The 72,089-nt window shown below is 39.3% G+C and overlaps 2 protein-coding genes and 1 long non-coding RNA gene across 5 annotated transcripts; 1 reads left to right on the top strand and 2 right to left on the bottom strand.

The window, feature by feature from the left end:
- Positions 1 to 23,403: 23,403 nt before the first annotated feature.
- LOC124281350 (extended synaptotagmin-2-like) lies at positions 23,404 to 56,769 on the top strand. The gene is given in 24 exon segments (XM_046717384.1): positions 23,404 to 23,782; positions 28,358 to 28,399; positions 29,066 to 29,203; positions 29,866 to 29,942; positions 30,738 to 30,804; positions 30,953 to 31,042; positions 31,729 to 31,784; positions 32,685 to 32,805; positions 33,426 to 33,525; positions 33,812 to 33,882; positions 34,519 to 34,563; positions 34,565 to 34,605; positions 34,989 to 35,037; positions 35,476 to 35,565; positions 43,416 to 43,508; positions 49,033 to 49,194; positions 50,118 to 50,149; positions 50,151 to 50,265; positions 50,955 to 51,226; positions 52,654 to 52,755; positions 53,330 to 53,408; positions 53,410 to 53,462; positions 55,039 to 55,194; positions 56,598 to 56,769. Coding segments are annotated over 24 exon segments (2,412 nt in total). The 5' UTR covers positions 23,404 to 23,482; the 3' UTR covers positions 56,659 to 56,769.
- A 3,532-nt stretch (positions 56,770 to 60,301) lies between these two features.
- Positions 60,302 to 61,747, bottom strand: LOC124281363. The gene is made up of 2 exons (XR_006899908.1): positions 61,186 to 61,747; positions 60,302 to 61,106 (listed from the first exon to the last, which is right to left on the bottom strand). It is a non-coding gene; the product is annotated as an uncharacterized LOC124281363 (long non-coding RNA).
- A 799-nt stretch (positions 61,748 to 62,546) lies between these two features.
- Positions 62,547 to 70,545, bottom strand: LOC124281362. Of its 3 annotated transcripts, XM_046717400.1 has the most exons (7): positions 69,706 to 70,545; positions 69,046 to 69,115; positions 68,676 to 68,790; positions 68,173 to 68,486; positions 67,743 to 68,043; positions 66,369 to 66,549; positions 62,547 to 65,711 (listed from the first exon to the last, which is right to left on the bottom strand). In XM_046717400.1, the coding sequence occupies exons 1-7, from the start codon at positions 69,718 to 69,720 to the stop codon at positions 65,622 to 65,624; spliced, it is 1,086 nt and encodes a 361-aa protein (XP_046573356.1). In that variant the 5' UTR covers positions 69,721 to 70,545; the 3' UTR covers positions 62,547 to 65,621. The 3 variants fall into 3 exon arrangements, with proteins under 3 accessions (XP_046573356.1, XP_046573354.1, XP_046573355.1); XM_046717398.1 differs by having other exon boundaries at positions 67,743 to 68,486; XM_046717399.1 differs by having other exon boundaries at positions 66,386 to 66,549; positions 67,743 to 68,486.
- Between the last annotated feature and the right edge of the window lie 1,544 nt (positions 70,546 to 72,089).

The raw sequence follows: 72,089 nt of genomic DNA, 5'->3' as shown, positions 1-72,089 counted from the left end.
TCAAACTTCTCTGGAATAGGCCCATATACAGCCTCAGAAGAATTCCTGCCAACAAACCTGATCTTGTGCTTTTTGATAAAGCCAATGAATTTATTTATGTCATTGAATTTTCTGTCCCTTTTGACGCCAACGTGATTGGCAAGATTAAGGAAAAGCATGCTAAATATGCGGACCTCGCCTTTGAAATGTCTCGCTTGCATCCCAAGTACACTGTCGTCAGGCTCCCCATTGTTCTCGGTGCCCTTGGTTTGGTACCTCCTGATCTCTTGGCGCAGATCAGTAGAGTGCCCGGGTTCTCCACCGGGAGTACAGCCCTTCTGACACTCTGGGTAATGCAGAAGGCTGCGGTGTTGGGGAGCCTTCATATTCTCCGGAAAGTTCTTGGTGGGTTCGACTAGGCAGCGTTTCCTGGGAGAAGTCCCATTCGCTGTCTGGGCTGCGTGTAGAGGGGGCAAGGGCCCTGAGCTGATGATGAGCCTTACCAGCCTGACTGTGCCAGGATCACCCGAACCCTCTCTGCTGCATACTATCTTTAATCTGTAAAACATAATAATAATAATAATAATCTCTGCTGCATACTATCTTTAATCTGTAAAAAATAATAATTATAAGTGCATTTATATTGCGCTATTTTCCATCCGTTGCGGTTGCTCAATAATGATTCACACGCATATCCTCAGGGTATAGTCGAAATGGTTCATTCGCGAGTTCTAATGAATATGAAAAAGGTTTTAAGGCGTATATTTTGTAGCTGAATCTCCATAAATAATAATATAAATAATAATGATGATGATGATGATGATGATGATGATGATGATGATGATGATGATGATGATGATGATGATGATGATGATGATCAACCCAGTTTTTGTAGATACAATACGTCAATAAAATATAGGTTGATTATCCTCCAGAAACCAATTAATATTCTGGAAATGTTCTCTGTCAACCCAAGCTATTTAGGTATTGTTGAAATTTCATGTTGTCAGATATGTCAAGACAATAATACTGAACTCGTGACAAACACGTTATGTGACTATTTGTTTTAACGGATGTTATCTTTCAAGACACCATGCAAAAGTCGAAATACGCAATTAAATGGAAGTTTAACGAAAAGTATATTTATCTACTTAATGGACAAACAAGCATAGTCAATATCAAGATGTCTGAAGTAATTTATAACTTGGGTTATCGCTATATAAGGACGTGGGTCGTTTCAACTCAGGAAACCACCATGTTGACATTCTCCTTGCTCTTCACTGGGTACATCTTAGACACTCTGGGTCCGTTCCTGTCTGGGGACACCCTCAAATCAGAATGTGCAGTAGCCTGTGTGAACAACGCAAACTGCTCCTCATTCTTCTATGACGTCAACACTCAGGTGTGTTACCTGGAGAAATATGTGTACGTTGCCAGTCACCAGCTGCAGAACCGGAGTGGCGTTCAATACTATTCCCTGCTGAACAGTAAGTGGTTTACCTTCTGATATTATATTCTTTTAACTTATAATTATTTGGGTGAGTGTGTGATTTGGGTTTTACACCACCTTTAGCAATATTCTAGCATTATCACGGCGAGGGGTACCAGAAATGGGCTTCACACATTGTACCCATGTAGAGAATCGAACCTTCGACGTGAAGAGCGAACGCTATAACCACTAAGGTACCTCACCGTCCCTTCTTAACCGCAGAAGGAGTAAAGCGGACACTTTAGGTAAATATCCATCGTCATCCTTTTTCCTCGAGAAATGACAAGAGCTACAAATCTAAAAATATTAATATAGTATTAACATATCAAATTTGTAAATCATACAAGGAATAATGTCGCCTTGAAACATTCACAATTTATGACGAATGGTCGAACCATTACATGGTATTCAATGCACTGAGCTAAGAAGAAACCTCCTGGAAAATGTGAAAACAATACCTCTTCACGGAGGCTCAGAACAAAATAACGTTTGGTAGGTAATGTAGCAATTTCGGGCACAGAATTTTATCCTGGTCACTAGATTATGGATTTCACGAATATCACCTTCATTTTTTAATTTAAAACAAACAACCAAAAATACCAAAAACAACAAACAAAACAAAACAAACAAACAACAAAACAGTTTAAAGGCATTTACAAAAATATAATATATACTGAGTCATAAGAGAAACTTCACAAAATGTAATTTGAAAAATAATGCTTAAAGCTATTAGAAATGCATTGCTTAATTTGGAATGTGAACGACATCAAAACATAACACTTTTGTCTTCATTCTATACTGAGTCCAAAAAGAAACTTCACAAAATGTAATTTGAAAAATAATGAATAATTTTCCCGATGATACATCGATGTATCCGAAATGGGATCCCTATCTTTCGACTCTAGAAAATCGTTAGCAAAACCCACTCAAACCCATCCATTCCTCGTGCAAATGACGTTAGTGCCAAATCAGGTTTTGCACGTGCAGTCGATCACGTGATCTTCGCATCGAAGTTTTCTTCATATGCACGTGTTTGCACTGGCCTCAAGAATTGAAAAAACACTTTTAAACCACAGTTCTAACGGTACTTGAAATGCCACGATTGTCAAATGTGCAACGTGCACGTGCCGTTGGCATGTTGCAAGCGGGAAGATCAGTTATTGACGTCGCAAGAGCAATGGGATGCAGCCGTCGTACTGTGTATGACTTGCGAGGTCGTCTAAAACAAACCAGGCACCACTTCTGATCGTCCAAGGTCGGGTCGTCCACGTGTGACGTCACGAGCAGAAGACCGTCAAATCGTCCTACGTCACCTACGTGACAGATTTCTGCCGGCTACACGAACCAGGGCTGAGATGTTTAGAGGTCGACTGTCCTCACAGACCATTCGAAATCGGTTGCGGGCTGCCAATCTCCATTCTCGACGTCCATATCGTGGGCCAATATTGACGCCGTTTCATCAACGTCAACGTCTGCTGTGGGCCCAACGTCACCTCCGATGGACCCAGAGAGACTGGAATCGAGTCGTCTTTAGCGATGAATCCAGGTTTACCCTCAGATTCGCGGACGGCAGGCATAGAGTCTGGAGACGACGTCGTGAACGGTATGCCCAATGTTGTGTACAGGAAGTCGACAGATTCAGGGGCGGAAGTTGCATGGTGTGGGGTGCTTTCTGTGGGAACAACCATTCCCGACTTCTGGTCATCCGTGGAAACCTCACAGCTTCTGCTTACTGCGACCAGGTGCTCACCCCTGAACTCGTTCCTTTTATGGCGGCTCATGGCCCAGGTATACAGTTCCAGCATGATAATGCTCGGACGCACACCGCGATGTTGACACGAAATTTCCTTCAAAACGCTGGAATCAACGTCATGGACTGGCCATCGAGGTCCCCTGACCTTAATCCAATAGAGCACGTTTGGGATGCACTTGGGAGAAGGTTTCGTGGTCTTAGGAACCAACCTCAGAATTTGCAGGAACTTGGCGCTGCCTTGCAAGAGCAATGGCGCAGAATCCCCAACCACGTGTTCACAAGCATCAGGCAGTCGATGAGGAGACGGTGTTTGGCAGTGGTGAATGCGTGGGGCGGCCATACACGATATTGAACTGAGAAATTTCGCATTTTATTCTTGTGACTTGACATTCTGTATACCCATGTTTTGGAACGGCGGTGTAGCCTAATGGAACTGATTATGGCACTGTCAGTGTATCGAGTACATCACACAGATCTCAGCAATGAAATAATAACAATTTAACCATCTTACCATCTCTTGTTCTTTTATAGTGCCCTGAAGAAAGAATGTGAAGTTTCTTTTTTGACTCAGTATATCATGAATGACAGACCCTCGTTATAAATCGTCATTAAATGTCCAGATTCTCTAAATCCACTTCTCAGCACATTGCTCACATTGCTTTCCATAAATGAATCATAAGATTCCTAACAATGTTTTTTCTAGTAAATAGTGTGTCCTTCGTGTCAGAAACACCATTTATTTTCATCGTCAAAAACGTCATGTATTTTTATTAAAATAGGCTTACTTAAACTAATGAACAGCCAGTCAGTCCTAACTGTCTTCTTCCAGGGGCTTGTCCTGCCAGCTACATCTACTGTCGATTCACAAACCAGTGTCTCAGGCGGTATTCATATCCGATCATGAAATTTCCAACCGCCAAGACACTGTGTGTGGAGAACTCGGGACATCTCGCCTTCATTAGATCTGAGGAGGAGAACGAACAAGCTGTCATTGTTGCGAATAATGGTAAGAACAATTCATGATACCACCTGATGTTATATGCATACGAGACCCACTGAAACATACTGGCATCATACTCACTGATCTTTCTTTCTTCCTTCTCCCATTACCCTATCCCTCACTCACTCCATCCTTCTCTCTGCCTCTCGTCCCAAATAGGCCAGTTTCAAACATTACAATTCCGAATCTCAGTGGAGTTTCCAATGGGCACTTAAAGGTGAATTAATGAATCATGCATGCTTTAACCTGGATTGTTATGTAAAAGATATTGTTAATGTTACACTGAGCAAAGGGTATCAAGAATACATGAATTAGATGGATTAAGGGGCAAGATGAGTGTTTATAAACAACGGAAAAAGGTGCATCTTCTTAAGGGTGCATATCCCCAAAAGTATAGTGAGTGGAAACACACACAACCTTCCCTAATATAATTACGTTTCAAAATACATATCTACCGTGAGCAAAGGATAGACGTTTTTGTCTCATCACATTATATCCATTCTATGTGTAACCTGGGGACGTTGTGCAATCAATATTTAATGCACCCTCCATGAGCTTGGATAACTGCCTGTATACCCCCGCCATTCTTGGTACAAAGCTGCTTCCAGCTCACGAAGATTTTGTTCAGGTGTTACACGTCCTTATATCCGCCGCCTAATAAAGTCCCTAAGTCAAGGTTATGAGAGAAACATTCCCACACCACGACCAAACCTCCACTAAATTCTGTATTTTGCTACCTCTGAACTCCCCAGCGCTCATCAGTTACATGAAGAAGGAATCGTCTTTCCTCAGTCCCATGTATTATTCAGATTGACGCGTTGCCGTGGTAAACACCATGGTGATCAGCAGAGGACGTTTGATGACCCTATTAGAGTTTTACCTGGCTCTCCTTAGGCAAATCTGGACAGTACTCTTAGAGAGCCAGCAAAATGGTAACCAGTGGTGCTTCAGAACATTGCTTGTGGCGAATGACTGTCGTCGAGTGAGCATCAAAAGTGCTTTGTCTTCACAGCAGCTGTACTGTAAATCCCCATGGTCCCTAGTATGGTGATCTACCTTCAGTTGTTGGCGATCAACAGCCCATTTTCACATTGTATTGTCCAAAAATAGTTCTCTACTTTTAAAGATATATGCTAGGTAGTTTTAACACAGTTTGTGATAATCTAGTAAGTTTACTGTTCTTCGTTTACAGGATTTTATGTAATGTATGTATTAAGAATTTAGAACTACATAGTCACGATATGGCTGAAATATTGCCGATGTGACTTTAAGTCTTAACTCACTCACTCACTCACTTCTTCACGATCTGACGTCACCCTCGGTTGTCCAGAACGTGGACGATCCTTCACGTCATTGTTTCCCTGTGTTTTCTGACAAAACGACTGACAACTGTGTTGTGGACATTCCTTCCTTGACCAACTGCTTGAAAGGACATATCGGAGTATGTATACCAACAATTTGCCATCGCTGCAGCTGGCCATCTGATAATCGTCTTCGTACTACATTGGCAGAAAAAGTATTTACATTGTAACCCATGAAGACTAAATACCGACACATGACACATGGACAAGCTGCACTTGTGGCAACTCGTGGGTTTACTTCTGGGAATGCTCCACAGGGTATGTTTGGGAGACACTCTCCACCAAGTACATCAAAATGAACTTTATTATGCGTATCATCATACACAAGCTGAACTTAATTAAACATAGTTATGTTCGTGGTCAAAATATCTATGGGTGCTTAACTTTTTCCTAGGCATGTGCGTGTGCGTGCATTGCTCTGTCCCTGTCCGTCTCACTCACTTTTGCTGTCTCTGCCTCAGTTCCCATGACATTCATCTACCTGCCCATGAGCTTTCCAGTATTACACCAAAATTGAGAGAACGACTGTTTTCTTATCTTCAGCATCAGATGTATGGATCGGCCTTGAGCGGAACAGAGATGGTGAATGGCGCTGGTCAAATGGACATTCCCTTAGAACCTACGTAAACTGGAATTCCAAGGCTCTTACGGAAAGGCTTTATGGCAGGATGTTTCAGAAAGGCAGATGGGGTACCTACGGCCTGAGTGGGGAATCAATACCTCTCTGTGAGATTGAGGTTTAAGCGAATGACGATGCCTTTAGGTGTTAGGTGTTAGGATATATTAATCCGTTTGTAATATACACATATTGAATGTAATATACACATATTGAATGTAATATACACATATTGAATGTAATATACACATATTGAATGTAATATACACATATTGAATGTAGTGTATGAACTACGTACAATATGGTAGGATGAACCGTCACTAATCCGTTTCTACAAACGTCTTGATATACATATAGTGTGTAGAACAATGTGAAAACAAGTCTTGTTCCGTTCACTTACTGTGGCCAAATGATCCCAGGGACTACAACTCACGAGCATCACCCATTAAGTACCTTTGGATGCACGGTACCCACTCAACACCTGAGCATTGTTCTGAGGCGACCTTAGACATTTCAGTATCGTATCTGTATTTATCCTAAATAAAGTCAATGGCATCGATGTTGCATGAAAACAACTATTTCAGTAATAATTTGATGTAAAGATTACACGCTAGACCTTAACCACAAAGAAGACATGCTTATGTTCTGTTATTCTTTAACAGATAAAGTTGATAGCAGCAATACAGAACATTCAGTCAGAGGTTCACTGCTGTCCACATCCGAATTCGTTTTCTATGTTGTTTAAAAGACCAACACGGAAGGAAGAAATGTTAACAAAACACATCACAGCGTTCCTAAGCGGGTGTCGTATTAGCACTGTACGAAACCAAACAAAGACTCTAAATATCTGTGTGTGATTAAACTGTAGCTGTATCTGAATTATATTTAACCAGTAACTCATGTTACTGCAATATGCATACAGTTAGATCTATAGTTTGGCATGAAATGCATGTGGACCCGGTTTTTTGTAAATATCTCTTCATCCAATGACCCAATCGATCTCAAACTGTGCAAGTGGATGTTTTGTCAGACAACCTAATCACAGTGTAAATCACCGATTTTATGCATTTGTATTAAAGAATCTGTCTATAACTGTCAACAAAATAAACAGAAGAACGCAGACTGCTTGCAGAGGGAGCCAATGACATGTAACAGCGGCAGTGTTGGGTCATAAAGGTAAATGCACGTGCCGTTCATGATAGTTACCTGTGCACTGCACAGTGATAGACCGTTTAGATCATTCACATTGACTACTTCTAGCTGTCATCATGAAAGCTTATTCAGATGATGCTAAACGTTTAATTAGAAATGTGTTGAATTTTTTTTAAAAAGAGAGCAAACGTAGCAAACCGATTGATAAGGTGTCGGATTTCACAACTTTTGCTCTTGGCATGAAAAAGAACATCGTGCTAAAAATTGTGAAAAATAAACCAATAACCAATAAACAAAACCTTGTACAAAAAGGTAGGCATCCAAAGTAATATTCCTTTGACATCAGGGTCATCAGAGATGTCATTCGCCGGTTATTTGCTAGAAATGAACACCTGTCCACAAGAAAGTTAAAACACATCCTTGCAGAGGATCACGACATTAATGTTTCTAGGTTTATGCTAAGCAAACTACTGCTCAAATTTGGATACAAGTACAAGAAGGTAGCAAACCAAAAACTTGTCATGTGTGAGAGATCTGATATTGTGAAAATAAGGTGTAACTATCTGAGAGAAATTAAGCGGGCAAGAGAGGATGGGTTCGAACCCATATATCTGGATGAGACCTGGGTCAATGCAAACCATACTGCTGCCAGACAGTGGCTACACACTGATCCCAGTGATGGTAGGAAAATACTAACAGGAAAAGGTGATCGTTTAATTGTTCTTCATGCTGGTTCCAACCATGGATTCCTACCTGGGTGTGAACTGGTATTTCGGTCAAAGATCACAGATGGTAGGGACTATCATACAGAAATGAACTCAACGGTTTTCACACAGTATGTTGAGGAACAATTGTTGCCAGCTCTGCCTTACAAAAGTCTTGTTGTCATGGACAATGCTCCCTATCACAGTGTTCGAGATCCAAACAATAGGTGCCCAACTCCCAATCAAAGAAGTCAGATATGCAGCAATGGCTAACAAATAACAATATACAATTTTCAATTAAGGCCACTAAACCACAGTTGTACTCTTTGATTAAACCTAACAAACCTCCACCCACATATAACATTGACAACATGCTACGCCAACACGGCCATAACGTCTTGAGATTACCACCGTACCACTGTGATCTCAACCCAATCGAACTTATCTGGGGAGACCTTAAAAGTACAGTGGCCCGGAAAAATCAATCATTCAAGTTGAACGATGTCAAACACATTGTCAACACTGCTATATGTGACATTGACATTGCACGCTGGCATGCATGTGTTGAACATGTCAAGAAGGTGGAGAAAGAGTACTGGCTCAAATATGGCTTGAAGGAGCAAACAGTTGTCATTCGTCTGGACACTGATGACTCCTCTGTGGAAGAATGGAGTGAACTTGATGAAGTTTAATTCTGTTATCATATTTACAGATCATAATAGTATCCAGCCAGATATGCTCAAAGAAATATAACTTCTTTTAACAATGACAGCACTGACTAATTCCAACGACTTATAGTGTAACATGAAACACTCATTTCACATAAAATTATCATGAAAATATAAATATTATCTATCTATATGCTTAAAGCTATTAGAAATGCATTGCTTAATTTGGAATGTGAACGACATCAAAACATAACACTTTTGTCTTCATTCTATACTGAGTCCAAAAAGAAACTTCACAAAATGTAATTTGAAAAATAATGAATAATTTTTCCGATGATACATCGATGTATCCAAAATGGGATCCCTATCTTTCGACTCTAGAAAATCGTTAGCAAAACCCACTCAAACCCATCCATTGGTCGTGCAAATGACGTTAGTGCCAAATCAGGTTTTGCACGTGCAGTCGATCACGTGATCTTTGCATCGTAGTTTTCTTCATATGCACGTGTTTGCATTGGCCTCAAGAATTGCAAAAAACACTTTTAAACCACAGTTCTAACGGTACTTGAAATGCCACGATTGTCAAATGTGCAACGTGAACGTGCCGTTGGCATGTTGCAAGCGGGAAGATCAGTTATTGACGTCGAAAGAGCAATGGGATGCAGCCGTCGTACTGTGTATGACTTGCGAGGTCGTCTACAACAAACTGGCATCACTTCTGATCGCCCAAGGTCGGGTCGTCCACGTGTGACTACGTGACAGATTTCTGCCGGCTACACGAACCAGGGCTGAGATGTTTAGAGGTCGACTGTCCTCACAGACCATTCGAAATCGGTTGCGGGCTGCCAATCTCCATTCTCGACGTCCATATCGTGGGCCAATATTGACGCCGTTTCATCAACGTCAACGTCTGCTGTGGGCCCAACGTCACCTCCGATGGACCCAGAGAGACTGGAATCGAGTCGTCTTTAGCGATGAATCCAGGTTTACCCTCAGATTCGCGGACGGCAGGCATAGAGTCTGGAGACGACGTCGTGAACGGTATGCCCAATGTTGTGTACAGGAAGTCGACATATTCGGGGGCGGAAGTTGCATGGTGTGGGGTGCTTTCTGTGGGAACAACCGTTCTCGACTTCTGGTCATCCGTGGAAACCTCACAGCTTCTGCTTACCGCGACCAGGTGCTCACCCCTGAACTCGTTCCTTTCATGGCGGCTCATGGCCCAGGTCTACAGTTCCAGCATGATAATAATGCTCGGACGCATACCGCGATGTTGACACGAAATTTCCTTCAAAACGCTGGAATCAACGTCATGGACTGGCCATCGAGGTCCCCTGACCTTAATCCAATAGAGCACGTTTGGGATGCACTTGGGAGAAGGCTTCGTGGTCTTAGGAACCAACCTCAGAATTTGCAGGATCTTGGAAGAGCAATGGCGCAGAATCCCCAACCACGTGTTCACAAGCATCAGGCAGTCGATGAGGAGACGGTGTTTGGCAGTGGTGAATGCGCGGGGCGGCCATACACGATATTGAACTGAGAAATTTCGCATTTTTATTCTTGTGACTTGACATTCTGTATACCCATGTTTTGGAACGGCGGTGTAGCCTAATGGAACTGATTATGGCACTGTCAGTGTATCGAGTACATCACACAGATCTCAGCAATGAAATAATAACAATTTAACCATCTTACCATCTCTTGTTCTTTTATAGTGCCCTGAAGAAAGAATGTGAAGGGTTTTTTGACTCAGTATATCTTTTCTTCAATGAGTGTGCATGATTGTGTGTGCTTGTGTCCGTAGGAACGGGGCTTTAACAGTTGTTGAGTTCTAACCATAGGTGGTCCGATTAATGATTTAGTGTAAATATACTTTCTATGTTCTTTAAATGCATTTCCACTTAGGTACTGCATAAACAAAATATGACATTAACATTACAAATTTAAAGATTTTAACCTACAGAATAATTTTCACTAATGGGTTTTGTGGTTAATGTTGAACAAATCAGAGAAACAAACTCCGTATGATGGTTAACAGTTTGCACCCACCTTACCCTGTTCACGACCTGTGACACCTCTTCATACCTGTCACGTGCATAGCTGACTTCCATTGACGAACGTTGACCTTTATGTCCCAACACCGCTGTTACAGGTCATTGGCTCCCTCCCTCTGCAAGCAGTATGCGTTCTGCTGTTTATTTTGTTGACAGTTACATAGACAGATTCTTTAATACACATGCATAAAATCGGTGATTTACACTGTGATTAGGTTGTCTGACAAAACATCCACTTGCACAGTTTGAGATCGATTGGGTCATTGGATGAAGAGATATTTACAAAAAACCGGGTCCACATGCATTTCATGCCAAACTATAGAACACAAAGAAAGTCTCACATCTCCTTGACAGAGAAAAGAGGAGAACATTGTCTATTGTAATGGTAGATTCTGGCGCTTCCACATAGAACCTCTTTAGTTAGTGCATTCTGTACCCGCCATGTCATATTTGGACTCAATGAATAGACTTCCCGACCTGCAGATTGTCCACAGGAGGATCTCCTGCGCAGACGTGGCAAGACAGTCCTTGTTGGGCACGTTAATGTTTTAATGTCTTGCCATTTCAAGACAAGTTCATTTTTAGTACTATCGTGTTTTAAATCAGTTCACATAAGTATATTGCACATGCAGCAGTTTGTACCCTACATTGCTCAGTGAGCAGGTGAACATGCAATCCTCAGCCTTTGGCACAACAATAAATCAGAGCAAAAAGTCTTTCATGGTTGTCTGTGTTCTTTTAACCTTTTTCATGGAATTCTTGACATCAATAATTTTGCCGAGTGACATCTCATCCCCGATTGTCTCAAAATATGTCACCAGACTTTCCAAGTATTTCTCTGCCTCTGTAGAACTTGGTGGAACGGGGGCTGGATCACTTTCCTCATCTTCTTCTTCACAATCGTCAGTTGGTTGGACAATGTCAATGATTGCGCTGTCCGTGAGCGGCTCGCATGTTGACTCACTGTCTTCTTCGGCGACATATTCTTCGGCGCTCACAACATCTGATGAAGGATACTCATTAAGGAGTAGTCTCAACTCCGACAACGCAATGTCATCTTCATCCACAGAATCTGAATCACCTTCATGAGAAATAATGTCCACATGTCTGTAACAGTTGCTAATTGTTTGCGCACTAACTTCATCCCAACTAGTTTTCACAAAGAGTGGTAAGCCATTTTTCCTTGGACTTCAGGATGTCACCGATTGTAGATTTTCCCACTGAATGTCCAAATAATTCACCAAAGTGTTTACTTAGGAAATCTAAACTTGCTTTTGGATGTTCTTCCTTGTATCTTGCAATCTCTCTCTTTTCGAATGCGGTAGTCTCATTTCGTTTTCTTTTAGCAGGTTGACTCGCCATGTTTGCTGACAGGTGTCAATCAAACTGTAAATGTACAGCTTCAGTCGGGAGCTTTTATGTGTAATTGAAACAACAACCGTTAACTGACATTTCTCAAAAGTTACCAAGAGTTCATCTTGTCAACTCCATGACACCGAGTGTATATTGTATATACATATATATATATATATATATATATGTGTGTGTGTGTGTGTGTGTGTGTGTGTGTGTGTGTTTGTGTGAGACACATGCTCTGTATGTGCATGCCAGTATAATCTGTGTTTGATCGCCTGTTTGGACCTCAATTTTAGAAATTGTGGTGCTTATATAATGTTCATGTGTATATTAATCCTCGATCAGGAAATTTCTCAAACATACGATTATTTGAAAAACTTAACTTCATTAATTCTAAACCCTTACTGTCACCCTCTGGAGTGCTTTGAAGCGGGCGTTGGTGTAGCCTGGTAGTTAAAGAGTTCGCTATTCCATTATTGGAATATTGCTAAAAGCGGTGTAAAATCTAAACTCACTCACTAACTTTGAAGATTCATTATTTCCTAATTGTGAAAAACGTACGTTTCTGGTTCCAACAAGCTTTATTGGTCACAATGTTATATGCGAGCTATTATTAACGTAGATATCTAGTTGATATCCCAACTGATTGTCACAGCCAAACAACAACTCAGCGACGAGAACAGTTTAACTTACCCTACATTTTCTTTACAAAAACAGTATGTGTGCTTTGTCTTCATGCGTTGATAGTATTTACACCAGTTTACAATTGTACAGAACAAGTTAGTTGATATATACCTTAGGTATGAGACATTCGCCATAAACTCTCTGACAATGTCTATAACCCTGAGACTTCTTTAGCTTGGATATACATGCATTATTAATGTGTAAAGAGTCTTGTTGCTATAATTTACAAACATGTTCCCTCTACTCACCAATATATTGATTCCAAAATTTCGGATGAAAACGTAATGTATGTGTACAAACTATTAAAACAAGTAGGATATATTCCATATTTGCGTGACATTTGAGAACCAAGTTGTATGATTTTACATGGATTTAGAAAATGATTATTACTTTCACAACTTAAGAATTTCCTGTTTTCACAAAACAAGCGTCCTTATTGATGTGAACGTGAACATGGTCATGGTAAAATTCGACATGTACAGTAAAATATGTCAGTGATAAAATCCGGACCGAAGATTTGTTCTGATATTGTTTTAAACTGATTTAAACTGCTTTTGACATGCGATGTCTGTCACGCCAGGAACGGTTACGTGCGTTTGGCATAAAGCATAGTGGCACGGGTTCATGTTGTTTCACCATCAGAAATGATCAGATTACAATCATGATATCGACAGATAACGCTGATTAAAGACGCCGATCTAGTCGATCAAGGACGACAAATGGCGCTCAAGATCGTTTCAACTGATTACGATTCCGTTTTCAAAGTACCTCTCAAGGACGAGAGCTTCATAGAGTTACAGGTGTTAGAGTGAGTCCGCAGCACCGATGGAGCCTGTATGGCCGATGTCAACGTGTTATCCCAACGATGGACGGACCATCACATTGCTGCAAAATGACTTCCTTGAAAATGGCAATAAAATGTGGCGTACGTGGAACCTAGTTTCCATTACATGAACGTGAAATAGAACGATCGTCTTGACAGTGGCCAGTAATGGTATCGGGTTGTTCTAACCATGAACATATCTCCCTTCAACGTAAAAGACTAGCTGACAAATAGCAAATGTAATCATCTACTGACAAAACGAGATGATAGTAGTTGGTTACATTTAGGGGCAAGCCATTTTGGCAAGAAGTAATGAGGGTTTAACTTGAGCTGGGAATGTTAGTGATAAGTCAATAACAATAAAATAGCAAATTTCCATTAAACGATCCAACCACCAGAACTCGCCATATACGTACGAGTCCGGTGAAACACCTCAACTGTTTCATGTTTAGATTTATGCATAAAGATTCAGCGTTACAGAATCTCTGAACGAAAGTGTGTGTTGAGTTATGATAAACTTTCAGCCTTGCCTTTAGATCAATCAATATTCCAGCCCTTGGTGCGTGCGTTTGAAGTTTTCATGGTACAAACTTGCACACTCTTTCTGCGAATATTTCTAATGAATTCCAAATTTTGATTTGTACAATGTGTTTCCATGGGGTTTAGTTCTGGTGAAAACTTGACCTGCATGGCCACCATTTCCCGAACACCATACATGTATCATCATTATTCAATAACAGTTTATGGGCAGATCCTCATAGCATAGTCGGAATCACACAATCTCCATTTCTAATGAATATGGACACTGTTTACAGTTTGCATCTCACTCAGCCTAAATAAATGCACTGATGATGATGATGATGATGGTGATGGTGATGATGATGATGATGATGATGATGATGATGATGATGGTGATGGTGATGGTGATGGTGATGGTGATGATGGTGGTGGTGGTGAAACTGAAACCAGCAGAAAGTCGAACCAAACCAAATAGATATGAAACCTCACCGCCAGGGAAAAAACTGTTTCCATCATCGGCCGGAAGCCCTTTATCCAGCATAAATGGAAGCGTTGTAGGCATGTCCCAAGCCCATCAGCTACTTTTGAAATCTGATATGGTTTATAAATGATGGTTGTCTCGTTGCCTAGACAATGTATATATGTAAAAAAAGTACCAAAGTCTTGACAAACACATTATCGGATTTCTATTTGGTCTGATGCTATCTTTCAAAACACAATACTAAAGACGTATTTTGGATATGAAGTTACATGAACACTTAACAAAAAGGATATTTACCCAGCTAATGGATAAACAAACATAGTCAATATCAAGCAGCCTCATATAATTCATAACTTAGCGTATTACTATATGAGGAGGCCGAGTAGTTGCTACCCAGGAACCCACCATGTTGACATTTTCCTTGCTCTTCACCGGGTACATCTTAAACAGTCTGGGTCCGTTCCTGTCTGGGGTCACCCTCCAATCAGAATGTGCAGTGGCCTGTGTGAACAACGCAAACTGCTCCTCATTCTTCTATGACGCCAACACTCAGGAGTGTTACCTGGAGAAGTATGTGTACGTTGCCAAGGACCAGCTCCTTCATCAGGGTGGTGTTCAATACTATTCTCTGCTGAACAGTAAGTGATCTACCTTCTGAGATCATATAACTTTAATTCGTAAAGAATTCGTTGAAACACATCAAAACTCCAGCACAAGAGTATGAAGCCAGGGCTGAAAATACTTTCTTGAAATATTTTGTCATACCTACCTGTAATTTCTCCCTGGTTCTCTGAAACGCAGCATCACAACAAAAATGAATTAATTGTCTTAATCCGACACTTAAATGTACACAAAAAGTGTTGTTTTTTTAAATGTACTGATTCTTCAAATTGATGTCTCCTCATTAAATGATAAGAAACATCATTATCCAATTAAACAACAAGAAGCACAATCATAAGCATTTTAATTACCGACTTAACCCGTCCAATACCCAGGAGGCTTGCATCAGTCTTCTAGACACGAGACATTATTGAACACGACTGTTTCCTCTTTAGAAATAAAAGATATATTTCTCAACGGCGACCTATTATTTACCTAGCAACACTCACCTCAGAGATATAAGGTAGGTCAAAATGACCTCCCGCCGAAAGGTTATGACTGGTACTTTACGAGATTATGTACCTTCTTCCTTTTTTCATTATAAACAACATGGTCGAGAAATCTTATACATTGACGTCATGTGCTCCAGTGTTGTTATGTTGATTTGTTCATGTCAGTGAAATAAACAAAGAATAATGTAAGCAAAGTATAAGAAGGTCTTTCGGATTCGCAACATCCAGATATCTGAAACCTTATGACGATTTGTCAAAACATCACAAGTCCTTCACTACACTGAAATAAAGAGATATATCAGTGTAAACAAATTATTCACTTTTGGAAAATTAAAAGGATAATCGCCTGAGATACGAACAGACTCAGGAAGGTTATGGTTTTCGGAAGGAGATGCAACACTTAGATTTAATCCTGGTTATTAGAATATAAATTTCACGAACAGCACCTGCTATATCAATTCAGCAGGCACAAAACGCTTTCTAAGATTGTTGTATTCGGTATAAGCCTAAGACCAAGATGGAAGCAAACGTCCAAGATGAGGTCAGGGCATCTGATACATGTGACAGACCAGCGGTGCATAGAACAATATTAAACACATATTATATATATCACTACTCACATACACGTGAGTAATATATACGCATGTAATGCACAACAATTATACACACATAAATTGTGTGTGTGTGTGTGTGTGTGTGTGTGTGTGTGTGTGTGTGTGTGTGTGTGTGTGTGTGTGTGTGTGTGTGTGATTTAATTTTCTGAAACTGAGATTGCAGACAGGAATGATGGCTGGTATTGACGATTGGTAAGCCACCTATGTTTTCGTTATCGGTTTCTCTGCCGTCTTCGAGAAATTGGTAATGTGAAGATAAAACGTGTCTGTTGTCATTTAATATTTACTCATTTTTTTCTGAAAATTTGCTGCTCATAAAATTGTTGATGTCGTTAGGCAACTAACAAATTATTTTCTTCATGTATTGATAAATTTGAGCATTTTGTGAGTTCCATTCTAATAATTCCTTATTAGATGTCTTGACGTCGTTTAAAACCTGAATAATTGAAATCATTCATTAATATCAATATGGTTTAACACTGAATGTCTTAGGTGTCTAAAACATTGTGTTAAGTCGTTAAATGCATTGTCACTAAGCTAAACTACCGGGCAAAAGAAAGTTATCACCGACTTTACTTGACCAGAAAATACAAAGACGTATACGAGCCATACCAAGTTGTTGAAGGACTTTTCGTCTACTGATGGCGTGTCCTAGCGATGTCGCCGCCGCTGGCGTCGCTCTCACGAATCTGTTCCGGAGGTGGGTCTTCCGCATGTAGCGGTTTTCGGCCTGTGTCTTCCCGATCTTGGGCGGTATTGGGTCTGGCCTGTGTGTTGGTAGCGGTTTATCAATTTGCTGATGGTGGTCTGGCTGCAGTTGAAGGTTTTAACCAGCTGATGTTGTGAATTCTCCATATTGGCCATACAGATCTGTATTCGTGCCACTATCATGCACGTGCATTTCGACCAAAGTCCAACAATTACGTTTTTCACGTTTTGAAAAATGCACGATTCGTACGAAGTTTTTGGACAGCTCCGTTGTTACGGGACCATATTGCGTTTCGGCGAATGTTTTCTGCTTGGGTTCAAACCTGTGCCAACGTTTATGGCTTAAAAAGTGATAACTTTCTTTTGCCCGGTAGTTTATTCCTAATAAACCGCTAAACAGTGCCTCAACATCGTGTGGAGTTTTTTTGATATAATCATAGTTAGCCTGTGCCAACTGCCTTCTTCCACGGGACCCACTGTGATATTGCTGGGAACTAAACTCACTCACTCTCTCTTCCAGGTGCTTGTCCTGCCAGCTACTTCTACAGTCGATTCACAAACCAGTGTCTCAGGCGGTATGCATCTTCTAGCATGGAGTTTCCAGCCGCTAAGGCACTGTGTATGGAGAACTCGGGACATCTCGTCTTCATTAGATCTGAGGAGGAGAACAGACAAGCTGTCATTGTTGCAAGGAGTAAGTACAACTCATGGGACACGTGTAAACTCGCGACGACGTCATCAATGCAAATATTGTTTTATGATCACATAGAGTTGTGTGAAAGTAGTTCGTGTATTGACAAATTTGCATATTTATCAGATTTGGATACCAAGTTTATTAGATTGCCTTATTGCACCGATAAAACTCTCCATCATATCTCCCTCTCATTCTCTCTCCGTGATATTGCTGGAATATTGTTAAAAGCTGCGTAAAACTAAACTCTTTCTTCCACCTCTCTCTCACTTTTTGTACCCCTCCGTCCACCACATTCGCTTCAAACCTAGCCTTTCTCGGGGGACATGACAAACTTTAGAATTATGAAACTAAGTGGAGTTTTGCAAATTAAACACTATCAAGCGCCCGTATGACAAGGAGTGGATCGGCAATATACCGTTAGGACTGCTTCATCTAAGATCCTACTACACTCATTTACATTACAAGACAAGGCCATTCCTGTTACTTGGACAATGGGCACTTACAGGTTAATGAATATCAAACAATAAAAGCGACAAAACCCGTTGCACATCCATAAGAAATCTCTGCTGAAAGCAGAATCGATTGTAAAATTGTGACTATATCACGAGCATACATTTATCGAGTCTGGACCAGACAATCCAGTGATTGACATAATAAGATATGATGACAGAGCGTGTGTTTATGAATCACTATCAAATAGTGAAGACACCAGGTGTTCGCGAAAAGGTGAGCGAATCCTGTCCCACCCGTGGCACCTGTCATAAACACAGGAAACGCTAGTCAGTTGTTCACATTTAACAAATAGGGAAGGTATGGTACATGTCACAGTAAGGAATTGCATCGGACAACATTTTGTGTACACTGATGCATAGCCATACGGTGTTTAGCTATCAGATTCAAAGTTTGCATCATGACTACTTGCTGTTTGTGTACGATGTATGCTCACAATAATATATTGCTACTTGCTATAATAAATTTGTTTCAAGAGAAATCCAGGAGTATGGTGGACGCACTTTATGTCAAGTTCCTGAACAATATTATATATTTTTCTCCCTGTCCTGTCTAACTGAAACAAGTCTATATTTTCATTTCTAGTCTAATCCCCAATCTCACTTTGGCTCCTTTTCAAGTTGAATAGAGTTATATATTGTATCAAAATTATACATTTTCAGAGATAAGAAATTAGTATTGGGTAAAGGTATGGTTAGTTTGTTTTTCTCTTTCACACAGAAATAGTGTCTGAACGTCGTGGGCTCATGTTTTTTCACTTATCATGTCATACTATGTTTACTTATCATGTCATACTATGTTTACTTATCATGTCATACTATGTTTACTTATCAGTCATACTATGTTTACTTATCATGTCATACTATGTTTACTTATCATGTCATACTATGTTTACTTATCATGTCATACTATGTTTACTTATCATGTCATACTATGTTTACTTATCATGTCATACTATGTTTACTTATCATGTCATACTATGTTTCAATGAATCGAACAAAATCGCACATATCGATAACAACAAACAATCCAACTGTGTGGGATTGGTGTAAACTTTTTTTAAGGGTACAAATTGCTTTTAGTCACATCATCCTGGTCACCAGTTAACGGGGTATTGATTTCATAATCATGTTACTACCAGTGGGCAATACAATACAGGTATATTACATGACAAATAAACTGTGTTGTCATATCTGCAGATAGAACAGTATGGATTGGCCTCGAACGGAACATAGTTGGTTGGCGCTGGACAAATGGACATTCTCTAGGACCATTCATCAACTGGAGAGCAATATTGCCTACAAGTGATCAGATGTTTGGCAAGATGTTTGGTAATGGCAAATGGGGTGCATTTGGCATTGACGAGAAACTAGTGGCTCTCTGTGAGATTGACGTAGAAGATGACTATGCTCTGTGGTGTTAGGACTTGTAGAGTGCCATGCAGTAAATCTGTTGACATTTAGGTAGATGAACTGCTAATTCTGACTGGAGATGGAACGTTACAGTTTTGTTTTTACGGTAAGTCTGACAATGAATGTCGTAGCTTACACACCTGCAGTGGGCAGTAGGACAGCCTAGTGGTTAAAGCGTCCGCTTGTCATGCCGAAGATCCGGGTTCGATTCCCCACATGGGTACAATGTGTAGAGCCCGCCGTGATATTGCTGGAACATCGTTACATTTTATGCGGCGTAAATCAATAATCACTGTCACAGTAACCTGCATTGGCAGAAAAGAAAAGGTTCAAGAACATTCTTATTTGATTTCTTCAAAGTGGATTAAAACTCAGCAGCAAACCCCTTTCCGTGTTCGGAGGCTACCTTGGACGTGGTTGTCCAAATACATCACAGATATATAACACCAAGTCTACAATGTTTCGACAAAGACAAAAATATGTTGCAATAAAGATTCGATGTGAATATTACTGCTTTGTTATTGTGTCCAGATCTGCGCAGCACAAGAGAAATGATTAATCCATCAAACCACACAGTCCTGGGTGTTCAATTCAAACATTACTACATCCGTTTTCAAATGGATAGACGTTTTGAAGTCTATAGTTCCTAACCGCCTTTGAAGTAGGTATAGTGATAAGATCATGATAGACCTTCATGTAGTACTTAAATTTTGTAGACCGCCTCCGTGGTGTAGTGGTTAGAGCGTCCGCCCGGAGAGCGGAAGGTCGCGGGTTCGATCCCCGACCGCGTCATACCAAAAGAAGTTAAAATATGGTACTTGTTGGTCCCTGCCTGGCGCTCGGCATTAATGGGTACAACAAGGACTGGTCGGCTTGGAGTCAGTATAATGTGTTTGAGTGGGGTATTCATGCTTCACTGCGGCATAGTATCTCAGTGGGCTAGCACTATAAAAAATATTAGCTTAAGTCTGGGCTAGTACAAGCAGCCGCACATACACATACACACGCATGCACGTCGTCATATGAGCGAAATACTCACAAACATGACGTTAAACCCAATTTCACCTCACCTCACCTCACCTCACCCTCACCTCACTTAAATTTTGTCTGAACTAATGCCACTGTAACTTATGTGAGTTTAAACATCGAACACAAATGATAAAAGCTTAACATGTACTTAAGGAAATATTGCTCATGGTGACGGTAGAATCTGTCACTTATACAAACAAATACCTGACAGAGCCTTTCTTCCAGCCTATAAACGGAGGGAATCCGTAAATGGGTTTCGAACATTGCACCAATGTCGGGAATCGAAATTTAGCGATCGGTGTGAAGCCACCAGACTTCTTGGTTTCGCTTTACGAAAACAAACATTCAGCGTCAATTTTAGATCCAAAGACTTACAGTTGTAAGACAATACACTAACAAGAGTCCACATCACATACGTCTGTTGAGTTTTCAGCATTGAAGCTTCGGTTAATACAAAGTTAGGTTCCGTCAGATCTAAACTGAGAAATTAGAGTGTGACCACAATGAATCATGAGCATATGATGAAACGAAGTGTTCGCGAAAAGGTGACCATATCTTGCCCAACCCAAGGAACACTCCACAAATACATGCAACGTCACGTCAAGTATTCATCTGAACAAACACGGGAGTATACGATACAGGTCAACAGTTATTAATCGATGCGCCAAATTTGAAAATGTTCTTCACTGCATTTCAGTTTCAGCATGTCTGACACACACATATAAGCTAATACATTGTGACAATGCATACAATGTCAGTGTTTTCCATTTAATTGCTCCTGTGGAAGCTAATGGTGCCGTGTTGGTCACGATACTCATGCAATTTAGACTCTCTTCCTATGTATTCATATATCGTCAGGTAACTCGGTGTAGAGAACTCTGCTTATTCTTCCTTACTTCTGTACGTACCCGTGAAGATCCGGGGTAGAATAGGTCTTCAGCAACCCATGCTTGCCACAAAAGGCGACTATGCTTGTCGTAAGAGGCGACTAACGGGATCGGGTGGTCAGGCTCACTGACTTGGTTGACACATGTCATCGGTTCCCAATTGCGCAGATCGATGTTCATGCTGTTGATCACTGGATTGTCTGGTCCAGACTCGATTATTTACTGACCGCTGCCATATAGCTGGAATATTGCTGAGTGCGGCGTAAAACTAAACTCACTCACTCACTACTTCTGTAAGGCATGTTCTGGTCTTCAAAAATGTTGCAGAAAATGATTTGTTGGCTCTATATTATATCTACCATGCAATAGATGGCATATATACTTGTAAGCGCTCCATATAAGTATGACAAAACAACTTGAAGGCTGTAAGACTGTATAGAGTATTACTGACATCTGTGTAGTGGCCAGGGCAATAGTAATGGTGCGGGTGTGATGACACGGTTTGGGACGAATCGTTACAAGGAGCAACATGGTGTAACTACAGGGACTTGTTACTAAGGTTGGTTGGTTGTTTGTTTGTTTTACGCCGCACTCAGCAATATTCCAGCTATACGGCGGCGGTCTGTAAATAATCGAGTCTGGACCAGACAATCCAGTGATCAACAGCATGAACATCGATCTGCGCAATTGGGAACCGATGATATGTGTCAACCAAGTCAGCGAGCCTGACCACCTGATCCCGTTAGTCGCCTCTTACGACAAATTCAAAGACCAATTCTAACCCGGATCTTCACGGGTCTTAAAATTGTCGTTGAGGAAACTAGCGCCAAAATAATATTTGAGAACATGTCAGTGACAATATTATATCTGACATATACTGTCACTGACATGGTCTTAGATTGTATCTAGTGCTAAGACTCCGCCAGTGGCACGATGCTATTTTTATCTTTGGCCCCTGTGGTAACACCAAGCCACAAGGGGCAAATTGGCCCTGTATATCCCAAACTCTCCCCGTAATGAAATAATCAATAATTATTGGATTATCGTGTCTGGTCTCGAGCTGGAATATTCAAAGAAACAAGGCCGAGGTGGGTGAAGTGGAGATGATATTGTTCAATTATCGTATTTGTTTCACAATACCAAAACGAACAGATTTGGTGGTATCATATATATATATATATATATACACAGTGACATTTACTATACCTTTCATTTCTGTCCAAATACAAATTAAATTAAAGTCCCAATATTCACATTTGTATCTATTCTCGTGGGAGACAGCCTGACTTCGGTTCTGCAGAAGCTCTAGGGTGGGAGTATCGGCTTGATACTACGAATAAACCACATATAATTAGCATACGTACCTCTCTTGACGTTTCGATTATCAATATTCAAAATTCGCCAGCTTGTTTGTAGATAAACAAAACAATGCCTTCTTGGTTAAATAACGTGTTTGTTACATATCAGCGGTGTGATAAAGTTGATATTTCACGAGTGGCGAAACTACTCGCGCTATACATTTGTTACTATAAATAGTATAGAAACTGACTGTCATACTACTCGATAAATACTAATAGATGAGTTGATCGAACAAAACACTTAATTTTCCCATGCATAGTCACCATTGGCAAAATTTCGATAATGTAAAATAGGATTTAAAGGGGAAATACCAGTTGCAATTTATTCATATGAAATACACACCTTCCTAGGTTATAAATAGTATCGGCAACAGGCATTTCTGACACAGCAAACTTGACTAGCAGGTTATACCAGTCGAAAAGGAAAGGTGCGCGGAAACGAGCTGCAAAAACCAGTGAAGCGAAGCTATCCCGTTAGAAGTGTTGTGGAATGTGAACACAACTGACCTGACATCCACAATGTCTGCACCGGCAGAAGAAACGGAGAAGCCTGCATCTCCCAAAAGGAAGACTGCACTTGACGATACATTACTTCTGAATGTTGTAACGGAGTACTTCAAGCTAGCCGGTGTCGTTTTAGTGGTATGGTTTGTTGGCTATTTCGCTTTCTCCCCAAGTTGGCTTCTTCTGGGTCTGGTGGTGTATGTGTGGAAAGAGAAGCACACGCGTGAACAGAAACTGAAAATCGAGATCAACCAACGTACTGCCAGAGATGAAAAGACAGAGATCCTAGCCAGAGTAGAGGATCTTCCATCATGGGTAAGTTGGAAATACATTGCATGCGAGTTTCAAGGCTAACAGTAAAACATCAGGACAGGTGTTCCATTCGGTTACCTCAACCGGGGTGAAGGTATTATTAACAATGCTGACTACTGTCCACGTTATAGTGCTTCCGCGTCGAACTGTTTCCTGTCCTATATATAACATGGCGCAAGTCCTTTTTATCACTGTTTTGGATCATAGTTGAGTGGATATTTCGGTTAGGTGTGATATCGAATAGGGTGCTTCCGTGTGCTAAATTCGTAAACCAGGGTCGTCCAGTCGAACAGATGCCTGTTGTCTCTAATTCCGTCACGCCCACCCAGTGTTTGAGTGCACAGAGTACGCTTTTTGCATTCCTTACAAGGCCGTCAAGTTTGTCGTCAACAGATACAGTAGACCGCCCGACATATTCGTCTTATGATGGTGTCAAGCGTGACAGGAGTAGCTGTCAACAGATTAGGAAGTTAGGTCAAGCTGACCCTTGGGGCAACTGGACCACAATACACGTCATGCTTGGCCTATCAAACAAGTTTGTCTGGGGAGGATTACATCAAGGCCATTATTATATACAGCAATTCCAAAATATACAAATCTCCTATTTACAAGCAAGAAATGTAAGCACAGGATATATTCTCACATTTACAGAAAGCTTTAGATCACAATGTATTGATTGATGGGGCTACTGTTGGCTGTATTACATATATATAATGACAAATCGATGTGGTAAAGCTGTGGAATATATTGAAAACTAGAACCAATTACTTGTACTGTTATATTATGATCATAAATAGGCAACAGTAGATACAGAGCCTGAGAATCAATACATTAACACATATAAACTCTCACATACAGTTGTTATCATAATCAAGTAATGGAGGATACTAAACTCGCTTCCGTGTAATGCCATTGTTATTAAACGAGTTAATGATTTGATGCTAAATCTTTCACGAGTTTAATAAAAATGGTATTTCACGGAAGCGAGTTTAGTATTCTGTTTATTACTCTCCAACATAAACTGAAAGAAACTGTCTACGAAGTGTGATGACTCGCAGCTTTCCACGAGTCAAGTAAGGTCTAATACAATTGTGAGAGGTTTTAGCATTGTGACGTCATAACTGTAAAACATTATGACGTCATACGTCTAGCGGTATTACATTAGTGTAATATTGTCGTAAAAATATTACACTGCAGTATCTTCCACGGGCGAGTAATAATTTTATGTATAATCATGGTGTCATTGACTCACATTTTGTTTCCTATAAAAATGCTGTTTGTTTATGTAAAAACAACAACGATACTACAATGTGAATATTCAGTGTTTGCCCTAGGCATAATAAAATAGGAGTCAATATGACTCCCTGGTGCCATGAGAGGGAGTCATGGACATGTTTTTGGGAGTCAACTTCAGTTTGGAACTTTCATCAAGACATCAACTGTATTTAATCAGCACTGAGCAGTTAACTGGCAAACATTAGACTAAGTAGTTTTAAACAACAGCAAATTACAATATACTAAAGTACATTACTAATATTTGTTGATTTCGCAGTTACTGTCAAGTCTCAGCTGTAACTCAGTTATCTGAACTAAGGGCCCAGTAGCATTGCATCAACAATGATGCAAGCTTCTGAATTCACTGCATATTTGAGATGATTTGTGCGTCAAATATGCAGGTTTTCTGCGTCATTTCAAACTAGTGCTGGTATACATCACGATACTAAAATTTTAGTCACGACGATATATTGCCAAGGTATTGTGCACTTAAGCAGCGATACGATACGAATCCCGATACATGGGTGGCGATACGATACGCATCATGAAACTAAAGTCTTTAATTCTAACACCAACTATAAAACACCTTAAGATCAAAACAAAACCATTTTAAAATATTTGGTCAAATTCCACCAGCGTTTTTAATGTTCATTTGGAAATGAGATAATTAACTTTACACACAGACTAAATATAATAACAAGCGCTATGTTTGACACAGAATTTCCGAGAAACTTATGAAGGGAAAATAAGTATGCATACATTTTAAGCATCAAACAAAAATACGTCATGCTTGACAGATATTGCGATTTGGCAATATGCAAAGTTAAACATTGATGTATCGAGGCCCATTTGAAGTATCATATCGGGATATACGACAATGTAAAACTTTGTATCGATTCACAGTATCGGCGGCCCATGAATCGATGCATCGTTGCATATCGTCACATCACTATTTCAAACACTGAATATTTTAAACAGTGAAATTAATGAAACAAAGATTATTGTCTTCAAAGTCATAAATTACATATATCAGGAAATTTGTGACTTAATTCCATGTAGGGAATATTTAATGTCATTTACAGCAGCTTTAGTATTACCAGATATATCAATGGGGGTGATTTTGTGTCACTATATATACAATAAGCGTGTGGTATGTTGTCAGTTCCAAATGATTCACCTCTGGTACGATTCATATGACGCTGACTTGGTCGACACGTCATCGACTCATCGTATCCCAATTGCGTTCTGTCAATGCTCATGCTGTTGATCACTGGATTGCCTGGTCCAGACTTGATTATTTACAGACCGCCGCCATATAGCTGGAATATTGCTGAGTGCGGCGTAAAACTAAGCTCACTCACTCACGATTCATATGATGACCAGTGGATTGGATAAAGCGGTCCTGTTCAAACTCAGGCACAATGTATAAAGGTTGTCAACAAACTTTTCTCCCAATAATTTGTTGCTGTATTTCCGTACTTGTCAGCAGAATCTAGATTTCTCGTACAAGTGGCCCTAATAGTGACACTGGATACATTATACTAGTTTGTCACCCTACAGTGACCTTTGATTACTATCTGAGCAATAGAATGAATCTGATATTTGTGATCCTGTTTGTACTAATTTCTAACTGGTTGTGCAAAGTTCAAGTGTAACTGAGTTGTGGACGAGGGAGTTTCTCAGTGTAAACTGTCTTGAGGGTTTTGTCAACAGATCGGTGAACTATAACTTTAGTGAAGACAATGGCATAATTTACTTCCATTGTCTCCCCCACTCTCACCATTACATCACTTGAACTTTACGTTCACCAATATTTCGGAAAGTTATATAGTACATACTGGCAGTGCTTAAAGAAGCCTACTTACCACAGGATGTGTATTGAACTGACTAAACAAGCCTGGTTAAAATTGGTCTTTAACCATGTTAACATCCCCTGCTTGGCATGAAAGGCTGGAAATGTGTTCAAATGGTCGCACCTGCTGACTTGGTTGTTGCATGTTATCATATCCCCTCTGTGTAGATACATTCTCATAGCATCAGAATAAATAGCCATAATTCAGATTTCAGAGAAACTAAATGGACTTTCAACTTCTAGCCCTAAAACTTGTACATATGAAGGGTCAAATGTTATTGGAGAAAGTGGTCTTACCACTAAGGTACTGTAGTCTAAGACCACTGATACCTTAACATAGAGTTATGACAGTCGTGACACTAAGGCTGTTTTGTACGAAGCTCCCAGGTTATTTATACTATAGGGACTGGTCATATGTTATAGGGAAGAAAATGTGAGGAAATGAGAAATGTTACATGAGCGTGCGGGGTTGGGGATGGGATGAATGTCACATTGGGGGTGGGGGGGTGTTTGGGTTAGGGCAGTAATACTGTAATTGTAGTTATTTTCACGTGGGATTAATTTTCGCACTTTTAGCGCGAAAAATGATTGTGCGTCAATAATCATACCAAGCGAAATATTCATGGTCAAGTCATGACAAATACTCAAGTAGGAACAACATGCAATTTTTTTATTCTCTTAGATAACAACGTCAAAACAAGATACAAAGGAATAGAGGCATATACTAGTATACTAGTAATAGCGATCACAATCAGCAAATGTTTGCTATCAGTTTGTCAGTTAATTGATAGCTGATTACTCATAATCACAAACTGAACGAAGCTCACTTACATCAGTCACAAATCACAATGTTGGCACAAGTAAAATCCCACATCTCTCTGATTGTTTTAGTAAACACGATTCAATTATGGGGAATAGCTTTGATCATTGCATGTCTATGGGTTGTGAAAACTTTGTGATGGACACCATCACTCAGGAGTTTGAAATGCGCGAAAAAACTATTGCGCTAATAGGTCTATGGTGAACTTTCCGCAAAAATTGCACCCCGTGAAAATATATACGATGACAGTATACAATGGTATATGACCAGTCCCTGAGTGGATAATGATAACAGCACCCATTTTGTCTGTACAGCAGACTTCATGACTATAAATATGATATATATCAACACACTCTGCTGTTTAAAATGTGGTCACACAATACAGTGAGAGTTGAGCTTGTTCTTCAGTGTTTTGACAAGACCCTTCGCATGACAAGCATAGTTGAAATATATTTTCATTGCCAGGTTGTATAATGTTTGTTATGTGAAATGATTCAGCTGTCATCCAGGGATGATGTGCTCCCTGCCTCACCACCTGTCACCTGATGCGTCACCCTTGGCTGATGATACATTATGTAATCTGCATCCAGGTAATACATATGTCAATAAATATGCCTGTTTATACTTGCAGGTATGTTTCCCGGATGTAGAGAGAGCAGAATGGTTGAACAAGGTATATTCTCTGAATTTATTTTTTGTGATGATTTGACATAGTGTTTTCAGTGTTTCATGAAGAATGATATCCTGGTGTCATTTATGTACCAATCAAATTCTGTGAACAATTGTAAAACATGTCATTGTATGCTGCTGCATGGTTGAAGAAGATGGCATTGTTAGTGGGAGGACATTTGAGCGTCGTGCATTTGAATCTATACTTTAATATGTAAGATTCAAAAGTGTGTGTGATCATTTAACATTCAGATATTTTCATTTGCAAAATTTGAAACACCATGAACATGATGAATGAACCTTTAAAGGTGGCTATGGGCGGTTTTCCTCTGTTTATTAATTTTGACAATGAAGACAGCATCCAGTAATAATATTCATCATGCATTGTTCCATATAGTTACTTATTCCAGAGGGGCGGTGGAGTAGCCTAGTGGTTAAAGTGCTCGCTCATCACGCCGAAGACCCGGGTTCGATTCCCCCACATGGGTACAATGTGTGAAGCCCATTTCTGGTGTCCCCTGCCATAATATTGCTGGAATATTGCTAAACGCGATGTAAAACTAAACTCACTCACTCACTCCATGTAGTTACTATATTCCAGAGTGATGCCATTTTCATCTCTCAGATGTGCAACATTGATTTGTGAGAGATTTTTTTTTTTTTTCCACAGATGATCGACCAGTTATGGCCCTACATCGGGGATTATGTCGACAAACTTCTGAGGGAGTCCATTGAGCCAAAAATTCGTGAGAGTCTTCCAGCGTCCCTCTCGTCTTTCAAGTTCAGCAAGATTGACATAGGAGACATTGTGAGTCATCAAACAAACTGGTTATCACTTCTCACTGTGGTATTGGTAGTGTACCAGCTTTTAAACCCTTTAGGCTGGTAGTGTTACATTTTTAGCAACTCATAACCATTGACTTGATCATTCAGATTCATTGGGAACATGAACTTCTTTGCTTGTGAAAAATACTTTTTGCAGTTCAGATCAATTACAAATGACAAAGTTATTAGCTACTGTGGACCCCTGCTTATCTGGACCCCTGCAACCTGAAAACCTTGCCTATGTGGAAATATTGATGTGAAAGGATATAAATACATGAGATATGTTTTTGGTCTGAAAGTTCAGTTTATGGATCCGGACAGTGAATCCACGTTACCAACAGTGCAAGCAACATACCGTTATGTCCCACACACCTGAGAGCTACCATGATTCACATTGTTTGTTTTACTGTTTCTTCAGCTCTCAGCGAACATACAAAGGGCACTTATCATGTTATCTCTGGGTTGAGTAGTTAAATGACGTTATATTTAGCTGGGCTGTTGTTATCATTTGACTCTAGGGTGAGGTTTGAAATGATTCCATGAATTAACATGCAGTAAAGTACTCATCTTACTCACTGATATAGAGGACTGACAATTTGAAAAACCATGGCATGTAATGTTACTTTTAAACTTGTGCTTTTGTAGCCACCCAGGATTGGTGGAGTGAAGGTGTACACACAAAATGTGCGGAGAGATGAGATCTACATGGATTTGGAGATTGTGTAAGTGAACGCATAGTGGAAAGCAAGGCTGAAGATGTCCCTATGAACATCCCGTGGTAACACTGCAGATAGTTAATTAGATGGTTAAAAGCTTACTTCAGAAGTGATCTCATTCACATGAAAGCATCAATGTTTGTTTACATTAACCAGTAATTGTTTGCCAGGTGATCTTGTCTATGAATTTAACTTGCATAACAATCTTCATCCTGCAGTTCATATATTGGATGTCCGTGGTGTATCTGAATAAAAATTGAGGTCAGAAACCAGAAACCTCCGTCATCATAAGAGGCCATCAAAAGGAAAGGATTATCTGGCTTGGGAACCTAGATGATATTTTGTCAATTTTATTAAAATTTGTGTTTATGATGTCAGTCACTAAACAATCTGGTTAGGACTTGATTACGGAGACATAGCTGGGGTACTGCTCAGTACAGCATAAACAACAGCAAAAATATGTTTGGTATCGTGGTTTATATACTACTCAAAAGGAGTCAAATATCGCCCAATTAAGTCTGGTTACTATAGTAAATCTGTCATGGCAAGACATAGTACATGTTGTGCAGGAGCCATTTATTTGGTTTAAATATTTTCAATTGGTTTTACTATTTTTTCAAGGTGAAAAGAAGGTGAAAAATACTACAGTACTTTTGAGTATCTTGCAGTGAAGTGTTTCAAGAGGAGATCTTGAACTCTGTTTGTTTCTTGTGACTATTGCTAGGTTTGTCCCTGGTTGGCTATAACCATTGAGTTCCATGACAGAATACTTCAGGATATGCTGCTTCTTCTACCTTACAGGTACAGCAGTGACTCCAACGTGGCTGTTCAGGTGAAGGGAATCAATGCCGGCATCAAAGACTTACAGGTGAGACAACAACATATTCAACCTGGGCAAATGTGTATTGAAATATTCAGTTATAACCACCAATTGTTTTGCTATTGTTATGTTGAGAAAACACTACTCCTTGTGATTAGCTCAGATGATGTTGACAAATGTCTGTTTCTGTTGTCAGCTTCATGGCATCATGCGGGTCGTCTTCAAGCCCCTCATCAGCAAAATGCCGTTGCTTGGGGGGATATCTGTCTTCTTCCTCAACAACCCTGTGAGTGTAGCCCTGTAGCTGGACCCTGCACTCATTTGTGACAAATAGTTTTGTCGCTAAATATGTGTTTTTCAGTCCAGCTGGTAAACATGGAAACAGTATACCCTTTAGAAGTGTATAAGGCCAGAAATTGATTTATAATCCGACTAAAACATATTTGTCAAAAATCTGCAAAAAAGTTTAAATCTATATTCAGCAATTCATCTGAAAATTCTGTATTAAATAGAAGTATCTCTACAAACTGTTGCTCATGAACTACATGTGCCAAATAGAATGAGTTTCTCTGCCTCTTGGTTACTTTTTGTCAAAACTGTCATGACTTGACTAAAGACATTATTGGAGCGAGAACTGCTACTTCAGTTGTAACTTGTATGTGCATGTTGAGATTCCAGCACAGACCAGCGCCCCCTGGATCGTGTTGATAATGCCTCATGACATCAACCACCAGTTCACCTGGCCAAGTCTCTTTACAGCAGGAACCATTCTGAAATGGGCATTAAACCTAATTTACTCTCTTTATGAATTTCTGAAGGTTTATCTTTCATCTTGAATGACTTTTTGTACTTTTGACTTCTTCTGTTGCCCAACAGCCTTGTTACTGCTCTGAATAATTTGAAATATTTTTCCGAACTTTGAGAATGTTTTTTTTTTAATTGTTTGTCTTTGATTGCCTGTTTCACTTTCAGACTGTTGACTTCAACTTGACCAGCCTGGCCAATGCATTTGATCTTCCTGGTCTGAAGTATGTCTTCCTGTCATTGTGTTCCTCTGTTTGCTGTGCATGTAGTCAATGCAGATTGCTGTATTTACTTGGTGTGCAGTTTCATTACAAAAGCTCTTGGCTGAGTGGGGATAAAAGGCATTGATCTTATCTCGAAATTGTTTTTTAAGTGTATATTTGGGTCAAGTACATTACTGAATCACATTGCTTTTTTGTGTTTCTTTAAACAAGAAATTACTTCAAGGTCTTTCATACTCCTCATTTGCTGATAGGAATATGCTAGAAAGACTAATAGAATTTTATCTTTTTCTCCACATTTTAGAAACTTCAGTGCACTAATATTATGTTGCTATTTAACATATCTTTGCATGATATTTATATGTTCTGTGGTGTGTTTTTCTGATGATGAGGTTAAATATTTATTGTCTTTTAATATGATGATTATGTTTTGGAATCAAAATGCCACTTTTGCTCTGGGTTGTATGAAATTGTCTGAGTCTATTTTTACTCAAATCTGCATTGCTCTTCTTGTGATGGGTACACCACAGCCTCAGAGACTTTCACAACAATCTACTAAGCATGCTCTCTGCTATGGGAAAAATGATATCTGCTTGATTTGTGGTTCTTCTCGGGTTATGTTTGACATGCCACTTTACATAGATATATACTAGTATATATTCTCTCAAGTCTTGTTTCTTGTTACTTTATTGTGGAAATGTTGTTGCATGATATATATGAGGGGGGTCACTCAGTTCAACACTGAGAGTTTAGCACTTATATTTAGGAGATGCTCACTTATGATATAGTACTTGAATTTCAAGATCAGTTATTTGAATGTGACAGTGGCCCATGGATCTCTGGCTGTACGCAGTAAACATGGTATATAAAGTGCAGGGATTAAGATCTATTTGTTGTCCATAGTGACATGCTGCACACGATTGTGATCGAGCAGATCGCCAACATCATGGTGCTGCCCAACCGCATCCCGATCTCCATGACGGAAGGTCTAAACCTCAACAAGCTCCGCTACCCACAACCACAGGTAAGGTTCACGCTTGTCACCCATGTGGGGAGGGGTTAGTACTGCCAAGGTGTTTTGACAATCCACCTGTTGTATGTCATGTTTGTTGACAATTTACCTGTTTCAGTTCAGGTGTGTTCACAATCTACCTGTTTCAGGTCAAGTGTGTTGACAGTCTACCTGTTTCAGATCAGATGTGTTGACTATCTACCTGTTTCAGATCAGGTGTGTTGACTATCTACCTGTTTCAGATCAGGTGTCTTCACAATCTACCTGTTTCAGATCAAGTGTGTTGACAATCTACATGTTTCTGTTTAGATGTGTTGATCGCAACACCTGTTTCAGGTCAGGCGCATTGACAATCTACTGTTTCAGGTCAGGTGTTTTGATGATGTACCTGTTTCAGTTCAATTGTGATGACAGTCTGCCTGTTTCAGTAATTATTTGATCAGCATTCTCAAAATTGATGAGTCTATAATGAAGCATACGACTTAATGGATAACAACTTCTTGATAATGGTGTAAGAACCTACACTGGAATGTCTGTCTGTGCAATAAACAAGAAGTTGTTATCCATAAAGTCATATCCTTCGTTACTTGTTTCAATTCAGGTGTTTTCAAGATCTACCTGTTATGTTTCAGGGTGTGTTACGGATCCATCTGTTGGAGGCCAAGGAACTGGTCAGGGCAGATATTGGGATGATGAAGAAGGGCAAGTCTGACCCCTATGCCATTGCTGTTGGTGAGTTCAGCTGTCACCATGGTTACAGATACATTAATTATGATGGCATTTCAAGTTTTCCTTCTGCCCTAAGAGTTTCTTTTCACAATGAAATTATGAAAAGCTGACTCTCATTGTTCCTTTATGTTTTTGGTGTTAAAAATTTATTAATCCCTTCATTGATGCCATTAGTGTTGATGATCCTGAGATTGTAAAATCTGATGTGAGTGAAATAATCTGATTGTGGAAATATGTATTTTTACCTTGGATTATCAGGTATTACACTTTGGCTTAATTTTCGTTCTAGTTGGAGCCCAAACCTTCAAGACCAAAGCCATCAATAACACCATCTGTCCTCAGTGGAACATGACGTATGAGGTAAGAGTAGAGGAAGAGTCAGACCCTGATACATGGTGATGTTGTAATAACTATCGACATGATCAGCATCTGTTGTTTTGTAGCAATCAAGGTAGGGTAATCTAGCTGTTTAGTGTTCAGTCATCATCCAGAGAAGGCTTTAAGACAGTATGAAGCCCACACAAACAGCTGTCTGTGTATGGCTGGGATATTCCTAAAATAATATAGAACAATACCCACACTCTCATGAGCTCCATAAATCAAAAGTCATTACTTTTTCAGCTTAGTAATTTGAAAACATGCAAATTGCTGAGAGGTTCTCAAGTTGATTTTTAATCTTTACATCATTTCTTTGTGAATGTAGATCATCAGTCTCTCAGTAAAACAACATGGGGACAACTGATTTTACTTTTGTTTCACTGGATCTAACATTTTAGCATGATTAAGATATTCTGTAAAGTTAAAAGTTACTCTAAGTAGTTTTTTGTGCACATTTTATGTTAATGTTTTATCATGAATCTTGTTTCATCTTATGATGCTTTTGTTTATTGTGTTTATGTTTTTAGTTACCTTGAAAAGATTGCTTAATTAGTATGATCTTAATTATTATAATATGTTCAGTTTGGAAGTTATCTTTAAACACTTGATCACCTGCAGGCTATTGTGGATGTTGCGGAGGGACAGTGCCTGCAGGTGGACGTCCTTGGACGATGACCCAGGGAGTAAGGATGACCCACTGGGAAAGTACGTACTCACACTTCACTATGTTGTCCGTTATCTTTCCACACCACTGTTGTGTAATAAACTTTTAAAACTGTTGTGTAGATTTATTCACAGTCATAATTTATACATAGGGGTGGTCGTTATATGGCACAATGGTTAATGTGTTCACTTGTTTTACTGAAGATCTGGGTTAGATTCCTGATATGAATACAGTTTGTATAGCTTATTCTTTTGAACCACATCGAGTGCTCGTTCAACATGTTCAGGTGTGAGAATTTTCTGCTGAAGCTGTGAATTCCACAGATATTAGGACCAAAAAGGCCACTTTTTGGTATGTGCCATCATGATACATGCAACGTCACCTCGCCTCACTTCCACTTTAATACTGTATATTCTCCTTGCAGTGCTTCTGTTGACATATCTCATGTGTTTGAGAGGGGCATGGTGGATGAGGTAAGTACCAACTGGCAGGCACCTGCAACTGGCTGTCACAGTTCAGAAATACACCCCCCTTTCCCTTGTGGTATTGAAGTTAACATTATAATAACAAAATTTGTATTACAAGGACTCCACAATTTAGCAGTAATTCACATATTATTGTGGGCTGATGTTATTTCAGGATAATTATCTTTCAAGTACCCTCTGTTTTTCTTTATGTGACCCCCATTGGTACCATATCCTGTTATTGGTACACCACTAGCTTTAGGTTATATGCCAGTGTTTCCCTGTGAACTTACAAAGGGTACGTGCCAGTGTTTCACTGTGAACTTACAAAGGGTACACTACTGACTCACAAAGAGTTTTTGACCATGTTTCGCTGTGAATGTACGAAGGTAGGTACATGGCAATATTTGACTTTGAACTTATACAGCGTACTTGATATTGTTTCAGTGGCTGCAGTTGGAGAATGTGAAGACCGGGTTCGTCCACGTCCGCTTGCAGTGGCTGTATCTGGCCAACGACCCTCTGGAGTTGGACAGGGTGAGTGTTCCATGTTCCATGTTCTGTCACAACTGTTGTATACTGATACATCTTACAACATGTACAATAACAGAAATATCAAACGGTGCTGCTATTGCTTGTAACTATACTGATGTAATTGCTTGGAAATTTAAAAAAAATTTAATACATGTAAATAAAAGTAACATTTTTTAAATTCACACTAATTGCTTCAGACATTTTGTGCATAAATGATTAAGATTCTGGACTGAGTGAGATTTCAGGAACATTCCAAATGCAACACTGTATCAAACTGTATATAAACACAGGCTCTTACCGTCTCAGTAAAATAAGATCTTGCACTCTGTTTCCCTACTTTTTTGTGTCTAGATGTTTTGCAGAATGTCACTTTGATATAAATTTGGCCATCCAGTAAAAATAAAAGATGTGTAACTTCTTGAGCACATCAGATGTCAGCTTTCTAAAACTATTCGGCTATTGTTTGTATATCCCATCAACTCAGAAATTTCAGACTTTACAAAAGAAACCCTCACAAAAATCAACCTATCCCAGTATGGTAAATGCTTCTGGGTGTTGGCCCATGGCACTTGGGTGCATGAACACGAATAGCCTTTCTCCACTCAGAACTGCCCCCTTACATTAAGTTTTGAGATACAGAAAGTGAAAGAAACTGTTCAAAATGCTAACATGCGCATACTGACAATTGGGATTCCTCAGCAGTGATTGGCTGATGGGAAAGTTCACGTGATATGACTTCCTAGGGAGGGTTTGTTAGAGCTTGACAGAGACTAGAGAGGTAACGAAAAGGAGTGAAAGATCTGATTTTTTGTTAGATTTCAAGTTATGATCCCTGAGAATCCACAGTGTGTTCATACTGGCAGTGGAGAGTACAACGAGAGCTAGCGTGCATGATTATAGCTAGCCTGCATAGCTGCACCTTCCTATCAGAGTAGTACCTCCCACAAGACCCCTAGTTGTTCTTAAAACAATTGGTATCATAATAAAATCACTTCTCCCCAAATTATGTGTACGATGCAATGAGGGTATGGAAATTATTTAATGTTTGTTTTTCTTTAACTGAATTACTATTTAATCAAAGTCCCAAATAGGATTCTGAGAATTATGTATTGAGCAACTTCCTGCAGTCTTCAGGCTACTGTATGGGTCATGTGTTATATGTTTACTTGTTCAGTTGGACATCTTATCAGTCAGTGGTTTGCCTGTTCAAATTGGGATTATATGTAGACAATGAAGAAAACCAGTTACTGTTTGTAGGTGTAGACAAGAGTTGCCACCCCTTGGTTCAGGAAAGAATTGGCATACACACAAATTTGGTTTAAGTAGAAGTACAGTTTTTCCAATTGTGTTGTAGATCTTGTATTGTAATACTGTTACTGTGGTTTGTGTATTATTTGTAGTTTAGCCTAGATGTGTATTTTTAGCACACTGCCCCAACGTGTACCTGCTATACCGTGTAATATTCTGCACATATTTATTTTGTTTTTTGTTTCTTCCGTGTCACACAACACTTCTGCTTGTGTCTTGTGGTAAGTTCTGTTATCACGTGTGATTGCTTTGCCAGGATTTCATCTCTTTCACTTCATGTTGATTGCACAGATATAATGCTTTAACTGTACACAGCCATTATTGGAGTGGACGAATATAGCTGGTTACAAGAAAACAATGCTTCCACAGCCATCTTGTACATGTATATTATCCTATGAAATATTTTCATCATTTTATTGTACATGTTAAACAGTACCATGGCTAACTTTCTCAAAACAGGGATTACATTCAGAATTTTGATTATTTGATTAGTTTTAATGATTTATCAAAACTATTAATTTATGCATGATGATTTTTTATGACTTAAACATAATAAAATTATGCTGTATGTGAAACAAGGCTATTGCACTCCACAGTGCCACCTGGTACAAGCCTTCCTGCTGAAGTCAGTTTGCCTAATGTTTAATGTCTCCAAAGGACCAGCCTAGCTTTATTTACCTTTTGGGTGTGTTCATATATATGTTAACTGTGTTTGGGCTAGTAAATATTGCTCCCCAAGAAGCCACTCCAATAATGCTGCTACTGTACATTGTTTTCATTATTGCTTGGAAATTGACATGCCAGCAAGCCTAACTGTCTTGTGTTTCATGCTAACATAAAGCAGTCACTTGTGTTTTTGTGTCATGGATCATTGATCATTTGCTACAAAAAAACTTTATCATGTTTACCCCTGATTATTTTTAGTTCATTATTAGAAAATAGTGGTAGAGGACAGATTTTGACTTTTATTTGTTTGTAATTTTCTTGAGAGTAAAAGGTAATATTTGTTTCATAGTGATAGGTCGTAGTGCATAGGTTAAATGGCTAATGTAGTTATTTATGTTAATAATTTAGGAATTAGATCTAATTGTAGATGCAGTATTCTGATTTTTTTAAATGCAAATTATTTGTCGGTTCAAAGTACACAACATGAGTACCTGGAATATGTTTCATCTGTTGACTTACATGAACAGGTGGCAGTCTCTATAAAATGAAGAATGAGTTTGTCAATCTGTGGGTCTTATCTACAATCAACCAATCAAATATCCTCAACAGTTAGTGTAACTTGTTATTTATGCGGCTATACGATTTCTATAACTCTGTGTAATAATTCAAATTGGACTGTTATGTTATCAAAGAAGTATAAAACCGCATAAAGAAAGACATATATAGTAACGCACAATAATTAAGTTTGTATTAATTTACTTTTAAAATATAAATAACTATAATCTTGACTTAAAAAGGGAGTAATGTTGGAAACGTCAGGCATGACAGAAGGGTCATTTCGCGATCGGGTAGTCAGGCTCGCTGAGTTGGTTGACACATGTCATCGTATCCCAAGTGCGTAGATCGATGGTCATGCTGTTGATCACTGGATTGCCTGGTCCAGACTCGATTCTTTATAGACCATCGCCATATAGCTGTAATATTGCTGAGTGCAGTGTAAAACTGAACTCACTCACTCGTCGATTCATTTGATGACCAGTGGATTGGATAAAGTGGTTCTGTTCAACCTCAGGCAGAATTTATTAAGGTTGTTTAAAACTATATAGCTGGAATATTGCTGAGTGAGGCGTAAAACCAAACTCACTCACTCACTCACCAACAGTAGGAAGAAATCCAGATAGCCATAGCATGCCAAGCATTGACTTCAAAATGGCAGGTCAAACAGATGTCACTATGGTAGATGGGATGTCAGCCCAAGGGCATTGTGCTCAGTCAGATGACTGACATCTTTATTGGTCATAACTAAGTGGAGATACAGAAAGAGGTGGGCCAGTGGCCAGAGAGCCATCTCACATTCAACAAATATACTTGACATCCAAGTAGGACAGGCTACTTGGAAGGTCAATAAAGCTAGACCTTCAGTCATACAGTTGAGCAGGTGCTTGTAAATGTCATATTGATTTTTCTGTGGTTTAATATCTCATATAGCTGTATGTACCAAACATTGATTATCTGTTATTTCCAGATGTCAGATAAATATTTGGTTAAAGCATAATTATTCTTGAGAAAGCATTTCGATCTGTTTTAACTTTGTAAATTGGATTAACGTATAAAAACAGGAATTTGTGACATCAAGATACATGTTGTTTGTCTTGAGGCAGATTCATTAAAACTGACATTAACCGAATTTTATGTCATGGAGACCCTATTATCAATAACTCTATATCTTGAAGATTAACAATTATCAGGAGGGAACAAAGCTCTCCACACTGCTCCTTGTTAATGAAGATTTGTGAAGGGCTTACACAAGTTCACAGTTCACACTGTATCATATTGTGCATCATTGCATGTATGACATGGAAACATATATTATCCTGTACACACATCATACAACACACTAACATTTGGGTCATTAGCAAAACATTAACTTGAATGTGGTCTTTAGTCATTTTCAAAGGGGGGTGGGGGGGTGTTTCAAAAGAAAATTCACTGTGTGCCATATAACAGCAGATATCCCACATTTCATACCATACCTGGATCCGCCACTGATATATGATCCGACAAAGACAGTTTACGACCAAGGCAGACAGTAAACAATGTGACATGTGGTGTATTATTGCACATTTTACACTACACCATTCAGCCTACATGCATGATATGACAAAGGCAGTGTGGGACTAAGACAGACAGTACACTACGTGCCATATGGTGTATTATTGCACTTATGGCACAACATGTCATACCATACAGCCTACATGTATGGTGTGACAAAGGCAGTGTGGGACTAAGACAGACAGTACACTACGTGCCATATGGTGTATTATTGCACTTATGGCACAACATGTCATACCATACAGCCTACATGTATGGTGTGACAAAGGCAGTGTGGGACTAAGACAGACAGTACACTACGTGCCATATGGTGTATTGTTGCACTTATTGCACAACATGTCATACCATACAGCCTACATGTATGGTGTGACAAAGACAGCAGTATGGGACTAAGACAGACAGTATACACTGTATGGTGTGCCATATGGTGTATTATTGCACTTATTGCACAACATGTCATACCATACAGCCTACATGTATGGTGTGACAAAGGCAGTGTGGGACTAAGACAGACAGTACACTACGTGCCATATGGTGTATTATTGCACTTATTGCACGTCATACCATACAGCCATATGGTGTATTATTGCACTTATTGCACATTGCACAACATGTCATACCATACAGCCTACATGTATGGTGTGACAAAGGCAGTGTGGGACTAAGACAGACAGTACACTACGTGTATGGTGCCATATGGTGTATTATTGCACTTATTGCACAACATGTCATACCATACATGTCATACCATACAGCCATATGGTGTATTATTGCATGTCATACCATACAGCCTACATGTATGGTGTGACAAAGGCAGTGTGGGACTAAGACAGACAGTACACTACGTGCCATATGGTGTATTATTGCACTTATGGCACAACATGTCATACCATACAGCCTACATGTATGGTGTGACAAAGGCAGTGTGGGACTAAGACAGACAGTACACTACGTGCCATATGGTGTATTGTTGCACTTATTGCACAACATGTCATACCATACAGCCTACATGTATGGTGTGACAAAGGCAGTGTGGGACTAAGACAGACAGTACACTACGTGCCATATGGTGTATTATTGCACTTATTGCACAACATGTCATACCATACAGCCTACATGTATGGTGTGACAAAGGCAATGTGTGACCAAGCGAGACAGTACACTATGTGCCATATAGTGTATTATTGCACATATCACACATGTCATACCATGCAGCTATTCTTTCGACAGCTATGTCATTCGACAGGCTGTACACAGTGTGTTGTGTAGTACAGTGTGTATGTACCATCTGGTGGATTATTGCATTGATCACATGGTAACCCATCATACCATCCTGCATAAACGCGTGATCTAACACCATTGTTGTCACATTATTCCGTGCCACGTGATATATTATTGCACATACTACATCTCCTACCACTCTTCCTGTATATGAAAAATAGCAAGGACAATGTATGACAAAGAAAATTCACTGTGTCGTATAACAGCAGATATCCCACATTTCATACCATCCTGTGTGATATATAACAATCTAACATAGCACGTGTGACATCACATTGCCAGTTATCACTGTGATAGAAGTGAAATTATTGTAACTGAGAGTGCCAGAGTAAGATTAATAAATAACACTATTTTCTTTCTGATGAATGTGATCAACATGATCAAGAGACAGTTATTGTTAATAATTTGTGTTAAAATTTAATTTTTCATTTACATTCTGTTTAAGGCCAGACTTTTTTGTCCTATTTTTCAGGTTGGTCTTAAATAACAGAAATAAAACCTAAAACTTCAAATATGGTTTTAATTCATTTTGCAATTGATCATAATTTGCTGTGTGTGAGTGTTTAAGGTATATTTTCAAGAGGCTTAAATTATACTATTTTCAATGCTTTGGAAATATGATTTTAAAAAATCCAAAGTTTTTCAAATCATTTTACACACATTTCAGTTTGGGGGAAATGGCTGAACCAGAAAGCTAGTTTAAAAAAGTCTGGCTTTAGTATTCTTTAGAATTTAGGTCGACTTTGTTTATAGTATTCACTTGACTTCATTCAAAGAATCACTTTGAATAGTTTTCAAAATATGTTTGATTATAGATTTCATAGAAATTAATTTGCTATTATTTGTGGTATTTTTGTAAAGTTTACAAGCTAATTTGATTTTTCGTGCATATTCTTATTTCGCATGATATTTCTTGAATGAATGCATTCACACAATTTAAATATTTTTTTTTAAAATTTATCACAAAGCATGTATTATCTGGGTAGTTCTTCCACCAGCTGATCACATGTACCGGTATATTCTGATTGTGAAATGGTCTATTCTGTCATTTTAGTATGGTGTCATGGTGAAGACATTAGTGTATGACATGGCAGTGTAGTAAAAGATACATGGACATTATTTTTTAGCTGCTTTGTGTACTTGAAAGACTGGCATAAATGCTACACCTTACAAAACCTCAAAATTTATTGTAGTTTTGTTTTTTAACTTTACCATGTTTAACCAGAGAATACTTAATTCAGTATAACATCCGATTCCTGTTAGTCAGGATGCCATCAGAGAGATATCAGTACAGCAAGATATCAGCATGTCTTTCAGTTGCACAGAGTTCTAAGCTGTTATCTGAGTCAAGAAACATTGTGGAAAGAAGATCCCCTGTACTCCATGCTATTAAAAAGTGGACATTATGGTTACTGTGTGGATAATAGGTGACCTGCCTGTTGCTCATGCTATCATTCACTGGACAAGGCAAGATTACTTAGGGACCATTTATAATTTATGGCAAGGGGGGTGGGGGTAATGATTATTTTTATTTTAATATTATTTTATTTATATATTTATCTATTCATTTTTTTTGTTATCTATTTTTTATTTTATTTTTTTATTTATTTATTTATTTATTTTTTTTTTGGGGGCACCCATTTTGTTCTGGAGAGGTGGGGGGTCAGCAATTTTGTACATATAAATATTACAACGTTATGCTTAAAAATTATGGGAAGGGGGAGGGGGTCATCGATATTGTACATGATATGCAGTGGGGAGATGGTCACTTACTTTGTACATAAATTTTAGGGGGTTCATTCACACTGTACATGCTTCTCCATAAAAATTATCATCACCCGCTGTTGCCATAAATTATGAATAGTCCTTTACAGGCAGCTGTCGTGTGGCTTGGATATTGCTGACGAAGACTATTCACTCTGTGTGTTGTAGTATCTTGACCTGAGGACTACATTAATGTGTTTGTTAGTGCTAGATATCACATCAGAAACAATATTGGTAATAAGCACAATATAGAAACAGAAAATAGGGGTTAAAAGTGTCTTCAAAAAGTGTGTATTTGTGAACACATCTTTTTACAAATTGGTTACTGTATTTCAAACTGGGGAAGATACTATCATGACTTTCTGGCATGTGTAAATGGTAATACGAGAGTCAACTGCAATGAATTATTTGCTAGGTTATGCCGCTCAACCTCTGAGGGACACACTGTTTCACAAGACTTGAGAGTATTGTATAGATCTATATTATATATACATCAGTATAGTTGTGTTTCAGTAATATTGCTTCATGGACTCGCGGTATTGTTGAGCTACAGCAACTTCTCTCCATGTGCTAATGCCACAACAACTGGTTTTTTAAAAGCTCTATTTGTTTTCAGTATAATTGTGATAGCAACATTGTGCCCACCTGTTACCATGGCATCACTGAATAGGAGATTGTGACCTTGCCCTTGTGTATAACATCTATCTTATGTCTGTCCCCAGGTGGTCCAACAGGTGCAGGAGGAGAGCAAAGACGATGACAGCGTGTCATCCTGTATTCTGTTGGTCAACCTTGACTCCGCCCGGGACCTTCCAGTAAGTCTTATCAACCTACTGCTAATATTCTGTCATTCCCTCAGTAAATGTTGTTTCATTCCCAATAGTAATTTGACACTTCTACAACATAATGGCTGTTGAAGCATGTAACTTACATTGTAAGCAGTGTAACCAAGGTTATGTCCAAAATGTGCTTTGCCTGACCTTTGAACTAATACACTCTGACGTCATCATAGAGAACAGTTTCTTTATCTAACTGCAACTTTTGTTCACATTGATAGAAAGTGTCTGAATCCAGGCCTGATCTTTTGAGGCCTGATCGTTTATTGGTAAGACAGCTAATGCTCTGCTAGGGTTTGTACAAACAGGTGGTGGGTAAAACACAATATAATGTTAGAAGAATACAATTGCATAGTTGTGCGGTTAACTTGTTAACTTGCTAACTTGTATCCTGTTCAAAGGTGTTAAGGATTATTTGATTCTTTCTAACTGATTAACTATCACGACTATTGTATAATAGAGAGTCAGATGTTCCTTTACTTCTTTTGTGTAGTATAGATGACTTTCTGCTGCTCTCTCATTTCTTTTTCTTCTCCTGTGCTAATTGAGGGGGGATGTAATTATATACTGCATCACAATTTGTCCATCAGCAATCCATTCAGGATTGTTCAGCAACAATGCACTCTGGTTCAGTTGTTCAGCAACAATTCACTCTGCTGCGATTGTTCAGCAACAATCCACTCTGCTGTGATTGTTCAAAAACAATCCACTGCTGCAACAATTCCCTCTGCTGCGATTGTTAGGCAACAATCCGCTCTGCTGTGATTGTTAGGCAACAATCCGCTCTGCTGTGATTGTTCAGCGACAGTCCATTCTGCTGTGATTGTTAAGCGACAATCCACTCTGCTGTGATTGTTCAGCAACAATCCACTCTGCTGTGATTGTTCAGCAACAATCCACTCTGCTGTGATTGTTCAGCAACAATCCACTCTGCTGTGATAGTAAGGCAACAATCCACTCTGCTGTGATTGTTCAGCGACAATCCGCTCTGCTGTGATTGTTAGGCGACAATCCGCTCTTCTGTGATTGTTCAGCAACAATCCGCTCTGCTGTGATTGTTCCCCGCTTGTCATGACATTGACAGTAATGTCCTGATACAGTGCACAACATAAAACATAACACTCAACACTTTTTGATATACTATTAATGAAAGGAAATAAAGTACTAAATATTACTAGCACAGTTGTCGAAACCAATAGCGTTTAATCTTTCTAATTAGATAATACAACTGTGCTATTCAAAATATAACGCGTCTTACATGTTTAAGTTTCTACGGATATTTGACATCAAAGTTCTTCAATAGCATGTAGTATTACACTAATGAATTGTTGCAGCCCATATCTGCCCAAATAGCAACACACGATATAGTGATACACTGATTAATTGTTGCAGCTGATATCAGCCTACATTGTTGGCTTATTTCTCAATGGAAACAACATGAATTATTTAGGTTAACACAGTGTGCTGGTAGATATTGAACTAACAACCACCTCCTTGCTGTATACTGTAACAAATGGTTCAAGTAGATGATATTTAGTGTAATTCTACCCAGCATGGACATGCTTTGTGGTACAATGGTCATTGTAATAAATCATTCCTTGTTTTTATGTTGTTTTTGAGATAACCTTGACCCCACTAACTTGACCTTTGTCTGCAGGGCAGCCCTAAACGAGATGGGTATTGGGTAAATGTTGTGTTCTGTTCCGGACTAACATGAACTATTTGTGTTGCTGTGATTGACGGTTGTTGAAATAAGTGATTGAAATATTTTGTGCTAATTGGAGTTTGTTGTTTGATTGGCATATTTATGTTTGTTCCACTCTAATGTTTAATTGCATCATTCAGCATTCTGGTTGCCATAGAAATGCAATGCCAATAGGAACCATATTGTTCACTTCAAGCCTTCATTTTTTCCCACTAAAACATACTTTAGACAATGCTTATTGCAAGACAAGAAACAAGGGTTTGTATTTGTTCTGTTTATCTGTGTAAAATTGATAATTTCTGGATGAGCATTTTGTTCAACTATATTTAAATACCTCACCGTAGAGGGTTTGATGAATGTAGATATGCTTGTTGAAGAAATATTCAGTTTGTCAAACTATTTCAGTCTCTTGTTGTTTTTTCAGAATTTGTGAATAATTTGGTAGCCTTGACTTCATTGATATTATATTGCTGCTACAATTAGTCAACACCATGTGTTCATTTGTCAATATCTTCTTTTACTTTGTCAGACAGCAGTTATCTACCTTATAAGTAGGTCATTCACTATGAAATTGGAAGCAGTAATTTAAATTGGATATTATGGACTGTAATGTGGTACCAAATGAGGGAATGTTGTTTGGGTTAGAGTGAGTGAGTGAGTTTAGTTTTACGCCGCACCAGCAATATTCCAGCTATATGGCGGCGGTCTGTAAATAATCGAGTCTTGAGCAGACAATCCAGTGATCAACATGATGAGCATCGATCTACGCAATTGGGAACCGATGACATGTGTCAACCAAGCCAGCGAGCCTGACCACCCGATCCTGTTAGTCGCCTCTTACGACAAGCATGGGTTACTGAAGATCAATATTCTAACCCGGACCTTCACTGGTGTTTGGGTTAGAGGGGCGGTGGGGTAGCCTAGTGGTTAAAGAATCCGCTCGTCACGTTGAAGACCTGGGTCCGATTCCCCACAGGGTACATTGTGTGAAGCCTATTTCTGGTACCCCCCACCTTGATATTGATGGAATATTGCTGAAAGCGGCGTAAAACTAAACTCACTCACTCACTCTTTGGGCTAGACACCAGTATTTTTTAGATGCCACATGAAAGTCATGCGGAGAGTACTGTGACATGGTTGCTAGAACAGTGTATTTAAATGCTGTTCTTTCATTCCTGTGTTTCATGTCATAAGGGACTGAAAGCAAAAGTATGACGGCACATTTGTCTAGGGTATTTATCATGACAGATTAAGACAGGATATGTGATTTATATGGCAATCAGATATTGGACTTTCAGGCTGTCTTGGTATTGAATCTACAGAAATAGTATACCTGAAGATTGTCAGTTGGTTAACAGTGTTTGTTCAGCACCTCTGTGTGATTTGAAACAGGAATGTAACGATACAATGATGGTACCACTGAATCCTGCATCATCAGTGATAAATTACCTCACACGATGGACTGCTCTGTAGCAATTACCACTGTTCACACCACATCGCCTGTTCTCTGTATCGTTACACGCCTCATTACAGCATTTGTGTGCCACGGGTTGAATGATGCACTTTATCTTTATTTCAGGCAGTAGTATATACACCAGAAAATTCTAAAGTGTGGAATAAGTTAGTGAGTGGACTGCAAGGTTTTGAGATGGACAGGGGAGGTGACGTGGCAGGTCTGTTGGGAAAACAGCAACATCAGGGTTAGGGGCGTGTTGTGTGTTGGGGTGTCCTTCAATGTGTGTGTTGTGTGTGAGTGTGTTTATGTGTTGGGGATGTCCGTTGCTCTCTGAATGTTGGGGCTTTACCTCACTGTCCCCCGCCGTGAGAGTTGGAACATTGCTAAAAGCGGCATTATCAAATTCACTCACTCACTTTACCACACTGTGTGTGTGTTTGAGCTACCCTTCACTGTGTGTTGAGGATAATACTTGCTCTATGTCTGTTGGGGATAACCCATGCTGTGTGTGTGGTATGGATAACCCATGCTGTGTGTGTGGTATGGATAGCCCTTGCCGTTGGGTATGTTTGAGCTACCCTTCGCTGTGTGTTGAGGATAATACTTGCTCTATGTCTGTTGGGGATAACCCATGCTGTGTGTGTGGTATGGATAGCCCTTGCTGGGTATGTGTTTTAGCTACCCTTCGCTGTGTGTTGAGGATAATACTTGCTCTATGTCTGTTGGGGATAACCCATGCTGTGTGTGTGTAGCCCTTGCTGTGGTTTTAGCTACCTTTCGTGTGTTGAGGATAATACTTGCTCTATGTCTTGCTGTGTGTGGTATGGATAGCATGGTACCCTTCGTTGGTTGAGGATAATACTTGCTCTATGTCTGTTGGGATAACCATACATGCTGTGTGCTGGATAGCCCTGCCATGGGTATGTGTGTTTCGCTGTGTGTTGAGGATAATACTTGCTCTATGTCTGTTGGGGATAACCCATGCTGTGTGTGTGGTATGGATAGCCCTTGCCGTGGGTATGTTTGAGCTACCCTTCGCTGTGTGTTGAGGATAATACTTGCTCTATGTCTGTTGGGGATAACCCATGCTGTGTGTGTGGTATGGATAGCCCTTGCCATGGGTATGTGTGAGCTACCCTTCGCTGTGTGTGTTTGTGAAATCCCTCATTGTGTGTGAGTCAGGGACCCTCTTTGTGACCTTTGTTTGGCTACGCCGAAATACACAATATGGAAGTAAAGTGAGTGTTAGTTCACTGATCTACATGCTGTTGTTTTCCTGTAAGACCTGTCGGGATGAATGAGGATACCCTGACTGTGGACTGGAGGCTGGGCTTCCTAGGGTTGTAACTGTTCCCCACAATGACATACTATCATACCGAGCTAAACAAAACATGATACACTCCTTGCCATTGTGATACATACCCTGGACCGCCTGTATCACTGCCACATTCAGGAAGTATCACAGCCATCAGGCTCAAAACAAAGTAGTGATAGAGAACTGGTCCAGGGTATTTATTATAAACGAATAGTTATAATTCCCTGGATAAATGAAGATGATCTCAGGAGGAATATTGGCATGTGGAGTGGTTCTATGATGTAAGCATGTCAGAGGATGACTGTCTCCCATGATGAAGGCATGATAGGATATGGACGTGGTTGTTGCAGCATCAGGACAGCAACCTTCTCCCCCTTCCTCCTCCCTCCTCCTCCATCATCAGTTATATGGTGACTTGTGTCTGCTTGGGTGATGGTCCTTCTCCCTCCCTGGATAGATCTTGAGACTTGGCAGTAATGTGGTTTGGGGATTTTTAGAAATAAGTCAGTGGTAGAATGCTTGCCACTCCTTGTGGCGCAATAATTCTGAAAGTATGAAGTCTCTGATATGTTTGTCCCATTATGATACTGCACAGTTTCTGTTTCTTTCATGTATGTATATCTGCTGTATCTGCTGGTTTGTTTAGTTGCTAGTAGTTGCCAGTCATGAATTTTGTACTTTGTCTTTAATGTGTTAACTCTTCAGTAAGTCTTCATCGTGATGGTCACATAAATACTTGCTTTGATTCTTTGCAGTCCTTCTGTTTATAGTTATTTGCTTGTTCTTTTAATTTGCTTTTTATCGTTAAAGAACTGTAAACAAATGACTGTCAACCAAATCCCACCAATATTTATTTCATTTTCAGCAACTGACAAATGTTTGTACCATGTTTATTGCAATGGCAAAGGCCAACAGGTAATCTGAGTGTATTTGTCAGCCTCAATTTGATACATGTCAGCCTCACTTTGATACATGTCAGCCTCACTCTGATATGTTAACCTCATTCTGATAATCTCCCACTCTCTAGCGAGGGAAGAAGACCTTATCTGAACCATCCCCCCAAGTGAACCTGTACGTGGGTCAGAGTAAGCACAAGAGTGGGATCAAGGCCAACACCAATGAGCCACGCTGGGAGGAGAACTTCCGCTTCCTCATCCACAACCCCCACTACCAGAACCTGGATGTTGAGGTGAGAAAGCAAGGGAGATAATATTCGGTCTTGATACTACTGTGGTAGATTTGATGACATACAGTATTTGTTGAGAAATGTTGCAAATGTAACAACAATTTTACAGATATCTAAATTTTCCTGTACAATTAGCAAATACTTCACTTCAAGGGCATGGGCATGCCGCAATTGTATAAGGTACTGCAGTTTGTCATTAAGAGTTGTGTCCCTTTGGCACACCAGAAACCTATGATTGTAGGTTTGAATGCCACTTCACCCAGACTCTCGGTTTGCATATCTGTGCCCTTGTACTCCTGAGATCTGCATCACAATGACCTTCCTCAGAGTGATATACCAGTAGCTGGAATATGGTTGATAGCAATAATCAAACCAGCTCGCTCTCTCAACCTTCTCGGGGCGGTGGGATAGTCTAGTGGTTAAGGCAATCGCTCGTCACATCGAAGCCCATTTCTGGTGTTCCCATGATATTGCTGGAATATTGCTGAAAGCAGCGTAGGACTTAAAGTCACTCACTCACTGACTCACTTTCAACCCTCTCAGCCTGTACTTATACAGCTTGTTCAGCCTGATCAAGTGAATACTAATGTATTGCGTGACTGTGTCACAACTGGTTCGGCCTATTATTGTGAAGGGGTGCACCTTTGTCAGTTGATCGTCAACATGTCCTAACAGCCGAGACAAGGTCGTTGCTTAACATTCACGGCTCCCCTATTTAATGAAGTTAACTCAACCTGCCGTTTGGGACAATTGATCTCCCAGGTCATGCATATGTAGAGCAGCTCAGGTCAAGCTGAACAAGCTGTATCTCTATATAAGGGTTCCCACGAGTCTTTAGTTTCTTTACTGATGTGGTGACTGAAGTTGAGGTATATGGTCTTCTGATGACCATACTTTTATGATTGCTGTCTCCCATGTTGTGGTAGGTGCGGGACAGCAAGAGTGACAAGGTGATCGGCCGTGACCATCAAGCTGAAGGAACTGCTGTCAGCTACAGACATGGTACTGGACCAGAAGTTTGCCCTCAAACAGAATGGGCCTGCCGGAATGTTGAACATGAGGCTAGCTCTCAGGGTGAGACTATAAACAATCATATACACTATCAGGTTCATTGTTATATCTTCTGTTATATTAGTACTGTCATATTAGTTAATGTGCACGGTCATATGCCCTGTCACATACATTATTATATACACTGTCAAATACTCTTCTATGTACTGGGTGCTGGGGTAGCCTAGTGGTTAAAGCATTTGCTCGTCACGCCAAAGACCCGGGTTCGATTCCCCACATTAGTACAATGTGTAAAGCCCATTTCTGGTGTCCCCTGTCATGATATTGCTGGAATATTGCTAAAAGCTGCGTAAAACCAAAACTCACTCCTATGTACTGTCATGTACAATGTGGTGTACACTGTATAATACAGCGTGATATTCACTGATATATATTCATATACACTTATGTCCTTTGTCATTTACACTGTCATATATACTTATGTACACTATCAAGTACACTTACTACGTACAACATCGTGTACACTTCATTACTCTTTCATATACAGTTCACTGTCAAACCTGAAGCTCTAAGCTCACAACTTCTTGGTGAAGCTCACATTAAGTGTAAAATAATGATGGATTATTGAGAATGACAAAATAAAACTAAAGAATTAGCTCTTCTTCGTGAAATAATGTTTTCATGTTATTCTGGAGTAGGGAATTCTTTCAAATGACCAAAGAAGCAGTTATTGAATTGTGCTTATGTCATAGGTGCTGACTCCAAACTACAATGCTGACTGGCTGGATGAAAGTGAACCCCTTATCACTGAACCACCCCCCAAGAAGGAGGGAGAAGCCAAGGAGGGGGCTGGGGACGCAGGAGGGTCACCTGCAGAGAAGAAGCCCGAGGGGACGTCTGTTGACAAGCCATCACAACCGTCTCAGCCTGCTCCTGCTGCGGATGAAGTGATTCCACCTGCGTCCAGTTCCGTGGATGCCGAAAGTAGTCTCCGGCAGAGAAAGGCACCAGCCATGCAGCAGAAGTGAGTTGTCTGACATCAAGGTATCTTGTATCTGTCCAGTTACCTCTCCAACTGAAGTGTAGCTTTGTATTATTGATAGGGGTGACTATTGAGGGGAAACAACTATTGCAACGTACTATTAATGCGATTGCGATAGTCTATTGCGACCAACCTTGCAATACTATTGCAATAGTTTTTTTCTCCTTGAATTGTCTCATTTGAAGTCATTTCCCAAATGAATATTTAGTTTATATGTAATATAAACAAGTTGAAGTAGTTTCAGTCTCTTTTAATAACTGACAAGAAACTTTAAATCCAGATCAAGTTTGTTTAAGAGGTAACAGGGGTGGATAACTCTAAATCAAAGTGAACAAATCTGGTACTTCCTGTATTTTGCACTGCGCATTTATCAACAGAAGTCAGTTACTAAACTATCGATAGTCACACATACAGTGGAAACCTGATAAGTAAAATGTCAAGGGACTCGCCAAAAATTGTTTACTTATCAGGTATTTTACTTATCCAAACTTATAAAAACCTGCAAATGACAACCATATGCATGTATATGTATGCATATGTAACAATGAACAACTTATCAGGGATGGCCTCCAGTTGTCAGTGTATTGTCAACTGCTTGACGCCAGCGAGCTGTAAACAGGATGTTTGTTTGACTGGAGACTGACACGACTGCCCCTCATGTCGGATTATGTGGTGATCGCAAATTTAGTTATCCAGTCTCTTTTGTTAAGTAATTTACTTCCAGGGACCGTGAGAGACATTTAGTTAAGCGGTATTGTTTACTTATCCGAGTTTAGTTAACCGGACTCTAATAGTGATAATTAATGGAGAAATTTGCCGGGACCAAAGAAAAGTGTTTACTTATCAGGTCTGTTTAGTTAAGCGGTCTTTACTTAGGCGGTTTCCACTGTACTATAAAAATCCTGAAACAACCAACTGCTGTTAAACAACTTTCCCATTATGTGTTCACTAGTACGGAGACATATTTTGAGTGACATATGACAGTGTCAGATCTGACAGCCAGTCACTCTGGTATGGCAATTCAACATTTGAACAAGATCAGTTATAACATTAGAAGCTGTTGATGTCATATGACAAAGTATGACATCGTGATCTCCATGCACTTCAACGAGTTTTCACAGATGTTGCCTGGCCGATCAAATATCTGGATATTTTAAAATGTGTAATGATATTGATATTTTTGCTAATTATTTTAATGAGTAGGTCTTGCTTGCTACCTTGACTGCCTTGTTTTGTTAAGAAATGGTGAATCTTTCAATATACTCAGTGGAATCTTAACATTCGTGGACAATAGATTCAAACAGATTTTTGTTCAGGTAAAACCCAATTTGTTGTTGACCATGTTTTACATGGTATGTTTAAATATGCCTCAATCAAGGATGAGCATTTATTGTATTGTGTCATGACAGAGTTGTGGATGCAAGGGGCGAGTATAAAAATGGACGTATCCAGATGACGTTCCGTTACAGCCCCCAGAGACAAACTCTCATCATCGTCGTGCACAAATGCGTGTAAGTAGACCAGACTTCTTCCTCAGATGTCCTTTAATATACAAGTTCTTATTTAGCTGAACACATAAAATCATATTGAAGGACATGGTCATTTAAGATATTTATGAAACTGTGAATACACATGGTCTTTTCAGAAATAATGTTTGTTCAATAAAGTACAGATTCTAGTACTTTTTTGGTTGAGTACAGTCCAGGATTTGAACCCACACTCTCAGAGTCAGGCACCAAATCACCAGCACACAAAGGCAGCTACCCAACTCACCCAGCCACTGCGGCTTCCACAATAATTGAAGCCTGACAACTAACAGCCTGGATCACATGCTTTGTATGGTCTTCTGACATGTGGAAATTGGCAGATTTAACCTATGTAACCTTTGGGATTACACTTTCTCAGTTAGGTACAGATTCTGGTACTTTTAGGGGTTGAGTCCCATCCGATTTTCAAACCCACACTCTATAAGGTTCTCACCACTTGCTGACTTGAAATCACATCAAAGCACATTGTAGCATGGAGCTAAACTTATTGACTGAACAGTCACAAAATTAAGAAATACCTCTTGTTTTATTATTACAGAAACCTGCGACCTTTCGACAGCAACAACCTGTCTGACCCCTATGTGCGTATGTACCTTTTGCCTGAGAAATCCAGCTCCACGCGGAAAGACGCAGGTTATCAAAGACAACCTGAACCCTGTATTTGATGAGACGTGAGTTAACTGTGACATGTTCCTTATATGCATTCTTACTTCTGTCATATTTGGATATGATGATCTTACAAGATAACTTTAACATTTGGTCAGTTTTAATACAATGTACAACAAAACACACCCCTAAATAGAGCATCACACTTAAGTGTCACCCATGATCAAATGTCTCAATACAAATTGATGGAAGTACAAATATACAAGGCTTGCTGAGACAGATTGTACTTTATTCAGTAAGTACTTGATGTTTTTGAGCAGCTTGGAAGACACCAGGGCAGGAGTATATTTATCAACCATGATCATTCTTACAAATTTTTAAGGTTGTAATTACTGATGCATTCTCTTCCCACAGAGGTTACTTGTCATATCTTCCTACGAACCTCTGTTCTAATACGGCCATATTTCCCGGTTCTCGTAAAATCCCCTAGCGGCAAAAGATCGCAACACGAATTCTCTCCCTTCTTTCTATCCAATCAGAGCGCGTGTTACATTGACTTAGATTCAACTTGACTAATACAAGCAAATGTGGGGCCACAAATATCCCCCATCTGCCGGGGACTTGTGTTGATATTACACACAAGACGTTTAATGGCTAGCTTGTCCGTTGTCAACGAGGGCGATGGAGACGCCACTGATCCGCCATAACATGACTGAGTTCTGTCTAGAAGAAACGTTTGCGCATCGCGCAGGGGAATAGGTTTAGTTTTCTCGAAGCATACGGAAATTACCGAGGCCTTGCGAATGATCACTTTTGAAACAACGTCGCTGATTGCACAACTAAATCTGATTGCCTCCAATCACGAGTCTTGAACGCTCACACCATGAAAGGGCCGTATTAGAACAGAGGTTACGTAGGAAGATATGACAGGAGTAACCTCTGTGGGAAGAGAATGTTACTGATGCAGCTTTAGTTCTTTTTCACTTTGATTTGTTCAGTCAGCAGTATTCCACCTGTATTTGCATGTAACTATTCATAACTGGGCTAGACAAACTGATGCTTAATATTATGAGCAACCTCACACACTGATGGTATATGTTGAATACAAGGAAGCTGATCCTTTCCTTAAAAAGGAACCTTTTATAATATGGACCCATGAAGGTCCGGGCTAGAATATTGATCTTCAGTAACCCATGCCTAGCGTAAGAGGCAACTAATAGGATTGGGTGGTCAGGCTCTCTGGCTTGGTTGACACATGTCATCGGTTCCCAATTGCGCAGATCGATGCTCATGCTGTTGATCACTGGATTGTCTGGTCCAGACTCGATTATTTACAAACTGCCATCACATAGCGGGAATATTGTTGAGTGTGGTGTTAAACTAGACTCACTCACTCACTAATATGGGTCCTGAGTTTAACTCTTTAAAAACAGAGAAAGTTCAAGAATGTAAATAAGTTGATAGACAGTGCTTCCGCAACTGCATTACAACTGAGAACGAAAATTATTATACCTCGTTTTAGAGTAGTTTTATGTTAAGCCTGTGTCCCTTCAGATCTGAAACTTTTTCCATCATTATGGAAAGGTGCACACTGACCTGAAACTTTCACTCATTTGCTAGGAAACTGGTTTTCTGTTTTAGGTTTGAGTATCCAATTAGTCCGTCCGAGCTGCCAAAGAGGTCGCTGGAGGTCTGCGTGAAGAATGAAGTTGGGGTGTTCTCCTCCAGCAAGAAGATCATGGGCGTCGTCAACCTTGACCTTAACAACCTGGATACATCCAAGGCAATTACAGAGTGGTGAGTTACCTCCCTTTAACAAACTCTCCAATCTTGAAATACCAAACCTAATCTGGTTTGAGTGTGGATCTGTACTTAACATAATCAGGTCCGAGAGTGGATCTTGGCTAAAACTGTGTTTGACTTGATCTGGTACCAGTCAGGATCTTAGTTGGAGTATGGACAAAAGCAAGCTAAACTGCTGCTAGCCTACATATAATCTGAGCAGTACCTAATCTTGAGGAAGGCACCTTTTGTTTGGGTTCTAAATATCTCATTCATGAAGGCTCTTGTGTAGTCTCAGCTCAAGCTTCAGTGCATCCACCGCCATGTCAGGTGGTAGAGTACAGAAAGCAGAGTGCCTGTAGAGCAGAATGTCGGTGAGAATAGTAAGATTTATGGATGTCAATTCTTTATTGTGAATAACACGACATTTCGGAGTGTATGCTTGCTCCTTCCCACCAAAATAATATATAAGGTGACGCTTAGCATTAACGGGGTGATACAAGACTGGTCAGCTTGTAGTCAGTGTAATGTGTCTGAGACGGCCATCCATGTTAAACTGTGGCATGTTATCACCATAACACCAGCATAGCACACAAAAACACATGTATGATCATCCCTGTATAAGTGCAATAACCTTGAAACCCACTTCGCCTTACATCATCTAGCTGGGGCAGTGGGGTAGCCTAGTGGTTAAACCGTTCGCTCGTCAAGCTGAAGGCCCGGGTTCGATCCCCTACATGGGTAAAATGTGTGAAGCCCATTTCTGGTGTCACCCGCCGTGATATTGCTCAAAGCGACATAAAACCATTCTCACTCACTCACTCATCTTGCTCAGTGTTCTTTGGGAAGTTGGGTTGGTTACGAGGGACACTTCCACGGTTGTGATAATTGAGTTTAGTTTCGTCCCAGTGAAGTACTGTGTAGAGTGGAAAGCTTCTTTGCAATATCATCTTCATTGAGCTGTAGTATCCCTAACTAAGAATGTTGCCTAAGAACTGACTGTTTCTTCAAATGATTGGATAGTGATATGACAGAGTGTAAAGGATACTATGGCGAGTGTGTGATCATTATGCTAACTATATCACAGCAGGGGAAACCAGGAACATTGAACGTTTCACAGAATCGAACCCAGAGTTTCAATACAATAATTGAATGGCTTAATTGTGAGGCATAGTATTCCAGTAACACTGGACTTTATCAGTCCATGTTCACAAGATAATAGTGTTTTGATCCCTGTGCCTGTTTATCAGTGAATGATATTTTCCTCAATAAGTCTCTGTAAAGGATTAGTTTGCAGCAGATGTCAGGTGGCAGGATTGTGAAGTACCTACATCAGTTGAATCTGTAGTGGTAAACCATTAACAGTCCATGTTCACAAGGTAATAGTGTTTGATCCCTGTGTTTTCTTGTGTCTTCAGGTTTGACTTGCGCCCCGAGGACAACACAGAGAAGATTTCCCTGGTGGAGTCTGACGTGTGACTTTGCAATACAGTGAAGTAAGGTGCTGAGGTGACATTTCTTTACTTGGTTCACAGATCTGACTCACAATCAGGAGTAAATTCGATTGAGAGATCAAAAAGTCATTCAAAACAAAAAATGCGATGAAAACATAAAGTGACAAGAATCTTTAAACCAAGTGAGTAAATGGAAGTGCCTGTCTGAGTTGAATACTCAGTAGTGAACAGCGTGCTGCCATCAGTCTGTCCAGTACTGCTACTGCTTATAATACTCCACGACTCTAAGTGTCGGTAGTCTAGCTGCACAGGTCTTCTATGTGACCTGTTTATCAATGAATGGTATTTTCCTGAAGACTTTTGTGTAAAGGATTAGTATCGAGCAGATGGCAGGATTGTTATGTACCTGCATCAGTGAATCTGTGGTGTAGAACCATACATGCAGGTCAACAGCTGGTGACAGGTCGACCTGTTGGGATGTAACTGCTGTAGTAGGTATATGGTATTCAGTAGTGCTGCCATCTTGTATAATGTGCATAGAATGTTCACCATCATATTTCATCTGCAATTTAGATCTGTATGATGTTAGACTTTATGTCTATTTTTCTGTCATTGTCCATTTTCTATCATGCTGGGTGTCCAGTTAATAATTAACAAGTCAGCTCATGCATCTATCCACATTATCTATGATGTTACGTCCATGCTGGACCATCATGCTATATATATACTCACCTGTGTATCAATATCTGGTCCTCCATGTCAGCATAATCTGGTTTGTATTGTCCATCTTTTACGATTCTTGCTCCTCTTGATCTTCATCAGCATTATTTTTAACAAATTTAATTTTTACTCAATCAGGTTTCAGTGATTCTTTTTTTCAGCATGACCATCACATGGTTTAGAGGGTATTTGTGGCTGTGTATGGTTTAGAAATTCAGAGTTGTGTCCCTTTAGGCATGATCATGGGTTCAAATCCCTTGTTTACCATGGTTATTTGTCCAGGTTTGTCAGCACAATGCTAGGCTTGTTGATTTCATCAAGTCCTATCTGTCAGAGACCTACATTACTTTAGACTTCCTTCATCATGAGTAAAGCTGAAATACTGTTTGAAGCTGCAGTAAAATCCAACTCCCTCAATGGATTTGAGGTGTGCCAGAACACGAGGCCAATTGAGAACGTAGTGCTATGACTACCAAGTTTGGAGGCATGTTATTCTCAGAGGTCACAAGAACATGAGAGGTATGCATTCTCTTTATCTTCAGGGCTTGTGTTTCAGTAAACCTACAGTAATGACTGGATCCATGTTGAATGGATCCATATCGCCTGGATCCATATCGACCACCCAGCATTGACACTGCCTTGCAACTCATGGTGATTGACAGTCAGACTGAGCAGTTTAGCAAATCAATTTTTTAATTACAAATCAAGGGCGGTTAATTTGAAATCACAGGATGGATGGCGGGGCTAGTGTACGTTTAATGGGACCCCTTGAGATACAGAGAAAGGTGCTGGTGTTCTGTGTCGCTGCTAACCTAACTGTATATGACGTGGTTGTTAGTGTGCTCCTATCCCTATTGTGTTGTTCTTGTAATATGTAGGTTGTGATGATGTAGAGACTAGGCGTTCTGCAGCTGACATCACGTGGTGCATCCTTAATGTCTTTCATCCCGTAACATCAATGTTCCATCCTGTATGCTATATGTGCAAACTGTGCCATTGTCCATTCAGGTACTCTATATTTTCGATGAAATATACTTAATATGAATGTCTATAAACAAAACGTAACTCATAATATTTTTGCAAATACTGAAATATCATATGATATTTTCTGATAAATGATGGTTATGTGAATTGTGTTAATTCATTAATATGAAATATCTTAAGTGTCTAGAAGTTGTATAACTCAATGAATAAACTAATGATTGCATGTTGTGGAAAATTCCTGAGCCTACATGAAATTGTAGTTAAGATTTAATTATCCTGACTGCACTATTACATTGCTTGGTAAGGTAGTTCTTAAGTTTTTTTCAGCAGCTCATACTGCAAGGTTTGAGACTTGACAATTGTCTTACTTTTCAGGAATAAAGAGTCTATTTTACATTGTGAAACAATATAAAATGTAGTTTTCAAGTGATTTTGTAATGGATTTTTTGTTTTTTCCTAAATTATATCAGTATCTTTTAAGAAAAGTAGACACACATCATGTTTCTATTCCAATCCTACTGGTACAGGTTATCAGATACTATTTCTGTGATCTCATGCAACATATCATTGCTTAGCTGCGACACAACTGTGTAGTACTTAATGGTGATAAAATAACATAACTCACAGAAGGTGAGATTGTGCTATAACAGATGTTATTACCCAGTTTATTTATTAGCTATTGTCCATATACACCTGCTTGAGTAATGTATCATGTGTTGGTTTGCTGGATTGTTCATGCTGTTAGTGGTTATAGTGTTACAGTGACAGGGATAATTCTTTGTTGGGATATTGATCTGCCTAAAATGTCCAGTAGGTCCTTTTTCAAATGGAGTGCCCTGTGAAAACTTCATGAGACATTACCATAACTGATCAGTTGGTATACTTCCAGCATAAGAAAAGTTATTAAAATTAAGCAATGCTCGAGATTAAATGAAACTGACTTTTCATTCTTGGAATTCTCCCTGTCAGTTGTATTCATGAATATATTATGCTTGTCTGAGGATATTAGTATGCTGAACTGTTATCTTATTAGTTATATCTGTATGCACATGTTGTGGTGGCAAAAGCTGGTTTGTGTTCTTCATAGCCTGGGCTGTTTGTAATCATGATGAAATCGACAACTCGTCAGTTTTATGTCACATAGTGTATAATGTATTTGGGTCAAGTTCCAGTGTTAATGCTCAGCATAATGCAAGCTGTCTTGATTGGTTAATCATTTCCATACATGATTGCACGACATGTCAATTTGTTTAATACGTATGTACGAGTTACATTTATCGATATTTGAAAATACTCAATACGAATTACGAGCTTTAAATTAACAACCTTGTGAAAATAGTTTGGGCACTCTTTACAGAGTTTTATCCCCTAACTATAGCAGGATCAGGTGACTGGTTTCAAATCTGATCAGAATTCTTGTTGTGTCAGCACCATACCTGTATTATAAGCTATGTTAGAAACTTGTATCACCTGGTTACTTGGGGTTTGTTGTACATTACGCTGACATGCTGATGTTTGTTGGGTCCTTTAACCAAACTCATGCCCTCTGAATGTATGCATAGCAGCTTGGTCCATATTCAGGGTGTTACTATTTGGGAATTGTTTAGTCTAATGCTGCACTGACTGTGGTAATCTAGACATTCTTTTCCTCTTGTCTTTCATCTAGTTTTATTTATAGGTGCTATTCCTGTTTGAAGTAGATACATGCTGGTAAGAGCTGTACTCATAGTAGATTTCTTAATAGGGACTCTTTATCTGTGTTAGTTGATTTAATTTGCTAAAATCTTTTGTTATAAACTTATCATTTCGTAACTATGTATTAATTGTCAGGAAGAACAATTTTGACTAACTTTTCATTTTATATAATTTTTATTGTAGCTATATCTGTGAAAAACGTTTTGTTTTATTGCCACAGTCTGGTTGTGCCTTTTTGTTTTAACTTGTTAATACAGTCCAAATGTTGGTTCGTTTTCACCGACAACAGATTATGTAATTCATGTTTGTCATTTCAGTGTAGTTTTACAATTTTCGTCCTCAGACCAGTGACTCTGAATTAGCATGCAACGAAACCTTGTTAATCCTAATGCTTGTTAGTCTGGACAAGTTCAGTAGGAATCATACAATTCAGATTTGCATGGTCTAACTGTTTTCTGGATGGAATTATATCCCCAAAGCAGAGTCCTATAGTTGCCATATACTTGATGGTCAATTGTTGTGACAGAAATTGTAAACAGCTCTTGCACCTGTCCTGAAGGCACCTCAGAGGATCACTGTGTCCATGTAATCTGTCCTGTTGAGGATGTAGGGACAACCTAATAAAATACTCAATAATATATGTGTTGGAAGATGTTGTTACTTACACAAACTATATGTGGCAATATGGTAGCAGTATTGTTACATCACCGATGGATGGCCTTTGACAACATGTCAGGCTTCACAGATGCGTCTGACCTGCATCACTTCATGCTTTCCACACACATCAAACTCACATGCTGTTACATAACTGAATCCTGTTCACAACGACATTATGAAAAACAACAAATGTCCACGAATTCAGGACTCTCGATAAAGGACGGAGGAAGATGCTGTCACCAGTGCGCAATGGTTCTGGCTAGACCAGTCTAAGAACAGGATTGAGTGGAACGAAGGTATGACCAGACTGTGGCATCATGACCTGATCATTGCTTACTCTAGTTTGTTTGCTTTGAATCAGCCTCTTTACAGACAGCTGCCGAGATGGGGTATTTTGTGGCATAAGGCATCACTCTCCTCCCAATGTAGCTAAGCTACATAGCGTTCACTGACATGAACAGCGTTCATGTCAGTGAACGCTATGTATCTTAGCTACTCCCAATGTGGAGAACTGAAAAACGAACGAACTGGCCCTAGATTTTCCAAACGTTTGTAGACCTACAAACTTCTTATGTGATTCCAAATATATCATAGGTATCTTCATGAATCACTATGAAATAGTGAACATATGTGTTTGCTAAAAGGTGAACAGCATAAACTCGGATTAGCTCACCTGAAAGGGATGAAGTTCGAGATGAAATCTTGATAATTGAATACATGTATATACTGTTACCATCAGGTCCGTCTTTCTCATATAAAACAAGAAGTCTAAGAAATGTTTTATCGTGAAAACAAATAGGTATTTTCTATTTTGTAAGGTTTTATTTAAAAAAGAAATGTTACAACAAAGATGAAGTGTTTTTAAATGAATTATGTGAAACAAAACTGATATCGGATCAGTAGAATAGTATGCTAGTAAGATTTGTAACCACTGCATATGAAAACCGCTCTTAATAAACAAGAAAACAATCAACTGATTGACTTTGCAAAATGTCAGAACCAGAACGTAATCTTAGAGAATGTTTAGTACTCATTATTGATGTAATACTATACTGTAATAGATGTAACACTATACTGTAATAGATGTAATTAATAGATGTAACATTATACTGATTACAGGTAGATAAACGATTAGACGCCCTTAACGCTACATAACACAACACTGACAACCCAAACAGTATATCGATATTAGGCAATTACGGGGCTGGCCATTTCATATTCTGTGAAGGGGATTATATTTTGAAAAACTTACCGTTCCCGAAAATCCTGGAAAACAACAGCTTTCCTATATTATTTAATTGACCATTTAATTTTGCTTAGGACCGGGCTTTGATAGAAAAGGTACATAAAAATATTCTGTTGCAAACAAAAGTCCTATCGGCTGCATGCCCCGACCCCGATCCCCAGAATATTGAATGGTCTATCCCATACAATGGATAAAATGATGACTGTCAACAAATACCTCGACAAAGAAATAAAAATAACAAAATATCTGGTTTGTATTCGTATTTTACAAGTCAACAAAGAACTAAACCAGATAATTTTCTCCGTATAGACATATCTATATATGTAATATTTTTAAAAAAACACAATTCCAAAATTTATTAACTACCTGAAAACCTTAAAATTCATCTTCCCTGCAGAATAATGTATTTCAGTGATATGGATAATTTAGCAAAAAAGGTTTCCTTTCATCCCATGTCACAATTTTTGACTATGTTCAGCCAACCTATAGAAGCTTGTTATACGTATCAATTTATTTTACTTGTATTTGCCTTTGTTACTATAAGGTGTTTGTAACTATGTAACTGTAGGAATGAAGTTTTAAAAAATGACGACTGTCTAAGCTATCAAGACTACATTTATAAAATATAATTGCTCCTCTATAACCATATATGAACAACATTGTATATGAAAACGCATATTGTCTATTTATAAATAAGATGTAAACATATAGAATATTCTGATTGCATTAACCGAAACTATTCGGAATATTAAACATAACAAAATAATACTATAGATGTCCAAGTATCTGCTTCATGTGAGAGTTATGTAGCATGTGCAATGACAGATATTTGATAACTAGAACAACAACAATATACAATAGGTGTATGCATCAATTTGACAAATGATACGTGATGATAACAGCATTCACTGATCCGATGTTTGGAAATATCATTTTTGGTATGAATGAGTACACACCTGTTTTGTTTTAGTGGTGATAAAATTATGGATGTGTTGTTTGCATCTTGATAAATGTATTGATCAACTTATAAAACAGGGATCAACTCTTGATAAATCTACTGATCAACTTACAACACAGGGATCAACTCTTGATAAATGTATTGATCAACTTACAAACCAGAGATCAACTCTTGATAAATGTATTGATCAACTTACAAACCAGAGATCACTTCTTGATAAATGTATTGATCAAATTTCAAACCAGAGATCAACTCTTGATAAATGTATTGATCAACTTACAAACCAGAGATCACTTCTTGAAAAATGTATTGATCAAATTTCAAACCAGGGATCAACTTTTGATAAATGTATTGACCAACCTACAAACCAGAGATCAATTCTTGATAAATGTATTGATCAACCTACAAACCAGAGATCACTTCTTGATAAATGTATTGATCAAATTTCAAACCAGGGATCAACTTTTGATAAATGTATTGACCAACTTACAAACCAGAGATCAACTCTTGATAAATGTATTGATCAAATTGCAAAACAGAGATTAGCTGGAGGAACAAATCAAGCGTTAAAGTGTGAACCATGCTTGCACATATTTCCAATACCTCCTCTTCATCTGCGTAGAATGTTATTTCCATCCGTTATCACCATTACACACAATACACGTGAGTAAAAGATCAAACCGGGACCCACATCTCGTTCTTACACTACATGTTCTCCAAAGCAAAGTTAACTTCAGAAACCTAAACTCACCAAACTGTAAAAACACGTCCAGATCAACTACAATAAGCAAACAATGATATAACAAAAAGATAATGTATGTTCCACCTAGCTATAAAACTACCACGAATAAACAAGTCAAATGGGAAATATATATTCACCATATATAACAAAAAGTGAATATACTTTTCCCCTTGCGATGTAACTACCATGAATAAACGAGTAAAATGGAAAATGTATGTTCACCATACGTAACAAAAGGTGCAGCTACTTTCCCCCTAGCTATGTAACTTACATGGACAGGTGAGTCAGATGGGAAATGTATGTTCACCAAATATTATATTACAAACAGTGCAGATACTTTTACCCTAGGTATGAAACTGCCACGAATAAGCGAGTCAAATGGGAAATGTATGTTCACCATATATGATATAACAAAAAGTGAACATTCTTTCCCCCTGGCTATAAAACTACCATTAATAAGCGAGTCAAATGGGAATGTATATTCACCATCTACAACAAAAAGTGAAGATACTTTTCCCCTTGCGATGTAACTGCGATGGATAAGCGAGACAAGTGGGGAATCTATAATCGCCATATATGATACATGTATAACAACAGATGCATTTACTCTCCATAGCTGATTAACGACAATGGACACGCGGGTCATGTGGAAAGTTTACATTCATCATACGTGATATAACGAAAGGTCTAATACTTACATAGCAAACTGTATATAACCACCAGGAACAAATGAGACATAGGGAAGGTTTGTATTTACCATATATAATACAGTTAAAGGATCCTACGATCAAAGCATGTTTACCTGTCCCATTGTCACGCGGCAACAATAAGGGGTGACCAAGAACGATCCTAGTACCTTCAGTAGACCAAACGTCAACGTTATGACTCATATCTATACATTTAAAAGCCAAATGGCTCTTAATCTATGAATTCACTATAGTCTATTAGATGTAGTTAATCGCTGAATCGACTTAACTTTTAAAGTAACTTTGTAAGCAGCTTTCAAAGGTGTCGTCGAACATAAATGTGTGCTAACACAAATATTTATGATAGCCATAACCCAGTCATTAAAGCGTCACGACGAAGGTCCGAGGTCGATTCAATTCAAATGTGCCAATGCCACTTCTGGGAATCGCTCAGCGCTGTTAATCTGTTTGTTTACCTATGTCCTTTATCAACAAATATTGATACACACATCACTGTTGCAAAAATGACCCATAATGTTTCATGAATGAAGATGGATGTTTTTAGGACTTCAGTCCTGCCCAACAACGAAGCACGTGTGCTATATGTGGTCTGACCTTAGGCAAGTGTGATTGTTCAAAATTCCCCCTGTTCACCCAGCAGAAAATGAGTACCCGAAAGGATAAGTCATGTGACTATTAACCCTCTAGCGCCTCACAGGCCGTTAGGGTTTTCCGTGGTAAAAATAATCAGATTGTGTGTTAGCGCTTTGAGCATGCGTCTAGTACATGGAAAAGGCCCATTATAAATCCACAATTATTATTATATTGTACACTGTTCATGTCCACATCGGCTTGAACCCTTTTGACTCAGCGATTCGTATCCGAGAGTGATCAGTTCCTGTGCATGTTATAGAATAAAGAAATAATCATTTACAAAAACAAATCTTCTGTTGGTTCATCCATTATTACTGGTTCAGTTTGTAGGCGATCAGTGATATCACGGGTTGAGTCAATCCATTATTGAGCGAGACGCTGACTTGCATTTGAGATCCTTGTATGACATGTAGTAGTCAGTGAGTTAAGGCCATTGAACATTATTCTTCAGAGTGGCACAAGGCACGTTCTGGTGATGTAGCTTTCTGAATCGAATGATATATGTACATGCATGTAATGTTCTCAAATATGTTATAGCACTGAATGTTTATTGATATGTACATTGGTATTCGGTTTGCACCCAATGTTTATTTCCAAGTGGCCAGATGTCCAGCTTCTATATAAGCCTGAAGTATTCATGTCCCGTTTAGGCTATCTCACATTCAACAGGCCTGGATGGGGGAACATGGAGGCGTTTCCGGGCAGGCAAAATCCTGAACAGGTGACCGATCGGTTTCTGTAAGAAATAAAGCATATATTTATACCAACAGATATATAGGTCTGATGGGCCATGAAGGATTATCTGGGCGATTGTGTTAATGGTAGAGGTAGGCAGTATTTCACGCGTTCCTGTAAATGATCTGAACCCGTTCATCCAATGTTTTAAGCACGTACAACGTACACGTCATCAGGACACGACGACATTCGATCAAAGAAGTCATCATATTGTCTCTCGCTTTCTATGCACTATAGTAAGGGTAATAATGGGGTTAATATCTTCAGTATTTACAGATTATATTATATTATTAGTTTCGAACAGGTTTGTACGATTCGAGTGTCGGATTCTTGTCAAAAGTAATTTAAAGTTTCTTAAAATTCATTGCACAATCATGAAGTATCCCATCACTACTCGCACTTTAAAACGTACTAGGTAAAATAAGAGTGACTGGAGCAAGAGGTATTTGAGAAACTCAGTCTCAATCTATCAGTGGGAAGGGTGCCATAATCACACAGCTTATAATTTCCTAATTAACAAATCGGGAATTCAGTAGTTCATTTCTTTATGGAAAAACGGTTGGTTCGAAAGGAAGTCCAATGTATTTTGGTATCCTTCGGGAAATGGAATTAACCTGACCCTCGTTAAAAACAGTATGTAACCCGGTTTTATAATAACCTCAATAAATTCCAAACCTCTCTTGACGAGAAAGCACCATACACGACCGCCACAGTCAGTCTCGGGTGACCAGTTCCCCTCACAGACCACGTGTTTTACACGTGCAGGAAGTGTTTTGTGCTGTGACATGTGTTTGTGGAAGGTATTAGCGACCATCACCCGCGAGCACAGCTTGTGCTTCCTGAAAGCAACAGAACACACAACACATCTGTTTGAAGGATTTAAATATACAGTACTTATTGTGAAATTCATTGTAACCTTCGGACATTCATTGTAACCTTCCGACATAGGTGGATCATGTCAATAATTAAATGCAATAATAAGCAATAATACTACAATTGTCAACGACAATAGTGAACATGTTGGACTTAGAATGTTGAGACATTAGAAGGATCCCCTTCATACGACTTTCATACACTGACATCAAGACTCTATGAAGCTACAGAGTATATGCCCAACGTAGGATATTCACCATGACAATGCATGCAAGCGGGATATCCCGTAATGCCATTCCTTAACGCTATGACCGAAATAGTCTTCCTGTCATGCTTAACCGGAACCTTCTCAATGGTGAGTTATATCATAAGGCTAGTGATAATGCTGACCAACAGTTACAACTGTCAATATACTTACAACTGTAACATCTTCTTTAAGCAATGGCGTAATTACCATTTAGACAAAAAGACAGTTCCATACACATAACATGGCAAGAGCAGTGATCGCTTTACTTGCAAGCGAAACTATTCTTTTGCCTGAGACATCACATTTGTTTACGGTCTATCTGCCCTGTCATTATCATACTAAAAGCAGTAAGATGTACCACACAGAGACAAAACGAAAAATAAAAATATATTGGCTAAAGGCAACTGCTTTTAATGCGGACATAGACCTCATGCCGCAGTGATTGTAAAATCAGATATGGAAGCAACTTCTAGCTCTGAAGAACCCTACCTTTGTGCAAGGACTTGAGAAGCTTCCCCATTGACAAACTCGGAGTATCGGCATCTTTGACCAAGCCTTTGATACAGATAACAATTATCCCAATAACTTGTGTGGAGCCCCATTACCAATTCTGACTTGAGCTGCGACTCATGGATGCATGCTTGTAAACACAGACAGTAGTACCTGACCTTTCAGGTGTCTTTGCATATAAAATACCCTGTTGGATACCATCTCCATCCTTTGACTTAAGCCTGCCGAAAACTAGTAATAAAACGATAAAGTTCAAATACTACCGTAAACACATGTTGCGGTAGTAATTAAGACTCCCAGACTTATTTTTCATAGAAAATTGATACATCTGTGGTGTGTTTGAAGAATATGACTACTGTCTATATCCAATTCTAAAGACCTTAGTATTATTGTGTCTCTCACCTGACAGTCTTGCATAGGTCTGGCGATGAAGAAACAAGCAGTGTGCAGCCCGACCTCTCCAGGCGTGAAGCCACCTCTAGCATCAGAGTAGTGGAACCTGTGCCCGACTCAGCTCCCACGATCACCACATTCTTATCGATATTTTCTGACAGCGCAACAAACTGTTCCTGGGTCAGGAACCACGTCTGGGTCACACCAGTGTTCTCAGAACTCAGTATCTGGACCACCTTTGTGGAGGATGCCACGGCAGCAAACGCCTTGGTAATACTGGCGTATTTCACATCCGACATTGACAGAGACTCTGGGATACAGAAACAAGACGATTCTTTATCAATGCTCACATATGCTTTACTGAACTTTTCTGATGATGACATATCATCAGCTGTGAGAACGCCATGTAAAGCATTAAAGTTTTCATTTGTGAATTTACGCACAGCTCTGATTAGAGCTTTGGCGACATAAAGGTTGTATTTGGAGATGGCGTTTGTTTTCTTGGCATCTCCTTTAACGACAGTCAACACCATCGGAGCGCCGTTGGTCGGGATGACGCATGCGTCAAACATGACCTCATGAGGCTGTTTCATTCGAACGTCGAGGTCAAGCGACACCCCGAGTGAAAGAGCCAGGTAAACCAATCCTGCCTTTCCAGAGGGAAACGTCTCTGCTATTCTGTCCTCTAAATTAGTCTGAACTTTGGACAGATCTGCCATGTACGGAGGGTAAACATGCATCCGAAGCTTATCTGAAATTAGATAATATAATTTGGTTAACAATTGTATATTCTTGAAACCGATCATTTCAAATAAACATGGTAAGTACATACAAAACCAAGTGAAACGTTTTTGTCGGAGGTAGCCTGCTAATAATCCTTTGGCTGTGACTACGTAATTTGGGATTGTAACAGAAATATTCTCGCCTTGATATACCTACCTTTTTGTAAGCAGGCCATGGATGTCATTTAGAGCGTTGCCCAGTTGCTTCAATGGTCTAGTGAATACGTCACCACTTGGAAGCTTGACCTCGTTGACGACGCGCCTCTTCAGGTTTTCTTCATTTATATGCAGTCATTAAAAACGCCTTTTATGGATTTATCGAGTTCTGGTCTATAGTATGACGCATTTTCGATAATGCAATATCTGCCCACTGGGTAAATGTCCACTTATATGAACACTACAACAACGGATTAGATTCTAATATTGTCTCACATTTTACAAGAAGGTTTAGTTTATCATGATGTTATCATGCCATTAATTAAATTAGAATTGGAAGAAACCATTACTTTATCAAAAAGGTGATAACTGACCTTTCAAAGAAATTATTCTTTTATGGCGGCGTCTTGGTTTTGAAATGTATCCGTTCTGGACGTTCATTGCCTGGAAGATAAACCCACATGTATATTGAAAACAGTATGGCTTTCTTAATTATTCTGTAAGAAAATTAGGTGATAAACAGAATCTGATAATATGGTGATTATATCACTACCAAAAATAAAACAACATGTATGGGAATATATTTTGGGCAGACAACACCATAGAAAGAGAAGACAATTGAATGCGACATTGTAATTTAGTTAAAGTTTATACGACAACGTAGCCAATACTGCCATTGTCTCGGAGCCCTTCTTGTTTATACCACATTCATACCATATTTTATGTCACAGGTGACTTTGGCTATGTTGGTACTAAGATTTGTGACAGACAGAGTTGGATATTGTCATTTAAATCTCACAGAAATCGATCATTTTCGAAATCCACACTGGAAGGTAGTTCTACGTCAAAGTCATTTAAGCAAGTACACGGTGGTCTAAACAGACTGAGACTTGTAAATCGGTGGACGATGGCATGCTAATAATAAACCGTGTCACCTATAACAATGGTGCCGGAGACATGCTACCGCCACACAATACATAATTGTATGAATGATGTATAAGATACCACTGAGAAACATTTGCATGTCCCCTTACCTTTCGCTGTCCCATTGCTTGTTATCGGAACTGCTGGAGTTAGCCTTGTGGTGTGTGAAAGTGTTAAACCATTCACAAAATGGAATGCGGGTTAATTCCTCTTCCTTGATCGCAAATGACTTTGGTCCCTGTGCGTCATAGAAGACTAACCCTCTACGGCACCTACGGCTACTTCGACAACGTACTTGTCGTTCGACTTGCGATGATTTGAAATGTCGACGAAGTCACGTGCGTCAATATTCAATTTCTTCCCATCGTACGAACAACAAAAGATATCTGACTGTACTCTTCTTAACAGGTATTGTGTGAGTGCTTCTAAGTTTATTCGTGACAAACGTAAACCATGGTCAACAAGGTGTACGGAAACATAAGGATATCTTCCGTATGCACGATCCCTTTCTGCTATTCCAAAGAAATATGAGCCACCTCGGTCTAGTTTAGAAAATGAAGTGATGTATTCCGGAAGTCTTAGATCTTCCCAGATATACTTCCCAAGAGCAGGAATGTCTTTCAGTAGAGATCTCAGCTTCTCCTCTTCCCCGTCTGCGCCTTGAAGGCCTTGTGTTGTATGTTCCTGGATTCGTGTAGAGATAGGTATTTCCTTCTGCGTCCACGTACCCGCGGTGTCTTGTGTCTGAACGTTTTACGAGTGCTCAGAAATTCCTGGATATTACACGCTAGGGCGTCCTCGACCTTGAAGTCAAATGGGATCTTAGTCATAAAGTTAACAGTCACGGCGCTTTGCCTCTTTGGCCTAACGGTTATGCTGATGAAATCATAATAATTTTCCAATTCTTGCTTGACGTCCAGCCACTGTTTAGAGAAACAGTCAGTAAAGACATCTCCTTCTAAATTAGGAAAACAATGACATTAAGTAAAGATATAATAACATCGAAATAATGTTTCTGAAATTACTTGGGTAGGGTTTGGTATGGTGCATGTGAATGCGTTCCTCCGTCTATTCTCACATGTATCGAGTCACTGTTGAACACCTGTATGACTTAAGCAAAGAAGAATTAATATACATTTACAACCTCTTGCATTCTGAAATAAATACCCGTGTCCATATCGTACGCCCGCAAGTAAACAGTATGTCTGGAGAGTACACAGGCCCTGGGGTGGGGGGCTGGGGCTGTGTGTGTGTGCGTGTAGGGGGGGGGGGGGCGGCATATGTACACTACTTGCTAACTATCCAGCTATGCATGACAAAAGCATGACGTCTTGCTATTCCTGAACATGATCGATCCGTACTTCAGTCATTGGGCATGTCTTTCATGTCAGTATCAATGCACGATAGGAGCTCTTGTCAAGGACTTCCTGATACCGGTATTGTTCTTTCTGACCAAAACGTGTAATGAAAGTACGTTTCTTCGTAAATTGTACGTTTCTGTGTATTGTATATGATAGGGGATACACCTACATTTACTAGTTATGTAGTGTGTCTTGCGTGTACAGAACAGAATACACGTGGGAACACAGAATATAGACCGGGTAATACAGAACACACATCAGAGAACAGAATACACGTGGGAACAGAGAATGTTGACCGGGGGATACAGTGTGAGTGAGTGAGTTTAGTTTTACGCCGTACTCAGCAATATTCTAGCTATAATGGCGTCGGTCTGTAAATAATCGAGTCAGGACCAGACAATCCAGTGATCAACCACATGAGCATCGACATGTGTCAACCAAGTCATCGAGCCTGACCACCCGATCCCGTTAGTCGCCTCTTGCGTAAAACTAGACTCACTCACTCACTAATATGGGTCCTGAGTTTAACTCTTTAGAAACAGAGAAAGTTCAAGAATATTGCTTTTTCTAGAAACAAGAATATATGTCCTAGGGTATGTGGGTACCTTTAAACATACTTTACTGTGTCTGAAATAAAACAATATTTGAATTCGGCCGCCATCTCCCCTTACAGAGGTCCATTCACAACTCTTTATGATAAGATTTCATTATAAAAATGAAACATCAAGTGGAGCAAGTTTTATTTCACTCTTTAGCCATCCTTAGTGACATATTTAACCAAAATAAGACATGATATTAAAATCAATAATGGTTCAGTATCTTACAGTATAAACTGCAGACACATTGTATAATAACGCTCCCTTTATCTTCTGTTGATATAGCCCAGCTACAATACTACATTTCTTGGTTGTATTTCTAATACAAAGAACCAGGATACAAGAACTTGTAACAAACTTCTGTAAAGCTAAAAACATTACCGGTGTGCATATATAACCTCTTATGGTATTGTTATGAACTGAATAAAGGAAATGTTTTGAAAATGATACACCCTGTATCCACAACAATTTAACCACCGATAGAGTTATAATGTGGTTGGTTCTATGCAACTGTTATGAAGCATAAATGTGGTCTGA

Source organism: Haliotis rubra, unplaced genomic scaffold, assembly GCF_003918875.1.
Source record: "Haliotis rubra isolate DU_JTF1 unplaced genomic scaffold, ASM391887v1 Scf283, whole genome shotgun sequence".
Taxonomy (NCBI): Eukaryota; Metazoa; Mollusca; class Gastropoda; order Lepetellida; family Haliotidae; genus Haliotis; species Haliotis rubra.
Note: the sequence above shows the minus strand (reverse complement) of the source record. Positions and strands in the feature narration are given on the sequence as shown.

What these genes read in the sequence shown, in the direction of transcription:
- LOC124281362 (XM_046717398.1), bottom strand. An exon ending in ATCCATGGCCTGCTTACAAA is followed by an intron (nt 68,487 to 68,675) that starts AAGGTAGGTATA and finishes TTATCTAATTTC; the next exon opens with AGATAAGCTTCGGATGCATG. An exon ending in GACCTATGCAAGACTGTCAG is followed by an intron (nt 66,550 to 67,742) that starts GTGAGAGACACA and finishes TGTTGCTTTCAG; the next exon opens with GAAGCACAAGCTGTGCTCGC.